At 37.0% G+C, this 72,089-nt stretch overlaps 1 long non-coding RNA gene and 1 pseudogene across 1 annotated transcript; both read left to right on the forward strand.

Annotated features, from left to right (window-relative positions):
• Nucleotides 1–17,547: 17,547 nt before the first annotated feature.
• LOC128590575 (40S ribosomal protein S2-like) lies at nucleotides 17,548–18,451 on the forward strand (annotated as a pseudogene).
• A 14,251-nt stretch (nucleotides 18,452–32,702) lies between these two features.
• On the forward strand, nucleotides 32,703–58,882 carry LOC128590855 (uncharacterized). Its single transcript, XR_008381351.1, has 3 exons — nucleotides 32,703–32,943; nucleotides 33,192–33,394; nucleotides 58,021–58,882. It is a non-coding gene; the product is annotated as an uncharacterized LOC128590855 (long non-coding RNA).
• Nucleotides 58,883–72,089: the final 13,207 nt, after the last annotated feature.

Here is a 72,089-nt window from a genome sequence, read left to right on the forward strand (position 1 = left end):
TAAACACTGTAGGATAGAAGCAGACTGCGTAATATTTTATGGTATTATAAGTGAAACCTTTTTTTTACATTTCAGATTAATATGAATGTACAAATAACTAGGTTACATTGCTTGTCTTTGTTAAGCAAGGTTCAAGTTGTAGTTGAGCCTTTCGCCCAGGGTGTTGTGCTTTATAGCCATCCATTGTGCCTATCAGATGAAAGCTTACTAGTCCCCCCTCTCTCCTTCCTCTCCTGTACTTGAGTTTTTAATTGTGGTTTTTCTCTCATGTGGTCATGTAGTTGTTTATCTATTGGTCTCACATTAGTATTGAGTACAGTGGATACTTGCTTTTCCATTTTTGTGATACTTTACTAAGAAGAATGTGCTTTAACTCCATCCATGTAAATACAAAAGACATACAGTCTCCATCTTTTTTATGGCTGAATGGTATTCCATGGTATACATCTACCACAGCTTGGGTTGACCCACAACTCTCACCACTGACAAAAATTGATTCTCATTAGATAAAAGATTTAAATTTAAGACATGAAATGGCAAAAATTCTATAAGAAAGTATGGGAAAAGCTGTTGGTGCTAACAGCCTAAAAAAAGGTTTTGTGAAGAAAACCCCCTTGGCAATTGCAACAGCACCAAAAACAAATAAATGGGACTTGAAGACGCTAAAAGACTTCTGCATAGCTAAGGGTACAACAACTAAAGCAAACAGATAACATTCAGAATGGGAAAAGATATTTGCCTGCTACAAATCTGACAAAGGGCTGATAGCTAGTCTCTACAGAGAACTTAAACTAATCAACAAGAAAAGAGGAAACATCCCATTTGCCAGTGGTCAAAAAACTTGAACAGAGCCTTTGCTAAAGAAGACAGACGAATAGCCAACAAGCACATGAAAAAATGCTCATTGTCCCTAGTCAGAGAAATGCAAATCAAAACCACCCTGAGATATCACCTGATCCACATCAAATATGATATTAGAATGGCTCACATCACAAAGTCCCAAATCTGCAAATGTTGCTGTGGATGTGGGGAACACTATTACACTGCTAGTGGGACTGCAAACTAATACAGCCCCTGTGGTAAGAAGGGAAGTACTCAATGAGCTAAAGGTAAGCCTTCCATTTCATCCCACAATCTCATTACTAGGTATCTACAAAGAAGAAGAAAAAAATCATTTTACCATTTTACCATATTTGCACTAGAATGTTTGTAGCAGCTCAAAACACAATCATGAAGACATGTGACAAGGGAAGTCATTACATGAGATGTCCAATCAAGAAATGCCTTAGTCAATTTCTTTTTTCTTTTATTTTTTTTATTATGTCAAATTTCTTATGACCATAACCATGAGCTATGTCAGAGTTTTCACTAATTTCTACTTCAGTCTGTACCATGCAAATCCACCCTGCAAGAGACTGTAGAATTATGCTACATCATCACTTTCACAAAGATGTTCTTTATAAAAGGATCAGCATGAAAATCTTCAGCCTTATATTCAAGATACGTTATGAATCTAGCTACATCTTTATTCCCTGTTGCTCGTGAATAAAGCTGCAGGACCAAAACCATTGTTACCTACATACATAAAAATATTCGGATAATTTGATCAGCATTTCTCCCCGTTTTTTACCCATTCAAAACTTTTTACTTAACTGTCCAAGAGGAAGATTCTGTGATAAATTTACATAAGCCAATTTATATTCTAAACGTATCTCCAGTTCACCTCAGCAGATATTTTCAAAGGTTCTAGATACAACCTGACTTAATGAATGTCATTAGTTTTATTCATAACTAAGTTGTACCTTAGTGTCTTCTAAACTCTTCCAAGATGTTCTGGAAAATGTTTTCTTATAGTTGTGTTCAAGTCACTGTATTTTAACTAGACAGCCATCACTGCTTCAAACCTTTTGTTCATGGGAAGGCCCCCTCTATTCACTATGTCTCTCCCCTCTTTCTTAATATGTATAACATGGTACTACAGTATTGGCAATGCATTCCAAATTTGAGAACATCTCCTTATTTTGTAAATATGATCTGGAAAATATCTATAAAAAATTATGTTTTATTTTCCCTATATTTGGCTAATAATTTTGGAGTGACTATCTGTTTTTTCTTTCCCAGCTTCAGTGAAGAAACTACCTTCTCTACATCTTTTCTTTCCCTAACCTATTCATTTTCAGCCAAAAGAGCTGTTAGTTATTTTGATAGTTATTTTAATGCTGGAAAATGCTAAGCAAGCTGGCAACATAAGAAATACTTGGTGTGTGTGTGTGGGGGGTAAGGTGAAGAATTAGTCTTTTTTTTTTTAAATGTAATTATCAACAGAAATTCACAAGAGCCCTTTGCTCTAATTGCCTGGTTTCACAGATACCTAAATTATCTTTGCAACCTTTGGTTTTATTCTCTCTCTCCAATCACTATTCTACAGTTTATATAGATGCTTAAGATGCCTTCAAAGAACAAAAACAGTATGACATCATTTATTACACAAAAGGATGATGAGAATCTCTCTTTTGTTCATATGGTAATAAGAAAGAAGACTGAGCAATCAGTTCCTTTACATACAAAGGTGAATAACACAGTTGAAAAAAGGCCATTACTTACTGAGGCAAAAATATAAATGCCTTCCATGTTTGGAGCATTGCACCATACACTTACAGCTGAAAAGTTTTCCCCTTGGTTTTTAATCTGGTCTGTTTATGCAAATGCAAGATTCAAACTTCTTCAGTTCTGATTGGCCAAAACACTCAAAGCTGTGATTGGATGGATTCTCAGGCCAAAATTAGAAGTCTGTCAAATGATTCTTTCGAATGAGGGGTGGGATTATGGGCAGGGTTTCTGGCCACCATTTATTTCACTCTGGTTGCAGGAACTTGGGATGTAAAGCAGGACATTTGTCAGGAGCTGCTTTTTCCAAGATCCCAGGGCATGTGGTCACTCTTACCCTGCTCTGGCAGCTTGATCTGCTCTTAACTTGAGATTATTTCTATTAGCCACAAGGAGTCCATCACATCTGAAGAGCTTGGGGTCTTGTTTTAGCTTATTTTACAACATATACCTATACATGTATATAGAGAGATATCAGTGTTGGTATATATACACATAAACATACATATAAATATACATACAAGCATGTAGGCATGGAGAGAGAGATAGCCTATTCCCACTCATTCGAAAAATCAAATAAAATAAGGGTCTGACCTCTGTTATAGCCATGAGGAGTCTATGATTTACTTGATTTTGTTTTCCAATTGCCTTTGTTTTCACTATCCTTGATCTTAATTGTATCAAGATCCTTACAACAGTAGCAATGGTTACTATTTCCGTGTTTCTTGTTTCTCATTAGCCTGCTCCAGTGAGGCTCCCGGCCATGCCCTTTTCTGGATCCCTTCCAGACAAAGCCACCACAGACCTCAAACAAAACCACCCAATATCCCTTCTCTATCCTAGCCCTTTTACAGACCTTTTTTTTTAAAAGCTTTTTTTCTTCTCTTTCTTAACATGACTTCCTTTTGATTTTCTTCTAATGTCACTTTTACTTTCACAGACACTTTTGTTGATATCACCTGTTTGATTTCTAAATACTGGAGTCTTCTAATGTTTATTTTTTGACATTTTCATGTAAGGTTATTTCATCTAGCCTCATGGTTTTAAATACCATCTAATGCCAATACCTTTACTTATCTTGAACACTGACATCTTCAATGAAGTCAGTGCATGTTTCATACCTCTGTGCTTTTGTTTCAAAACATACACTTTCACTTTCCTCCACAAATCTTGCTTTGTTCTCTCTAAACCTTCTTTAATTCAGCTTTTTTCTTAATGCTTATCCAAATAATTAATAAATCTGTTCAATATTAACTTTAAATGATGTTCCCTAATATATTTAACTCTTGCTATCATCACTCCTACCGTTCAAAATGATCCACCATCATCTTTCACCTGTACAACTGCCATGACTTCCTAACTGATCTTTGAATTTTCGCATGCCTGGGTTTTTATAGCCATTCTCCCATTACAGTAACCTACATGATTTTAAAGCCTGCGTCAGATCAATTTACCGATCCACCTAAAACCCTTACTGGTCACTACTGTCTTGGCTCTTTATCTTGCTGTTTGCATCTCGGCTGAAACGCTTCTTCTTTAGAAAAATCTTCTGGACTCCATTTCTGACAAAGGTCTGATAACCAGAATCCACAGATAACTGAAACTTATTAATAAGAAAGGAACAAATGATCCTATTTCACTATGGGTAAGAGAGCTGAACAGAAGCTTCTCCAAAGAAGACAGGCACATGGTATACAGACACATGAAAAAATGTTTGTCATCTTTAATCATCAGAGAAATGCAAATCAAAATCACTTTGAGATACAGTCTAACTCCAGTAAGTGTAGCCCACATAACAAACTCCCCAAACTATACATGTTGGTGTGGATATGAAGAAAAGGGAACACTTATCCACTGCTGGTGGTGGAAAGAAGTTTGGAGAACACTCAGGGATCTAAAAATAGACCTGCTATTGGATCCTGCAATTCCTCTACTAGGAATATATCCAAAGGACCAAAAATCACTTTGTAAAAAAGATATTTGCACCAGATTATTCATTGTAGCTCAATTTGTAATAGACAAGTCATGGAAGAAGCCCAAGTGCCCATCGATCCATGAATGGATTAATAAATTGTGGTGTATGTACACCATGGAACACTATGCAGCCTTAAAAAAAGATGGAGCCTTTACCTGTTTTATGTTTATATGGAGGAACCTGGAACGTATTCTCATGAGTAAAGTATCACAAGAACGGAGGAAAAAGTATCCAGTGTGCTCAGTACTTCTATGAAACCAACTTATATTTACTCACACTTTGTTATGAAAGATAGAATACAACTATAGCCCAGGATGAAGGAGTGGAAAGGGAGGGGATGGGGGAAGGTAAAAGGTGAGACCACACCTATGTACAAGTCAAATGTGTCAAGTGTAGAACCTAAATATCTTAACACAATAATCAAGTAAATGAGGTGAAAGCTACGTTGATTGGTTTGATGTAACCACATCAGAGTGTATAAAAAAAATGAACACATTGTATCCCACATATGCATCAATGTATTCATGGTCTATGTGTATTTGACTTAATAAAAAAAATAAACAAATAAATTTTTAAAAAAGAAAAATCTTCCTAGCTACCCTCTACTCTTTTGGATTTCTAGTCTTTTCTTTTAATGTCACTGATTTTATTTTGTTTAGGAGTTCAAATTACTATCTGGAATTAGCACGTTTGTTGTTTACATTTTGCTTAATATCCCCCAACTCCCAGCCCCCAATGTAAACTCGGTCACAAGAAGGTCACTGCCTGTCTTATTCAATACAGCATTCCCAAGGTGCTGGTACAAAGTATGAACATGGTAAATACTAATGAATAAATTATTAAATATAGACTGAGTGAATGAATGAATCTTGCTTTTCTTTCTTCTATAATTATATATTTTTTATAGGCAAGTAGGTTTTTCTTTTCTTTTCTTTTTTTTTTTTTTTTTTTTTTGTAGAGACAGAGTCTCACTGTACCGCCCTCGGATAGAGTGCCGTGGCATCACACGGCTCACAGCAACCTCTAACTCCTGGGCTTATGCGATTCTCTTGCCTCAGCCTCCCGAGCAGCTGGGACTACAGGCGCCCACCACAACACCCGGCTATTATTTCGTTGCAGTTTGGCCGGGGCTGGGTTTGAACCTGCCACCCTCGGCATATGGGGCCAGCACCCTACTCACTGAGCCACAGGTGCCGCCCCAGCAAGTAGGTTTTTTTTTTTTTTAAATCATAGCTATGCACATTAGTATGATCATGGGGCACCATACACTTGGTTCATAGATCGTTTGACACATTTTCATCACATTAGTTAACATAGCTTTTGTAGCATTTTCTTAGTTATTTTGCTAAGACCTTTACATTCCACATTTACTAGGATTCACATATACCCTTGTAAGATGCACCGCAGGTATAATCCCATTAGTCCCCCTTCTTCCGCCTCCCTCCCCCCTCCCTCCCCTCCCTTTCCCCTTTCTCCCTATTCTTAGGTTATAACTGGGATATAGCTTTCATGTGAAGGTCCTACATTAGTTTCATAATAAGGGTGAGTACATTGGGTACTTTTTCTTCCATTCTTGAGACACTTTACTAAGAAGAATATGTTCCAGCTCCATCCATGTAAACATGAAAGAGGTAAAGTCTCCATCTTTCTTTAAGGCTGCATAATATTCCATGGTGTACATATACCACAATTTATTGATCCATTCGTGGATCGATGGGCACTTGGGCTTTTTCCATGACTTAGCAATTATGAATAGGGCTGCAATAAAACTTTTGCACTGCTGGTGGGAATGCAAATTAATACATTCCTTTTGGAAAGAGATATGGAGAACATTTAGAGATCTAAAAATAGATGCCATTCAATCCTGTAATCCCTCTACTGGGCATATACCCAGAAGACCAAAAATCACATCATAACAAAGATATTTGTATCAGAATATTTATGGCAAGTAGGTTTTTCATGATGAGTTTTCATCTAATGAAATGATAACCAGTCCTAGATTGAGGGATTGGATCAAAGTGCAGAGAGTAGTGTGAGAAAGCACCTGTATCCACAGCAGTGCTCTGGTATGTACACTTGTAACTCATAACTCAGATTTGCTCACTTAGCCTGGCATTCTTTTTCTTTTATTTTCCATTTTATTTCTTATGTTTTTTTAAAAACTATATTATATGCCTATATTTACTTTTATGCATTGTGCAGATAGCTTTATTTTTAAATAGTTAATGATTTTCAGAATATCATTTATTAAGGTAAACATTGGGCATTGAATAGACCAGTCTATGTTGACTATAGCTATTTGAAGTTTATCAGAACAGAGATATTTTGTAAAACTAAGAATATAGACAAGATCTTTAAAAAACGTGTTCTGGGGGGGCGGCGCCTGTGGCTCAAAGGAGTAGGGCGTCGGCCTCATATGCTGGAGGTGGCGGGTTCAAGCCCAGCCCTGGCCCAAAACTGCAAAAAACAAACAAACAAACAAACAAAAAAACCCGTGTTCTGGATATGAAAATCAGATGCCCTTGGAAACCTCTTACACTGAATTTTTTTCTTTATTTGGGGGCATATCTCTAGAAAATATCTCAGTTTCCCATTTCATCACATTTATTTTTACATTTATTCTTTTTTTTTTTTTTAATTTTTTTATTAAATCATAAGTGTATACAATGATATGATTATGGGGCATCATACACTCACTTCATAAACCATTTGACACATTTTTATCCCAGTGGTTAACGTAGCCTTTCCAGCGTTATCTCAGTTACTGTGCCAAAACATTTATATTCTACATTTACCAAGTTTCGCAAATACCCCTGTAATATGCACCACAGGTGTGATCCCACCGATTCCCCTCCCTCTACCCACCCCCCCTTTCCCACTTCCCCCTATTGTTAAGTTGTAGCTGGGTTATAGCTTTCATGTGAGAGTCCCAAATTAGTTTCATAATAGGGCTGTGTACATTGGGTATTTTTTCTTCCATTCTTGGGATACTTTACTAAGAAGAATATGTTCCAGCTCCATCCATGTAAACATGAAAGAGGTAAAGTCTCCATCTTTCTTTAAGGCTGCATAGTATTCCATGGTATACATATACCACAATTTATTAATCCATTCGTGGATCGATGGGCACTTAGGCTTTTTCCATGACTTAGCAATTATGAATTGGGCTGCAATAAACATTCTGGTACAAATATCTTTGTTATGTTGTGATTTTTGGTCTTCTGGGTATATGCCCAGCAGAGGAATTACAGGATTGAATGGCAGATCTATTTTTAGATCTCTGAGTGTTCTCCATATATCCCTCCAAAAGGAATGTATTAATTTGCATTCCCACCAGCAGTGCAGAAGTGTTCCCTTTTCTCCGCATCCACGCCAACATCTCTGGTCTTGAGATTTTGTGATATAGGCTAGTCTCATTGGAGTTAGATGATATCTCAAAGTAGTTTTGATTTGCATTTCTCTGATGATTAAAGATGATGAGCATTTTTTCATATGTCTGAAGGCCGTGCGCCTGTCTTCTTCAGAGAAGTTTCTCTTCAAATCCCTTGCCCAGCCTGCGATGGGATCCCTTGTTTTTTTCTTGCTGATGCGTTTGAGTTCTCTGTGGATTCTGGTTATTAAACCTTTGTCAGAGTTATACCCTGCAAATATCTTCTCCCATTCTGAGGGCTGTCTGCTTGCTCTGCTTACTGTGTTCTTAGCTGTGCAGAAGCTTTTTAGTTTGATCAAGTCCCAGTAGTGTATTTTTGAAGCTGCTTCAATTGCCCGGGGGGTTCTCCTCATGAAATACTCACCCAGACCAATTTCTTCAAGGGTTTTCCCTGCATTCTCCTCTAGTATTTTTATAGTTTCATGTCTTAAGTTTAAATCTTTAATCCAATGAGAGTCTATCTTAGTTAATGGTGAAAGGTGTGGGTCCAATTTCAGTCTTCTGCAGGTTGCCAGCCAGTTCACCCAGCACCATTTGTTAAATAGGGAATCTTTTCCCCACTGAATGTTTTTAATTGGCTTGTCAAAAATCAAATAGCGGTAAGTAGCTGGATTCATCTCTTGGTTCTCTATTCTATTCCAGATATCTACTTCTCTGTTTTTGTGCCAATACCATGCTGTTTTGATCACTATCGATTTGTAGTAAAGTCTGAGGTCTGGTAGTGTGATTCCTCCTGTTTTGTTTTTATTTCTGAGTAATGTCTTGGCTATTCGAGGTTTTTTCTGATTCCATATAAAACGAAGTAATGTTTTTTCAAGATCTTTAAAATATGACAGTGGAGCTTTAATAGGGAGTGCGTTGAAATTATATATGGCTTTGGGTAGTATGGACATTTTGATAATGTTGATTCTTCCTAGCCATGAGCATGGTATGTTTTTCCATTTGTTAACATTTTCGGCTATTTCTTTTCTTAGAGTTTCATAGTTCTCTTTATAGAGATCTTTCACGTCTTTTGTTAGGTAAATTCCCAAATATTTCATCTTCTTTGGCGCTACTGTGAATGGGATAGAGTCCTTAACTGCTTTTTCAATTTGACTGTTGTTGGTGTATATAAAGGCTACCGATTTATGAATGTTGATTTTGTAACCTGAGACGCTGCTGTATTCCTTGATCACTTCTAGGAGTTTTGTAGTAGAGTCCCTAGTGTTTTCCAGATACACAATCATATCATCTGCGAAGAGCGAGAGTTTGATCTCTTCTGACCCTATATGGATACCCTTGATCGCCTTTTCTTCCCTAATTGCGGTGGCTAAAACTTCCATTACAATGTTGAAAAGCAATGGAGACAATGGGCAGCCTTGTCTGGTTTCTGATCTGAGTGGAAATGATTCCAATTTAACTCCATTCAATATGATATTGGCTGTGGGTTTGCTGTAGATAGCCTCTATCAGTTTAAGAAAAGTCCCTTCTAGACCAATTTTCTTGAGTGTTCTGATCATGAAGGGATGCTGGATATTATCAAAAGCTTTTTCTGCATCAATTGAGAGAATCATATGGTCTTTGTTTTTTAATTTGTTTATGTGCTGCATTACATTTATAGATTTACGTATATTGAACCAGCCTTGAGACCCTGGGATAAAACCAACTTGGTCATGATGTAGAATTTGTTTGATGTGTTGCTGGATTCTGTTTGTTAGGATCTTGTTGAATATTTTTGCATCTATATTCATTAGTGATATTGGTCTATAATTTTCTTTTCTTGTTGGGTCTTTTCCTGGTTTGGGGATCAGGGTGATATTTGCTTCATAGAACGTGTTGGGTAGTCTTCCTTCTTTTTCTACATTTTGGAACAGGTTGAGTAATATAGGTACTAATTCCTCTTTAAAGGTTTGGTAGAATTCTGACGTGAAACCATCTGGTCCCGGGCTTTTCTTTTTAGGGAGGTTTTGTATAGTTGATGCTATTTCTGAACTTGATATGGGTCTGTTCAACATTTCCACTTGATTCTGGTTAAGTCTTGGAAGGTGGCGTGCTTCCAAGTATCGGTCTATTTCCTTCAGATTTTCATATTTCTGAGAATAAAGTTTCTTGTAATATTCATTAAGGATTTTTTGGATTTCTGATGAGTCTGTGGTTATTTTGTCTTTGTTGTTTCTGATTGATGATATTAGAGATTTTACTCTTTTTTTCCTGATTAGGTTGGCCAGAGGTTTATCTATTTTATTGACCTTTTCAAAAAACCAGCTTTTTGATTTATTGATCTGTTGTATTATTCTTTTGTTTTCAATTTCATTTAATTCTGCTCTAATTTTGGTTATTTCTTTCCTTCTACTGGGTTTGGGGTTGGAATGTTCTTCCTGTTCCAGTTGCGTGAGATGTCCCATTAAGTTCTTAACTTCCTCTCTTTCCGTTCTCTTGAGGAAGGCTTGCAGTGCTATAAATTTTCCTCTTAGAACTGCCTTTGCAGTGTCCCAGAGGTTCTGATAGCTTGTGTCTTCATTGTCATTTTGTTCCAAAAAATTGGTGATTTCTTTCTTAATCTCATCTCTGACCCAGCTATCATTCAGCATAAGGTTATTTAACTTCCATGTTTTTGTATGGGTATGCAGATTCCTGTTGTTACTCAATTCAAGTTTTATTCCATGATGGTCCGAGAAGATGCATGGAATAATTTCTATTCCTTTAAATTTACTGAGGTTAGACTTGTGACCTAAAATGTGATCAATTTTGGAGTAAGTTCCGTGGGCTGATGAGAAGTATGTGTATTCAGTTTTGTTGGGATGAAATGTTCTGTAGATGTCTGCTAAATCTAAATATTGGATGGTTAGGTTTAAATCTAAGATTTCTTTGCTCAGCTTCTTTCTGGAGGATCGATCCAACACTGCCAAGGGAGTGTTGAAATCTCCAACGATTATGGAGCTGGAGGAAATCAAGTTACTCATGTCTGTTAGAGTTTCTCTTATAAATTGAGGTGCATTCTGGTTGGGTGCATAGATATTAATAATTGAGATCTCGTCATATTGAGTATTACCCTTAACAAATATGAAGTGACCATTCTTGTCCTTCCTTACTTTTGATGGTTTAAAGCCTACTGTATCTGCAAATAAAATGGCAACACCTGCTTTTTTCTGATTACCATTTGCCTGAAATATGGATGACCATCCTTTCACCCTGAGTCTGTATTTGTCTTTTAAGTTGAGATGTGACTCTTGTATGCAACAAATATCTGGCTTAAGTTTTTGTATCCAGTCAGCTAACCTATGCCTCTTTAGAGGACAGTTTAAGCCATTCACATTGATGGAGAGTAAGGATAAGTCTGGTGGAATTTTGGGTATCGAGTTTTTCAAAGGTCCAGTGGACAATTTTAATCCTTTCGCCAGTGTGGAAGTTGGAGTTTGATCCGAAGTTTCTGAGTGAGTTTACTTTTGTGGTATAGGATTGGGTTGGTCATTGTGGAGGATAGGTCTGAGAACATCCTGAAGAGCTGGTTTACTTATGGCAAATTTTTTCAACATATGAATGTCATTGAAGTATTTAATTTCTCCATCATAGATGAAACTCAGTTTAGCTGGATACAAGATCCTGGGTTGAAAGTTTTTTTGCTTTAGGAGATTAAAAGTTGATGACCAGCCTCTTCTTGCTTGAAAAGTTTCAGCAGAGAGATCTGCAGTTATTCTAATATTCTTACCTTTGTACGTTATAGTTTTCTTTCGCCGGGCTGCTTTGAGAATCTTCTCTTTCATGTTAACTTTAGTGAAGCTAATTATGATATGTCTGGGAGATGGCTTTTTGGGGTTGAATCGTGCTGGGGTTCTGAAGCTATCTGCTATCTGAATTTCAGATTCTCTAGGCATGTCTGGAAAATTTTCTTTCATAATTTCATGTAGAAGGGCCTCTGTGCCCTTGGCTGCCACGTCATCAGTCTCCGAAATTCCTATAACCCTTATGTTATTTTTTTTCGAATTATCTGAGAGCTCTCTGAGTGAGTGATCCGTTTTTGCTCTCCATTTCTCTTCCTCTTTGAGAGATTGGGAGCGTTCGAAGACTTTATCTTCAATGTCAGAAATCCTTTCTTCTGCTTGCTCCATTCTGTTACTGAGGGATTCTACTGTATTTTTCATATCTTTGAGGGCTGTAAGTTCTTGTTTCAGTGTGTCTAAGTCTTTGGTGGTTTTGTCTTTAAATTCGTTAAATTCTTGAGACAGTTTTTGAATTTCTCCTCGAATTCCTAATTCCATTTTATTAATCTTGTCTGCAAACCAAATTCTGAATTCGACTTCTGACATCTCAGCCAGTTGTTTATGAATGGGATCTTCAATCACATCTGCCGTATCTTTTCTTGGGGGGGTTGATTTATTCTGGTTATTCATGTTACCAGAGTTTTTCCGCTGATTCCGCCCCATGGTTTACTCCCTTTGGTTTTTCCCCTGGGGTTTTATCGAGGGCCCGTACAGTGTTGTGGCCTGAGAAACTGGGGCCCTGTCTGGTGTGGTGGAGCAAAGTGGTTCTGTCTTGTTTTCAGCTGGTTTCTGTTCGATCCTATTGCAACTTCTACTCTGGCTTGAAGTCTCAGCTGTGTGGAAAAATCAGCAATTAAGTCACCCCGCCTGCCCACCTCTGGCCCCAGTTGGAAAAGGAGAATCAAACCTTCCTACAATCGCACACCCAGGGCACCACCTGAAAAGTCCTCAGTCTATTAGCCCAGTTCAAAAGGTCCGAATCAACTGTCTCAATCGGCACTTGTCTCGGGTGGAAGGGTTCAAGAGGTCTCTGGGAACTGGATCACAGGGGCCTGGTGACTCCTCTGAGACAGCTCACCCCAATGCAGCGTGGAGTCAGGAGGAGCCACCCTGCAAACAGAGCAGTCTGGGAAGGCTGACGTCTCCTTCCCCACTTTGCCCCTCCGTCGGACCCAGTCACTGGTATCTCTGCAGATGGCTAACCCAGTTGCCTGCAGTGAACAGACACTCCAGGGGTTTGCACCTGCCTGAATCGCGAGGACTTCTGCCAGGCCCCTGCAGACTGCCGCTATCTAGCAGGAGGAGATGGGGCCTGACATCTTTGAGTGTTTGATGCAGGTGATGGGAAGGAGGTGTTCACTCAGGCTTAGCCCCGTCCCTGATGGATGCTGCTAACAGAACAGAACAGAACAGACAACTTTGTGAGGTTCTGTTTCTGTTCCTGTCGTCACCTACAGGAGACGGGTATTTTGAGTTCAAACGTCTTTGCTGCTGGAGAATTGCGTCTGAACACCTCTCTGGGTCGGCCCCGCCCTGGAGGCTTCCGGGTTTGTGAGCCGTGTCACTGGTGGCCTCCTCTGGTTGCCCAGGGAGACGGGGGTGTGGCCTCAGAATATCCAGAAGTGAGCGTTCTGCCGTTAAAGAAAAAACGGCTGTTGATCTACCTCCAGGGAACTGCTGCTCTGGTGTGGGCACTCAGGCGACCCTTTTCTCCTCTGTCCCGCGCCCCAGAGTCAGCACTGAGCGGCCGCAGTTTGTGCTGGGTCCACACCCCTTAAGAGATCCCCCAAGAATCAGAACTCTTGGGGGATGGGCCCCCAGACCCTGATTGGGAGTGGGGCGGGGGGAAGCTAGAGTTTCATTCAGTTTCACGCAATACTAAGGTCAGGGGAGGGCTCCTGCACTGCACCGCAGGGAAGTGCCGCCAAGGCTTGATTTCCCCTCAGCGGAGTGCCCTCTCCTCGCTCACGTATCCCAGAGTCAGCGCTGACCTGATGCAGCTCAGGCACTGTGCACTCCCCTCGAGAAATCACCCAAGGAGCCGAACTCTGGAGGGATAGGCCCTCAGACCCCGAGTGAGAGTAGGGGCTCTCAGCTCTCAGCGGGGAGGCCAGAGTCTTATTCAGTCTTGTGCCCGGGGAGGGCTCCTGCACTGCACTGCAGGGAAGTGCCGCCAAGGCTTGATTTCCCCTCAGCGGAGTGCCCTCTCCTCGCTCACGTGTCCCAGAGTCAGCGCTGACCTGACGCAGCTCAGGCACTGTGCACTCCCCTCGAGAAATCACCCAAGGATCCGAACTCCTGGGGGATAGGCCCTCAGACCCCGAGTGAGAGTAGGGGTTCTCAGCTCTCAACGGGGAGGCCAGAGTCTGATTCAGTCTTGGGTCCCCTATGCCCGGGGAGGGTTGCTGCACTGCACCGCAGGGAAGTGCCGCGAGGTGTGACTCCCCCTCAGCCCGGTGCCCTCTCCTCACTCGGCGCGCCTCAGAGTCAATGCTGACCAGTCGCAACTCGGGGACTGTCCACTCCCCTTGAGAAATCACCCAAGGATCCGAAGTCCTGGGGGACAGGCCTCCAGACCTCAGTGGGCGGGAGGGGAGCGCCGGGGATTCAGGGTTGCCGGCGAAGGATTCCCAAAGTTTTATTCAGCCCTATGTCCGGCAGGAGAACGCCACGGCACCCCAGTAGGGGAGGTAGGTCCAGTTTTTAGAAGGTCTCTCCCATGGAGTGTAGTGGGAGGGGCTTTAATTTCTGCCCGCTTGTTCAATTGTGGGGCTACAGAGCCGGTCTCATGGGGGAGGGGGACTCCCGTCCGCTTGGTGGTGGATTTTGTACCTTTTGTTTGCGTCCTTGTGATCACAACTTGCCTCAGCGGTGTTGATGTGCGTTCTTCAGCCTTCTCTCTTGGTGAGGCTCAAGTCCACCAGGATACTTACTAAATTCCTGTCCCTTAACTCTCCTTCTGGACGGGCGCCTTTGTTGAAAGCTGGCTTCAGTCCGCCATCTTGTCTCCCCCTCCTTTTACATTTATTCTTTATGAAAATGATGTTATGTGAGAAATGTGCTAGGTGGTTTTTAATTTCCAAACATTTTTTTTACAATTTTCAATTACTGTATTTATCCATGCAGAATTAAATACCATATGGTCACATCATCTACTTTGACCCATGAAATTTCACAGTGGCTCCTATTACTACATATCTGTATGCCCTTCACACTGTCAAAACTTATGAAGGGTCAATACATTTAAATGTTATTACTTCTTAAATGATGTAACATTGGGGAAGCATAGGGAGAGTTTCATCTTCTCTGTTCTCACGGCAGCTGCCGAATGAGTTGATAGCTTTTCTGTGTCCCATAGGAGAAAGAAGCCATATGCTGTTAAAAACTTCTCAGAGCACTTATTTTAAAATTAGTTGATTCATAGTTTTGAAGATGATGTAAGAAAAACAATCCACACAGAGCTCATGGACTCCTCTAGTTTTCCTTACTCCTCTGAAATTTGGGGTGTCAGTAAGATTATGCCAGAATTATTTCTATTTTATACACAAAATGTTGCCTTTCTTCTTCAGGAGATAGAAAAATTTCCTGCTTCTGTTTTCAATTTGCCTTTTTATGTACTCAATCTTATATTTAAAAAAAAAAAAATGACAACTTCCTACATTTCCTATTGTTCTTCAATAGAAGAATATGTCTTGCTTTGAAAAATTTTTCTTAAGAAAATTCACATAATACAATTGTTGGCGACACCTGTGGCTCAAGGAGTAGGGTGCCGATCCCATATACCAGGGGTGGTGGGTTCGAGCCTGGCCCGGGCCCAAACTGCAAAAAAAAAAAAGAAAGAAAGAAAAAAGAAAGAAAACTCAAATAACACAATTGTGTATATAAAAATCAGTCATCCAATTCAATAAATCTTTTAAGCATGTGAAGTATTTTCATATATATTTTTTTTACTTGTTCCTCCAAACTCATTTCTAGGGTAGGATGGTGTGGGTGGGTATGAGATTATTTGAAGCAGATTTGACAGGAAGTAATATGTTGGGAAAATGCTAAGGAATTATCCAGAGGATGAGCCTTTCACAAAACACACATTGTTGTCATTCCCCTTTCTATCTCTGCTAAAAAAGAAAAAACAAAGGTAAGAGTTAACAGTCTCAAACCTTCTTACCTAGAAATGTTAAGATCTTAGTAGGAAGCTAAAATGAAAAAAGATTTTAAGATGAGCATTTTATATAAAGAGGTCACCTTCTGACTGATAGAGAGAAAATGGCTATAGAACCCAGAGAAAATCCCAGGCATACATAAAAAAAGATAGAATGATTATGTTTCTTTGTTTGATTGCTTATTATTTATTTATTTATTTGAAACAGCCCCTCACTTTGTTGCCTGGTCTGGAGTGCAGTGGTGTTTTCATAACTGACTGTAGCCTCAAGTGATCTTCCTGCCTCCACCTCCCAAAGTGCTGGGATTACAGGCTTGAGGAACTTCATGTGGACTGTTCATTCAGAGCAATAGAATGTATTGGGAAAGAGGGTGTAGAGGCAACTCCCTTAGGTATTACACTTAAGTATTATGAAGGAAAAAGCATATGTCCCAAATTAAGGAAAAAGTGAAGAAAATATATTTCTACCTTCAGTGCAAGCTACCCCTTAACAGCTCGTTTCTTCATGACCTTGGATTTCAGCCTGGAAATGATTTATTGAAGACTGGATTTTACTTCATTACATTTTTTAAAAAGCATCAAATACTCTTACTCTGCAATGACTTTCTACACAACTCAGAAGTGCCCTTCCCATGCCTCTCAGCCACACAGCCTCATCTTCAGCTTTGTAGGAACAGCTGCATTTTGTGTATGCTCAGATGTATAATTTAATCAGAGGATGATATTCAGGAAAAGTCCAAGAATAAGGGTTGGATTAGCAAAATATTTATTGATTTTAGGTCCCTGAACTCTGTGATCCAAGAACAAGCAAGGGATGCCAAAGAGTCAGGAGGAAAATTGATGAGTAAGCTGCATGAGATGGACATGAATGAGTCCAGAACTGAGCCTGCTCCAGGAACACAGAGATTGGTCCTATAATGACCCAGATCATGGAAAGTGGGGCTATGTAGAGCAATCACCATGAAGTAGACGTCAGAGGTGTCATTACTATGATATATAGGTAATTTTAAGATAATGCTGAGGCTAGAAGATATTTTTTCTTTCCTTCCTTGTGAAGATAACGTGGTTTTTGATAAAAAGAATAATTCAAACAAATGATTCCCACTGAAAGGGAAACAGAGAAGAGATCTATTATTTATTCAGGAAAATATTTACTAATCCATTAAGTATATATTAAACGAGACACTATTTCAGTCTACAGACGTCTAAAAATGAGCAAATTTGCACATTGGAACTTTGGACACAAATAAAAATAAATAGGCATTTTAAAAACAGAATCAGTTGACCTGCCACTGGATCCTGTAATTCCTCTACTAAGAGTATGTCCAAAAGACTAAAAATCACTTTGCAAAAAAGATATTTACACCAGATTATTCATTGCAGCTCAATTCATAATAGCCAAGTCATGGAAGAAGCCCAAGTGGCTGTCGATCTATGAATGAATTAATAAATGTGGTACATGTATACCATTGAATACCATGCAGCCCTAATAAAATATGGAGCCTTTAGCTCTTTTATGTTTACATAGAAGGACCTGGAACATATTCTCCTGAGTAAAGTATCTCAAGAATGAAGGAAAAAGTATCCAATGTACTCAGTACCTCTATGAAACCTACTTTTCCGACGAAAACACCCAATGGCGGATGATGCCAGTGCAGCGGAAGGGCCTGGAGGCCCCGGGAGCCCTGGAATGGGAGGCCGTGGTGGTTTCCGTGGGGCAGTGGCATCCGGGGCTGGGGTCGCAGCTGGAGTTGGGTCCGGCTGAGGCCGCAGAGCTCGCAGAGACAAGGCTGAGGACAAAGGGTGGATGCCCCTCATCAAGCTGGGCCCCCTGGCCAAGGACATGAAGATCAAATCCCTGGAGGAGATATATCTTTTCTCTCTGCCCATTAAGGAATCTAAGATCATTGATTTTTTTCTTGGGGGCATCTCTCAAGGATGAAGTTTTGAAGATTATGCCTATGCAAAAACAGACCCGCGCTGGCCAGCGGACCAGGTTCAAGGCGTTTTTTGCCATTGGGGACTACAATGGCCATGTCGGTCTGGGTGTTAAGTGTTCCAAGGAAGTAGCCACTGCCATCCAAGGTGTTATCCTGGCCAAGCTCTCTATTGTCCCAGTGCGGAGAGACTACTGGGGGAATAAGATCGGCAAGCCTCACACTGTTCCTCGCAAGGTGACAGGCCGCTGTGGCTCTGTGCTGGTACATCTCATCCCTGCTCCTAGAGGAACTGGCATTGTCTCAGTGCCTGTGCCTAAGAAGCTGCTAATGATGGCTAGGATTGATGACTGCTACATTTCAGCCAGGGGCTGCACTGCCCCCCTGGGCAACTTTGCCAAGGCCACTTTTGATGCCATTTCTAAGACCTATAGCTATCTCACTCCTGATCTCTGGAAAGAGACAGTGTTCACCAAGTCTCCTTACCAAGAATTCACTGAAAATCTTGCCAAGACCCACACCAGAGTCTCTGTGCAGAGGACTCAGGCTCCAGCTGTGGCTGCAACATAGGGTTTTTATACAATAATAATAAAGTGAATTGAGTCTGTTAAAAATAAAAAATAAAAACACCTACTTATATTTACTCACACCTTCTTATGAAAGATAGAACACAACAATAGCCCAGGATGAAGGAGAGAAATGGAGTGGGAAGGGAGGGGAGGGGGGAGGTTTGATAGAGGGAAGATAAAAGATGAGACCACACCTATGGAGCATATTGGAAGGGTACAAGTCAAATCTGTCAAGTGTAGAACATAAATGTCTTAACACAACAATCAAGTAAATGAGGTGAAAGCTACATTGATTGGTTTGCTGTAACCATGTCAGATTGTATAAAATAATCAACACATTGTACCCTACATATTCATAAATGTATTCATGATCTATGTGTATATGACTTAATAAAAAAATAAAAAACAGAATCAGAAGTGGAAATAAACAAGTCTATACCTATAAGAAATTATGTCTACAGTGAAAGTAATGAACTTGAATTAATTGTATAATTGTAGAAAGAGAAATTGGCAGTTCTGGGATCTGAAATAACTAATAAATCAAAAGTAGCCTTAAGTAATTATAAAGAATAAACACACTTTAACCAGATATTGATCTAGGTTCTAAGAGTCTTCTTTGTTTCGAGCCAAATAAAGAATTGAGGATTGTTCTTGAGAATTTTGTATTATTCATATGGGAAATATACATAATTCTATTAGTCGCATATTGAAATCTAGATTACTTAATTCCCCTTTTTTCCTTCCTAGTTTAGAACTTGTATTCCATCCCCCGATTTCTTAAAAAAATTCCTTAAATATATTTATTTCAAACTTTTGAGGAATTTTCATTTTCTGCTACCATATTTTAACTTTCAAAAACTCTTTCTTGTTTTATGAATGTCTCTTTTTAGTACTGAGTTTCTATTGCATGGTATAGAAACTTCTTATTTTTTCTATGAAGATATTAAGTTTTTAAATAATCCTTTAGCTCTGCACTGTTTCTATCTCCTCCATGTTTTTTTTTTTTTTATTATTGCCATTTCTGTAGAATGGTTAAAATCTAAAAACAACTGGTAATACTAATGTCTGATGAGGATACAGAGCAACAAGCACTCATTCATTGCTGGTGAGGATGTAAAATGGTACATCCACTTTTGAACACTGTTTGACAGTTTCTTATATAGCTAGATATAGGTCCTAACATAAAACCCAACCAACTTGCTACCAGGTTTTTTACTTAGTGAATTGTGAGATATTTTCTTTTTTCATAACTAGCAGAACACTGGCAGGAACCAAGAAACTTTTAATAGGTAAATTCAGGTAAATGAATGAACAAACTATAGTACATTCACATAGTGAAATACAATTCAGAGTTGTCTTAGTCCATTTTGTGCTGTTACAATAAAATACCTGAAATTGTATCATTTATGAAGGCCACGCATTTCTCACAGTTCTGGAAAATGGGACTTCAAGATCAAAGAGCTGGCATCTGGCAGGCCTTCTCACCGAATCTTCATGTGACAGAAAGCAGAGAGACAAGCTAAGGGAAGAAGAGCAGGTTAGCAAAATAGCTAAGGGCTACTGGAAACTTCTTTTACTACTTATAAAGGCTAAATTCCATTAATGAGGAAGGAGTCTTCTTGGCTTAATCAACTCTTAAAGGCCAAACCCCTTAATGCCATCATACTGGAAAGGACTGAGTTTTGGAAGGACTTATTCAAACCACAGCAAGAAGTTAATTGGCTAAGGATACTACAATGAAAGCAAACAGACTGCCTTCAGAATGGCAGAAGATATTTGAATTTTATGAAACAGACAAAGGGCTGAGAACCAGAACCTACAGAGAACTCAAATTATTCAATAAGAAAAGAGCAAACAGCCATGTTTATAAGTGGGCAAGAGACTTGAACAGAAACTTCTCTGAAGATGATAGACAAATGGCCAGAAAACACATGAAAAAATGCACATCATTCCTTATCAGCAGGCAAATGCAAATCAAAACCACCCTGAGATATCACCTAACTCCACTCAGATTAGCCCACATCAAATTCCCAATCTACAGATGCTGGTGTGATTGTGGATTGAGGGAAAAACTTTCGTGCTGCTAGTGGAATTACAAACTAAAACAACCTTGATGGTAGAAGTATGGAGAAATCTCAAATAACTCAAACTGATGTTCCATTTGATACCACAATTACATTACTAGGAATCTCCCAAGAAGAAAAAAAACGAAGTCATTTTACCCCAAGGACATTTGCACTAGAATGTTTATTGAAGCTCAATTCACAATTATCAAGACATGGAATCAACCCAAGTGCCCATCAACCCATAAGTGTATTAACAAGCTGTGGTGTATGTATACCATATACATATACCATAAGAAAAGATGAAGACTTCTTTAAGCCATAAGATGAATATTTTACATCTTTTGTGTTTGCCTGAATTGAAACACATTCTTCTTAGTAAAGTATTACAAGAATTGAGGGAAAAGTATTCAGTGTACTGAATACTATTATGAAAGCAAAATATAAACAACTACATGCCCATAGGAAAGAAAAAAATAAGTATGGAGTAACAGAGGAGGGGGGAGGGTGATTGGTGGGATTTCACCTAATGTGTACAATGTGATGGTATTCAGCATGCCCCAGATGTAGGGCTTAACTACAACTTGAACTTAACCACAGAAATGAAAATAATGTGAACTAAATATATGTATCCTCATATCAAACTGAAATTTAAAAAAGAGTTACAATAATAAGTAAACAGGAAATGGAAAGACACAGATGAATCTGAAATGCTTATGGCTACATGAGAAAAATCAGTTTGAAAAAGCATGATTTCATTAAATAACATTCTGGGAAGGGCCAAACTTACTAGTGCCTGTCAGAGATCACAATAGGGAAGGGTGATCACTTAAATACATGAAGCATAGGAGTTACAGGGAAGAAACATGAGAAATATTATTTCATCCAAGTGATGAAGGTTAATCTCAATAGGGAGTTTCTGGATAGTATGAACCCTTGAAATGGGATAAAAATGGCACATTGCTTTTATAATCTTCCTAACCAATATACAAACCCCTGTCTAATCGATAGAAATACATCAGACAAGGCAAAGTTGAGGGGTACTTCTGACAGGTGCTTCTGACAGGTACTCATTCACTTTTAAGGCCACAGAAAACAATGAAGTCTTAGAACCTGTCATGACCAAAAGCAACCTAAAGAGACCTGATGCCTAAATGTAAAACAATATCTTGGATGCAATCTTGGAATAGAAAAAATACATTAGGCAAAAATTAAGAAATCTTAATAAAGTAGAGACTTCAGTTAACAAGAAAATATCAACATTGGTTCATTATTTGTGACAAAAGTTCCATATCCCTTTAAGAAGTTGACAATTTTTCTATAAATTAATACTATTAAATCAAAATTTCCTCTAAAATACTACAACAGGATAATAATTCTCACTTATAAGCTTTTAAAAAAGTAACAAAGTTTGACAATTCTGTTTAAGAAGCTGTGGTAAAACATGCACAAAACTGCATATCTCCTTCTGAGGTAAATTTGGCAATATACAACTAAACTAAATTCGGCAATATACAACTAAACTGAAACACAATAGGTTTTAATCTTTTGATCTCTTACTCCCACTTCTAAGAATTCCTTCCAAGGAATATCTCCAATAAGACAAGAATACATCTCCATGAAAAGCTTTATGTAACATCATTTGTAATGGCAAATTATTGGGAATAAATAAGTGTGCATGCATGAGATTATGGTTAAACAAATCATGGCACAACACACATAATAACATACTATGGATCTCTGAGAATGAATGAAGAATGTCTCTACAAAACAATGCAGAGTGAAAAAAGCATAATAGAATAGGGTAGTATGCTAAGTTCTGTGTGCTGGGAGAATGGGAACCAAAGACCCCATTCATGGCAAAGAAAGCACCCTCAGAAAGAGAGGAAAATTTAAAAGTAGGCTCAGTGAGTTGGAACAAAAAAAAGTCAGCTAGTTTACATTTAAGTTAGCCATTGCTAGCAAGCTTCCTGTCTTTTCTGAAATTCTAGCTTGTTGGGGGTACAGCTTACAAACACCCCTGCTGGGTCTGTGAATGCCTTTGAGGAAAAATGGTCATAGAAGAGGCTGTGACAAGACTTAGAAAGACAGATTAACTGGGTCATCTCCTGCCTAGTAAATAGGCAAAGCAGATACCCATTGTGGAGATTTGCATTTCCCTGGAGCAGAGATCAAGGGAGTAGCTCCAGCCCTGAGATATGGGCAGAAGAGCTTATATCCCTTATTGCAGAGGAAGATCTTTTATGGTGATGATGGAAGGAAAATGTCTCCCTCCCACTAGATCCTCAGAGGAGTTTAATTCTGGTGGTGTTTTACTCCACAAGGAACTAGCGGAGTTTAACACCTCCCTAGAAATCTGTGTGTGTGACCTCAAGCTGGAGGCTCTCCCAATACAAGGCTCAGATTTAGGATTTCTCAAGGCCACCCTTAAGATTAATTATGGTAACAATAACAGCTGTTATGCTCAATCAGAGAAACTGCTGGTGTCTTTGTTCTCTGCATCATCTTAGCCTTTGAGCAAGTAGACATAAGTAAAAGCAGAGCAGAGCAAATACTCAGGGCCATTGCCAGAATCCCATGATAGGCAGTGGACCCCTGAGCTCCCACTTTCAATTCTACTCTATGTCTCATGTCTCTTTCTTTACTATAGTTTCTAACTCTATATTTCTTCAGTCAGTCACCACCAGTTCCACAGGTCTTAGTGGACCCCGACACTGTGGAAATAAACATTTAAAAAAATCAGTATCTCTTGGTCCTCATGTGGTTGCTGTTTTCCCAGGCACCATGGCATAGAGAAGAGAACCCAGTGTTATATAACTACTTTTAACATGAACTTTCAGTTAGCCTATCTTATTCTGGTGTCACTCTAAGCCCTGCTTTTATAAACCAAGTGTTTCTAATTTCTGAGAATACGCAATGGACATAACTTTCTTCTTGTGGTTTCCTTCCTTGTAGGTTTTTTAAGTTTTCTAAGTCAGTTATTACTTATTTGTTTGTGTTTTGACTTTCTAATTATTATTGTTATATCTTTCTTCTGTCATTTTTATACTTGCTCTGTTTGTCTGCTATCATTTGACAAAGAAAGAGAGAAATTTATATATTCACTACAAATAATTGAACCATCAGTCCTCAGAGTTTGGTTTTGAATTTGCTATATGCATTGAGTTTAAGTTAACATTAAGGTGCATATTACCTGGTTTGGATTTGATCTCTTTTGCCAAATAATTAAACTTATTTTATCTTCATAAAAGTATTCAATAAAGTATTTTATTCATTCAACAAATATTTACTTGAGGACTTTCTATAAACCAAGCATTATGGTATAAATGTCTCCTGGGTTATTTTAAAATATTTGCCTTTTAAATAAAGCAGGAGACTCTTGCAGAGTTTCAATAAAATAATGACATATGTTTAAAAGTGTAACACTTCAGCTGCTGTTGATAAAATGAATTAGGACATAATCACAGCAAACAGATCAAAGAAGGAGGTAATTTATGTCATGAAAATAAATTAAGATAATGTGTTAGACAAGGAGAATAGGGATAATGGGCTTATTTGGGAAGTGTTTCGAAGGTATATTATGGTACTTACTAACTGCATCTAGGCAGTGATGAAAATGAAGAAAATGTATAACTCAATTTTCACCCTTAAACAACTATGGAGCTTCTCTATTGAGAAGAAGACAACTGGTAAATGAACATATTTATGAAAATCAGAATGACAAGGAGATATATTTCAAGGGCCAAATTTTAGATGTGTCACGTTCAAGTCCTAACTTGTAAAACAATTTACAGTATAATCAAAACAAGGCATCAGAGCCAGTGGGATTCAACCTTCTGACATCTGCTCTAAGTTGTCATGGTTTTTAAATTAAAAACAAAAGATGTGCAGCCTCCTCTTATTGATTGAACAAAAATATGACCTTTGGTCAAATAGAAAGTTAAAAGTCCTCAAAAAAAGCTTTGGTAATTTTCAGGGATATCAGTTAAACAATCAAAGTGCTGTCAATAGAAGTATATAGCATGTATATCATCAAAGAATTTACAAAGATGAAAATTGGAAGTAATTTTGGAGAAGACAAAAAATGTTTACATGCATAGTCCTGCTTATAATTTAAATTATTAATGAACACATAACACTATAGTAAATGGCTGACTATACAATGTTCAGTTTTCTACGAAAGATTGCTAGAGCTATCAATGGTCAAAAGGGTTAAACAATGGTTAAACAAGGAATTTTATAAGCACATTGGTTGTTAGGTATGCAAACCTAACCTGTTCATGAAGTCTTTATTCATAATTAAATTATGATTAAGGTACTAATTATGTATTTTAAAATGACCATTCAAAGGTTTTACTTGATGAATGCCAGCAGTTGGAAAGGGATAAGTTTGCCTGAATTCCTATAAAATGTTTTCTTTACAATTACTCTCAAGCTTCTGAGAATTTATAAGTCTATATGAGAGTACAAGCATTCCATAAAAAAATAAAGCTTCCTTATTCTTCTCTTCAGCACTTGGTTGACTGAGTTAAAATAAATCAAACATTCCACAATGATCAGTTTAAGGGAATTAATGCTATCTCTAGGCTACGTTTACCTCTTTATAATAAAATAATCTGGCAGGCTCAGTTTATACCAATAAATGATGTTATTTACTGTCTACTGAGCTAGATGTGGCTCAAAGATGAATAAGATACATAGCCTACCTTTCGAGGGAGTCTTATATCACCAAACTCTACTGCAATTACTCAGCCAGCTTTGAAATCTAATGCAATGGAATTTCAACGGGAAAAATAGGAAGGCACAGGCAGGAATTCTGCACCAGCAACAAAGAGTTATTAAGGTCCCACAGCTTTTACCAGTAAGTTCTATACTTTTTTCCCACATAGGAGAAATGCATCATACTTTCTAAAAATTATCTTCCAATACACGCACACCCCACAGTCATTCGCCCCCTGAGTCTCCTTGGTGACACAATGGGAGAAACAATCGGTACTGCATATAAATCTGCGAGTGCTCCTTCGTGACAGCCACAGAAGTATATTTGTTGTCTAGAACGGATATTTTGTGGAAATTCTGATTGTGATTGCAGCAATAAGCAGATATTGAGCACTGCAATTTTTCATGAAAGTATTTTACCAATTTTTGACACAGCATTTTCAAAAAACTCAGTAGCACTTTCGTTTTTAAGTTCCAATTAAACATTCTTAGGATGATACAAAAAGCTGAGCTGGAATTTTTCATTGACCAGCTAATGATTTCTGTGGTGTCACTGGGTACTGAAGTCTTATCTGTAAACCAAAAAGAAGGAAGAAGTCTAAGAAGCAAAGAATGCCTTCCCACTCGGAAATAGTTATTCAAATAGCTGTTTTCCTGAGCAAGCCCTGAATATGAAAACCAGATGAAACATGCCACATGACTGAATGTGGTTTAAGGAATGCAATAAATCATATTGGTCCCTAAGGTTATACCCCCAATCTCATGTTTGTATTTTATTTTCACTTTTGACAAAAATGACAACGTTAAAACACATATTGTGTGTTTTCAGTGATAATACCTGTATAAGAATAGAAGTGTCTTACAATGTATCAAGGCAGAAACAGATCCATCTCACTGAGAGAAATGTGTTTTCCTACCAGGTATTGAAATTGACTTCAGTGACTGTTATCTGGACTTAACTCATTAAGGAAGCTAACACTTTAAAGAGGGTAGGATTCTCAGTAAGGTAAGTAGGCATTAATGGTTCCTATTAATATAATCACCACTCTTCAGGAACGGGTCTTCTCTCTTGCTTGTTTACACTATTTGAATGACTTTAGTGGAACTGCGGGAGAGTAGAAAGTTCACCACTTAAGAGGGTGGGATGGGGACATGGATCTTCTCCTAATTTAGTTTCCTAGTTTGTCAGCCAGAATTCCTTCATCTATTAAATAATCATGTTCTAGATGATTATTTCATGCCAAATTAACATACATATTTATGCATTCTTAAATATTTTCCTGATAACCCATTAAGGCTAGAAAATGGGGAGAACGTAAAATAATTGCCAAGATATCGCAGTTGACCTCATTTCTTGGTACAGAGATAGCAATGGTCATAACATGGCAAGAATTAAAATAAGGTAAGGGTGGATTCCCCTCGGGCAAAAGTAATGCTTGCATCCTACAACCAATAACAGCTTTTAAGATTCTACTTGATTTTACCACTTATTTTTCCTCAATGGTTCATCATGACTACATGACAAGTATTGATTCTAGAAGCAATAAATAGATGTGTTACATGTTTCTTTCATCTGATTGTAGGTTAGAACTGATACAGGAACGTGAACCCACAAGCTGGGGTCCAGCCTGAGGGTCAAGTGGGTTCCCTGGTTTTGCACAGGAAAGAATTTCAGAGTGAGCCAACAGAGCCTGTTTACTGAGGTAGGAAAGGAAGAAAGGTGGCTTCCCCACAGACAGAGAGCAGCTGTCTCTTGGAGAAACAGAGAGCATAGTGTGTGAGTTTCTAGGGCTGTATTTTATAACTTTTATTCAATTTGTTAAGCAGACAGGGAGAATTATTCATAAGATTTTTAGGAGAGGGGTGTCAAATTCCTAAAACTGAGGGCTCCTCCTTTTTTGAAAACTATATAAGGTAACTTCCAGGAATTTCCATGGCATTTGTAAACTGCTGTGGAGTTGATGGGAGTATCTTACTGTTCTAATACATTGTAAGTAGGGTACAATGAGTAGCAAGGGTAGCCTGGAGTCATCTTTCTTGGCCATCTCAGTTATAGTTTGTGGCTGCTGGCTTCTCTATCACCTCCTATTTTATCAGAGACCTTGGTTTGGGTCTTATGAATCCTTAGCAAGCAGGGGCTGCTGGTCCCTGTGTGAGAATCAAAACATTTCAGTCCTATTTGCGATATTAATACCCAGTTCTCAGTACAGAAATGAGGCTCCGGAACTGTGAAGAAGAAGGATGAAATCTTGAATTTGGTAACTAGCAAGTACATTGCTTCTAATTGCATCTCACATTACCGCCAAAAGCCTTCCTATTCAGTTATGAACACTGAAACCTCATTTGTGAACTGTGTGCTTTATGCTTGAGTCCTACAGACTAAAGACTACCAAGAATGCACTTGTAGTTGAAAACAGAAAAAAAAAAAAAAGTTAGGATTGTTTAGCTTGCTGCATAAAGAAAGAGAAAATGAAATCTGGGGAAGTGTAGGATATTACCAGCAGGGAGATTTAGGAAAGAAACTTTGCTAGGTTGGGTGACTCTACAAGGGATTAGAAAAGTCAGCACCTTTTCTCAATCGGATGTCTTCATGAATTTGGCACAATTTGGTGATTGGATATTTTAACATTTTTAATTAGAAGATCGGAGTTTTAAGCAATGCTGGAGTTGTCATTACCCAATAAAGACAAATCATGAAGAAAATATGTTAGTGAGTAGAAGGCAGGGCGAGGTCAGTTGTTTTTGTTGGTCTTAGAGTGGGCTTATCTAATCTGCAGGGAATACCACAGGATGCTTGTGCATAGCATCATTATATTTCTACCTTTTCAGTTCCACATGGAAGCCCATGAGTTTTTATTATATCCCGACTTTCTAAAACACAGAAAGTAAAAGTGATTTGTCATTGCCACAATAATTTTCACAGGGGTTCATTACCTTATTTGTAGAAATGATCAGCATAAATCATCTTGCTTACAATAATTTTGTCATAAATATAATATTTTGCAGTGGCCCTGAATTTTCTTAAGTAAATAATTATTAATTTAGTGAAAAACACTTCTGAACTAGATCTGCCAACTAAAAGTATGAACCGCATTTCCCCATTCCTAGAAAAAATATTGATGAAAATTTCTTATGGTTTTTGCCTATATAAGCCACATAAACTTTCAACCATAGAAAAATATAATATTAAGACTTTATTTAGACTTTGTTTAGAAGAAGACAGACACTTGCTTATGTATAACCACCTTCCTATTAATTTAGGAAAAAATACAGCTTAGCAACCATCCTCTTTGTCAGATACTCTTCAACCTAGTCCCCAGTGTTAGGGAGGAAAATAAACAAAGTAATATGGCAAATATGTGTTGTTATAATCACATGGGCAGAGACAAACAGAGAGAGAGAGAAAGAGACAGAGAATATACTCCCACCCAAGTATTTGCACACAGCCTGTTGAGCATTTATTTTAAAATTCATTAAATAACCACTTACACGTGGAAATAAATTAAATAAGTGCTAAAAATCAACATATGGAGGAACTCTTTGCATCCAGGCCATCCTCTCTACCCAGGTCTGTGAGATGACTTGCAGCCTGGGAAAAGAATATCTGCTCTGAGTAAAGTGAGGCCCTGGAGTTATTAGCATGCACTTGTCGTAGCATACGACCTCTCCAATCACAAGGCAAAAACATACTATGTTTTGACACGCATATATTCAGCAGAGATTTTCAAACCAGTCCTGACATTTTAGGGGCCAGCCAAAAATATATATTAAAAACTAAAATGTTCAGGTCCCCTGACTCTGAAAGCTCTGCTTAACTTTTTCCTTCACCACAGCAAGAGAGTGAAAGTTGTATCGCCTCATAATAAATCAATCAATAAGCATGCAAGCACGACTCTGCAACCATGCAGGATTCAAAAGAAATAAAATGCACTTTCCTTAACTTTTACTTTGCAATTTATGGAGAGAAAAGGTTTCAGACCAGCATAAGACAGGATAAAATCAAATGTGAAAGTTTATGATATAGAGGGTAAAAGCTATCAGACTACAGAAAAACAGAAGTCACTGCAAGTTAAGAGGCAGGATTCTCTGCAAGACCTAAAAAAGTACTTATGTTTTATTGAGATGAAGCAGAGAGAAATAATATTGACTTACAGACATCAAGTTGTTCAGAAAATGTCCTGAAAAATCACATTGTATGTATACATCCCTAAAAGTAATTAAATTCATTTTGCAAAAAATGCTAAGTAGAAATATCACAACTATTATCGGGTGAAGTACAACTCTGATTTCCATTTACTTGGGAAGAATGATTTTGAGTTGTAATAATTAGATTAGCTTCCCTTAAGGACCTGGTACGACAAAAAGAAAATGAACAACAAAAAGATCAGGTGTTATGCACAATTCACTTGCTTCCAACAATTTACAAATGGCACACTCAAGCAGATCATAGAGAGTCCATGGAGAAAGATTAAGTAAAATGTATCATTGAGAATCATTGAACCCAGCTGCATTTCATCAATTTCTGAGTGGCAGAAATCCAGTTCTTTTTCAGCCTCACTAAAGGAAAATATGCATGAGGTTAAGAGAATTGTAAGGAAAAATTACTCACTGCTGCCAAGCTGTACCAAATCCTACACCCCAAACAGATTATGTGGAAGGGAAGAAAGGCTCAGTAAAAAATCCAGATGGAGATCTCTTTTTAAGTCGTTTGTTAGTCAAGTATTTATTAAGCACCTAATATATGCCATGTACTATTCTAGGTATTGGAACACAGCTGTGAATAAATCAGAAGCCATAACTTCAGAGCACATATAGCTTAATAGAGAGAGCAGCCTATAAAAACCAAATCTGAGATAAGAAGAAAAATTCAGATTAAAAATTGAGAAGTATAATTTAAATCTTTTATCCAATGAGAGTTAACTTTTGACAGTGGTGAGCAGTGCAAGTCCATTTTCAGTCTTCTACATGAGACTAACCTGTTTTCAAGCACTATTTATTAAAATAGGGATTCTTTTGCCCAGTGCATGCTTTTGTTTGGTTTATCAAAGATTGGATGGTGGTATGTGGCTGGGTTCATGTCTAGGTTCTCTATCCATTCTATATCTCTATTCATGTGCCAATACCGTGCTTTTTTGGAAGACTGTTTCACTGTTTCACTGCAGACTTGTTCTACAACCTGAAGTCTGGTAATGTGATGCATCCAGATTTCTTTTTATTTCTTAAAATTGTGTTGGTTATTGATTTTTTTTTATTCTGGTTCCTTATGAAAAGAAGTGCTATGTTTTCAAGTTCTTCAAAGTATGAAGATGGTTCTTAGAAGGGGATTACATGAAGTCTATAGATTGCATTGGGTGGTACGGACATTTTAACAATTTTAATTCTTCCCAGCTATAAGATGGTATATTCTTTCATTTGTTAAATGCTTCTACACTCTTGAAAAAATTGGTCTGGGAAAAAAAATTATGAAGAAGACCCCCCCATGGCAATTGAAGCAACATCAAAAATAAATAAATGGGATATGATTAAGCTAATAAGCTTCTGCACAGCTAAGGGTACAACAATTGAAGCAAAAAGACACCTTCAGAACAGGAGAAGATGTTTGCATGCTATAAATCTGACAAAGGGTTGGGAACTAGAATCATCAGAGAACTCAAATTGATCAACAAGAGCAAACAACTCCATTTTAAAGTGGGCAAGAGACTTGAATGGAAACTTCTCTGAAGATGACAGACAAATGGCCAACACATACATGAAAAAACGTGCATCATCCCCAACCATCAGAGAAATGCTAATCAAAATCACTCTGAGATACTACCCCACTCCCCTGAGATTAGCCCACATCACAAAGATCACAACGTCCCCAATCTGCAGATGCTGGCATGGTTGTGGAGAGAACACTTTTGCACTACTGGCAGGACTGCAAATTCAAACAACTTCTGTGGAAGACGTATGGAGAAATATTGAAGAACTAAAAGTAGATTCTTCCACTTGATTCTGTAATCCTATTAGTAGGTATCTACCCAGAAGAAAATGAAGTAATTTTGCCACAGGATAAGAATGTTTATTGCAGCTTGATTTACAATTGCCAAGATGTGGCATCAACCCTATTTATAATTATCAAGCTGTGTGATGAACCCATGTATGGATTAATAAACTGTGGTATATGTATACCAGGGAGTATTATTTAGCCATAAGATACAATGGAGACTTTACAACTTTTGTGTTTACCTGAATGGAGTTGAAACACTCCTTAGTGAAATATCACACGAATGGGAAGTATCCAATGTACTCAATACTAATATGAAACCAATGTTAAACAACTACAAGTCCACAAAGTGTAGTCTAGCAAAGAGGGAAGGGAAAGAAGAGAAAGGGGTGGAGAGAAAAGATAGGGTGATTGGCAGGATGTCACCTACTGTGCACAACGTGAGGGTGTTTAGCACACCACGTGGGTGAAGGGCTCAACTACAACTTAAGCTTTACCTTAGAAATAAAAACAATGTAACCTAAACATTTGTACCTTCGTATCAATCTGAAATTAAAAAAAAAAGAAAACTGATAAGCATTAAGAAGATAAGTAATTTAGTAAAGAATAACTGGAGCGTCATCTTAAGAAGAATGAGCGAAAAACTCTAATCTGATGAAGTTATATTTATATTTCGCATTAAGAGTATGGGAAGAGACATATTCTAAACAGAGGGAAGTCAGTTGTTTTCTTAGGTTGTTTATTCGTAACTCATTCAAACAAGCATTTGCAAACAACAAAGCACCACCAAATACATTTATCAAGCTCTAGAATATGCCCAGGCATTATTCTAGACTCTTGAGTATTAGAAAGCAATTATTAATAAAAGGCCATTGAAAAAAATGATTGTTTAGTAGAGGGAAATAGGTCCAAAAGGAGAATAGAGAAAGTGAGGTGATAAGAAAACACCAGTTGCTTCCAAGTGTCAGATAATCGGAGTGTCACAAACTGAAAAAAAAAAAAAGGGTTCCAGGATCTATTTGTTAATGAATCATAACAAAGTTCAACCACTTAGTTTCCTTTTTGTCCTGTTCTATGGGCCCTGTTTGTTTTAAATTGGAGAAAACATTTCATTTTCTGCCTTTTTCTTTGAGTTTACCCCCCTTTTTTTCAATTTTACCCAAGTATGTCCTTTTTACATTAAAACGAACCCTTTTATGAATACACGTTGACAAGTTTGGACTAATTTTTAATATTCATGAAACTGTTGGGCGGTGCCCTGCACTGAGCCTCTCCAGGCTCAACCCCAAACAAACACGCTACGCAGCGGCAGCTGGGCTCCAGCAGCGCCCCTGCCTCGCAGACACACACCCGGCCTGTCCTGCCCGTGGGGCTGCCGTGCCTGAGCCAGGGAGACGCGCAGTTTTGTCCCCGGCTTCCCTCTGTCCGCCTTAGCGGGGGACAGGCAGCTCCCTCTATCTGCCTTAGCCGGGGACAGGCCGCCTCAACCTCCAGATTCTCTCCTTCTTCCTGACCGGGGCGACCCTGCCCTGGCTCCCGGCTTCTCCTCCGGACTGCTGGGGCGGGGCCGGCTGTGTGTGGGAGGAGACGTACTGCCCCGCCCCCAGCCTGTCTTCCGGACCGGAGGGAAGACTAAGGGCGTGGCTGAGCGCGGAGAGCGGGAACCCAGTTACAGGCGGGGCCTGTCCCCGGGAGGAACCCGCAGTGAGGAGCACTTCGGGACGCTGTGGTGAGATTCACGCGCGGGACCAATAGCCTGTAATTAAAATTGTAGATTTCCTCTCTCTTGGGTTCCTCAGGAAGGTTTGAGGGAAGTATTGAAAAGTTCTAAGAACCCCAAAGTGGGAGGCGGGAGGCGTCAGGGGGTGGTGGAGTGTCAGGTCCTAGGCAGCGCAGCCTGTGAAAGACCGCGGTGTTCTTTCACAGGCTGCGCTGGAGAGGGACCCGTTTGTCTTGGAGAGGTGTTCTCCGTGTAGTTAGTGTGGTTTGCTGTGCAACAAACGCAGGTTGATGACTTGTGTTTATGACCACTCCGTCGTGGGCTGGGCTCCACTGCTTGTTCCTGCCGCTGAGAACCAACCACAGGGGAACGTCCTCCTCCGCCGGGACCTAACTTCGCCGCCACCACAATCAAATCAGCAATCTGCCCCTCAATAAAATCTTCCTCATGCTCTCTATTTGTATTCATACCTACATTGAAAGCTCTCAGGTAACAAACTTTTCTCTAAGCTTTGGACTATTATTTTTGGTTGACAATGATAAATTATTAATATTAAATAATAGATGATGGTTATTCTAAGTTCAGTTGTGTTCTTACGGGTATTTTTTTTTTCTTCTAGCAGTAGTTTATCTAACCCATTACTCAGACGGTAAATTTATCTAGTTCATTACCTTTCCTGACTTGTTCAGCAGCAAGAAACCCTGCTTTCAGTTTCTAGCTTCTATATTTTCTCTTTTTTAATTTTAATTTTGGTTTTATTTTTTGCCTATCCGTACCCCCTATACCCCCATAGCCATTGAATTAATGTAGTTTAGTAATTTGCCAAGGATTTGAGAAGTTGACATTCACCTTGGGAATTCATTTTCTCTGTGGTTTCCTGTTTCCAACAACAACAACAACAACAAAAATTTCCAGCTGCTCTGACAACTGGAAACTCTGTTCTTTGACACCTTGAGCTAGTAGCACATTTTCTATGGCCTGCCTTGTTCACAGGTTAAAGAATCACATAATGAAAAGTGAGCTAACACAATCTCTCACTGTGATACTTTTTTTCAAAAAGGTAGCCTCTTTACTGGTTCTTCCTACTTTTTCACTGAGCCATCCGTTAGTTGGGGAGTTATCCAGGGATTGAGGCCGTGATTATCAATATGTTTAAAATCTACCCTCCCTTCTGTGGCTCTCTTACTTCTAAAACATATGGTATCAATTTCCAGCCTTTCTGCTGGCCTTTCCCTCTTTCCTCTTTCTTTCTAGTCATATACACTGCAATTTTTTTTTTTTTTCAGCTAGAGATGTGAGGAATTTGGTGCCCTCAAGAAAAACAGCAACAAACTCATAGTTATGTGTTAGAATCACAGTTTTTCAAGGATAAATTTTCCTCTGATTTCCACCTGCTGTGTGACTCTTTTCAAGGCCTTTAAATTGTTGTTATTCTCATTGCTGTTTTTAACATTTCATCTAGATTTTACAACTGTAATTTGCAGAAAGTTTCACCCAAGAAATGTACTGTGCCACTACCATGGTTCAGAACCAGGGTGACCTCTAAATAAAAAGGTTGCTAAAACAAAATCAAAAGGTAGAAAATTAGTCCATAAGTTCTTGAGATCTGAGTTACTGGCTAATTTATTTCTGTATCTGTAAAATCTATCACTGTATCTGGAGAACGTACATTCACTAAGTAATATGAAATCTACTTTTAGTATCCCACAACTACAAAGGATATATCACCAGATTGTGTTATGTAGTCCAAAGAAGGAGATGAGTGCTAACACTTTCTCTAGTAGCTGACACTCAAATAAAAGGAGGGAGAAATTGGTAGAGGAAAAGTTAATGGAACTCACGTGGATCAACTGAAATGTGTACTTCTTCCGAGTGGTTTAATTAGGATTACAGCAGCTAACATTTACTCAGTGCTTACAATGTGCCAGACACTATAAACAAAACACTTTAGATGTAGGACATTGCTTTAGTCCTGTAAACAACTATGCTTTAGGATTTTTTTTTTTTATGTTTTTACAAATAATCTCTCAGGTGAAGAGAGATTAAGCAACTTTGAACCCAGGAAGTTCTGATTCCAAAGACTTCATTCTTAGCTATGGTGGAAATCGTTTAGTCATTTGCCACATAACTCAAGTCAATATGTTCTATAGTAAGAGCTGTTCATAGAAATGCGTTAAGGTTCTTATACAGAATTAAAATTTCTACTATGTAAAGAATTATCCAAAATAAATAAGAAAAAATGAAATAATTTCAATAATAAGCAAAAATACTTTGCAAACGAGAATATGGATTACCAACTGATATTCAGAACAAAATTGTTCAATTACATATTATTTATTAAGATACATAGTTATTCAAATGCATGGAAAACTTAACAAAATATAACAAAAATATTATAAGGTTAATAGACATCAATAATATACATAAATACCCCATATTGAAAAAAGCGAAAATGCATCCTCATACAACACCGATAAAGATGGCTTTCAATGAGCCTTTCCAAAAGATTTTAATAACATATAAGCCTGAAAATGTACATTTTCTTTGACTCATAAATTTACTTTAAAAATCGCTCCAACTATTGACATTTTTTACATAAATACACTTTGAAATAGTATTTGCTTTAAGAAATAGAAGTTAATCTAGATGTACAATGCTGAAGAGGAGCAAATAAAATAAAATATGGCACATTCATTTAGGAAAATACTAAGCAGTCATGAAAATGATGCTGTAGATTTTGATGAACATAGGGATTATGAAGTATTATCTTTTAAAAAATGAATTGATCATATTTTAAAGCTGCAATGCATAGTCTAACATTTCAGTTTTAAAAAGGAGACAAGATAAATTAGTTTATCTAGGCCTCCCTGAAATGGGGCAGTTGATTCCACAAATATGAGTGAGAGAGCAAGGCTGCTATAGTTTACTAAAACTGACAGATTAAAAAAAAAACATAAAAGAAAAAGAAACAAGTAGATGGTAGATACAGAAAGAGGGAGGGAGGGAGGAAGGATGGAAAGAAGGTAGAGAAGGAGGTGGGCAGAAATGAAGAAAAGGGAGAAAGAAAGGAGGAAAGATTAGATAGAGATAGTGAGTGTCCCCCTGGTTTGCGCTTCTCCTGGGCTACAAACTTCTAGTGATGAGAGAATCCGGGTAACTGACCTGAGTTAGTTTCCATGGGAACTTTACCTAGTGCAGGTGAGGACTAAGAGTATAGATTTGGGATTCCATAAGAAGAGGTGGGGTCCCATTTCACACATAAAAGTGACATTCCCAAATACTGGAAAGATGTTAAAATGGTTCACAGGCAGAAAAAATAATATCATTTATTTATTTATCATCTCTAATATAGACTCCTACTACACAGCACTGTACACTCAAGTTCCTGCTCTAGACGAAAATACTATTTTAACTTTTTGTTCTAGTAGGGAAAAATGCCATGGTTTATGGAGTAATATTAAGTCTTAGAATTAGAGATTATGCAAAATAGTCTTCAAAAGAAATATTCTAAGCATTAGGATGTGGCTTAGATAAAAGCAGTTACTGGCAATTAGATACAATGATACAGCTAGTATCTAACTACATAAGCAGGTAAACATGAGTTTGGGTTGGAGGTGAGACATAATTTTTCTACTCTTCTGTTACCTAGACACAATTGGTGAATGGCAGCCTAGAGCACTGTAAATTGCAAATTTGTAAGTAGAGTGGATTACAAGAAATAAGAGTTTTATATCTCCTGAATTCATCAGTTACTGATGTCTGCCATGAACAGAACAGTTGGATAGTTAGGAAGGATGTGAAAACTGGGCCGGATTTAGAGATTGACCTGGCAGCAAAATAAAGTGCAAAACAAAAAGATGGAAGAGAGAAAATTTCGAAGAGTCATTTATCTGTATATTCCATTAAATACTTACACAATGTGCTGTGAGATTTCTATTCTATTATACTCTCTTCTTGTCTATTTTATTCTATCCATTTCATTTTAAAATGCTGGCCATGGCCTACTAAGATAATTTCACAACATTACCCGTCAGTTGTAATGCACAGATGGAAAACTCTACTACCTATTTACTGGCCCAGTTGGGGTGGTAAATGCAAAATGCAACTATTCCCTATTGATCTGGGCTGCTATATCTAATCTAGACAGCAAGATACCATCTGCATAGGTTAAGATTCTGGCAGAGACTTCCAATACTAAATAAAATACTTATTCATATGATTTAATTAGAGAAATTAGTGAAAAGCAAGGTCACTAAATGGAGATTTTACTTATGAGCCCTGTAACTGAAATTCATGAAGCTGGAAGATGAACAGATAACATTATTTAAAAATCAAAAAACATCTTTATGTATATGTACATATGTGTGTGTGTTTATGTATGTATATGTGTGTGTGTGTGTGTCTGTGTATACAGCCTTATCTACCTACCTTGTGTCTTTTTTATGAGAAAAGGTTATAATCAGATGAATCATCCTAACAATGACTTGAATAAAAATAAAACTAACTTGTTTTTCTTATTATCTATGAGGAAATGTTGTCAGTAGAGGGTTTTTGTTTTTCTTAAAACTGTTGTTGTCATGGTAGCTCTTCAGTAGACATATGGGACAATGTGAGGAAAATCATTATTTGAAAAGAAGAAAAAAATTAAACATGATTGATAAAACTAGTATTTTTTAGAGTCTTCCCTTGTAGGCACATAGCCAATAGGCTAAATGGACAGATGTAGAGGGAACAAACTCTCCATAAAGAGAACTTTGGCCTCAGATGTAAGATTAGAAAGCATCACTGACAATTGGGAACACATCAATGAAGGGTTAATAAACATCATTATATTTAACAATAGATTTGGAATTAACAGACTAATTTCACAAATTTGGGATTTTGCACAGTGTGCTTGCAGACCTTTGAAGTCCCAGTGAAAGTTAAGTCAATTAAGGAAATTGTATCTGTGAGTAAGCAAATAATAAAATATTATGTTCAATTAAAACAGATACTTTGTAGGTAAAGATCTCCAGAATTGCATTCAGGTTAGAGTTAGAAGCTCATAAAAATTATTGTTAAAGAATATTTTATATAAAGCTACATTTTTTTCCTAATGTGGATAATAGGGACATAATAGGCTTGCATAGGAATGGTATTACAAGAATTGAAGATATGATAAAATAATGTTGGTTCAGTTTTTCCTTACTACTTACACGAAATGGGTAAAATTTTGAAAAAATTAAATGGCTTAACTAGATTATGTAGCAAGCTTTTGCCAGCTGGAAATAAATGCATATACTCTAGACCAGGTGTCCTCAAAATTTTTAAACAGGGAGCCAATTCACTGTCCCTCAGACCGTTGGAGGGCCAGGCTATAGTTTAAAAAGAAAAACTATTAACAAATTCCTATGCACACTGCACACATCTTATTTTGAAGTAAAAAAACAAAACAGGAACAAATACAATCACACTGCCTCATGTGGCCCGCAGGCTGCAGTTTGAGGACCCCTGTTCTAGACTCTGATAGGCTCTACATAGTGGTTGATCTGGCAACAAAATAACATGCAAGCAGGAAAGATTTGAAACAATGATTTTGGTTTCTTCACAGGAATTTCAGTAAATCTCTTATCTGTAAGCATGATGTGATCTTTCTTACTTCCTTTAATGTTATGTCCGAGCTTCTTTCATAAAATGTAGCCAATGCTATCCTGTATGATTGGGATGTTTCTCATTTATATCCTTTATTCATTCATTCAACCATGCAATATAATTCAATCAATATGTACTGGCTAATTCCTTTATTTTCCTTCAAAAATGACTACATAATTGAAAGTAAAATCTGGCACTCAGAAAAAGAGGTCTAGATTGAGTACACAGATCTGAAATATTTTTACTAAAATTGTAACATACTTAAACATTGGACTGTTTCTTTATAATTTGCTATTCCCTATGGTGGCTCCTACCATTTGAATAATACAATCAGAAAAAATGTCCTCCCCTTTAATTTTGAAGGTAACCACATTGTTGGTATGAATGCCAATGCTGCAGAAAGACAGCCTTGCAGCCTTCAGGGATAAGCTCACTCCTGCAATGTTAAAAAATGAAGGCAAGAAGCAGACTGCATAGCATGGGATGGCGTGTAGCAAAGTTCTTTATTCGGGCGTCTGATTTTATACACTTCTAGTCACGTACACACTTAATCTATCATCTGTTAGTTTCACCATTACCTCATTTTACCTATCTGAAATTAATTTGTAAGGAAATATCCTGTTAACCACATCAACATAATCACTTCTGCAGTACACATTCTGCAAATGTTATAACAAAACAATGTATAGGGAGATTGATATAACAAAAGACTTAGAAATATTTTAATATCTAGAGCATTATATAAAGAATTTTATGCCAATAACTTCATTTTATTTAGAGAGGCAAATTCCTTTTGAAACATAACATAGAAAACATATCTGAAGAAGAAATAGAATATAGAATACCCCTAATATTATTAAGGGTATGACTAAGTAGTGCATATACATGTGAACACTCTCACACATACATCACTTTTCTTGGCAGAATTTTGGAACCTCAAGGGAGATGTAAGTGTCAAGTTATAGACACTGTATGATAAAGACAACAGAACAGAGTAAAAATTCCTGAATAAAATGTGGCCCATAGTTTAAAAAGTCTATAACAGCATACAGAGGATGTTTTACAAGCAATCATAAGTAAAACACAGGTTGAGACATTGGACATCACTCACTTTCAGTTTCAGTTTCCATAGTAAAATGAATCACCCCCACCTCAAAACTCTTCAAGCTTAAGGGCTTTTGCGATAATTCCCTTATTGTATTTATAATTTTGTCAAATATATATGTATCACTAAACATGCAGTATAGTTTTTCTTGCTTTTGAATATTATTCTAAGATTGGCAAACTTTTTTTAAAAAGCCAGAAAGCATTTTAGCATATGCACCACAAAGTTTCTGTCCCACTTATTCACTTTACTTTTGTAGCCTAAGAACAGCCATAGACAATATATAAAAGAATGGCTATGCCTGTCTTTCAATAATATTGTACTTTATTTAAAAAACAGACACTCAGCCAGCAGGAAACATTTGCTGACCTGTCCTTGTAAGAATGGAATGCATTGTTTTAAAATATTCAATCATACGACTATTACACAGTCATTTACTTATGCATTTTATTTTTTAGTGCATTGCCATATTGTGTCCACTTTTTCAGTTATGAAAAAGAGTGCAGCAAGTATTTAATTCCAGTATTCTGAAATTGTATTGTGATGAAATATGTACACCTAGAGGTAAAACCCCTAGGCCTGAAGGAGCATACAGTATATAATCAATCTCATCAGATGCTATGAAATGATTGACATTTTCAAAGACGGATGTACCAACTCATATTCTTAATAGAGTATAGGAAAGTTGTCATTATTCTATATTTTTATCAGAGCTTGAAGTTGTCTGACAATAATTTCTTACTAATCCAATTGATATTGTTATATTATTCATTATTAAATTTGCAGTTCTTTGCTTGTTAATGATTTGTATAGATTTTAATTTACCTATTGGCTTTTGGGTTTTCTGTTGTAAATGACTAGTCTCATTTTTTTATCCATTTTAAAAGTTTTTCTTCCTTTCTGGTTTCTGGGAATTTATATTACATTCTAAATAGTGTACCATTATTAGGGCCCCATATGACAAATATTTTCTCCATCTCCATAATGAGATGTGCTGTTTTGTTTTCTATTCTGCTTATTATATCACTGTAACCCAAGGCATAAATATTGTCACCTATGTTTTTGTCTAGAAATTTTGTAATTTTAGGTCTTACACCTGGGCTTATGGTCCAATTTGAATTAATTTCAAATTTTATCTCAAATTATTCCATAAGGTATGGATAAAATTTTGTTTTTATACAGATAGCCAATTACGTCACCATAATTTATAGGGGAATATATCCTTTCCTTTATTCAATGAGTTACTTTTAAATCTTTGTTGAAATTATTTAACTGTATATGTGGCTTATTTCTGGAACCTATTATTGTTTGGTAATCAATTTGATTATCTTTAGGCTAATACCACATTATCTTGATAACCATAGCATTATAATAAACCTGAAAATAAAGGAAAAAAGTCAGACAAATGTATTCTTTTCTAAAAAATGTTTGGGCTCTATTGGTTCTTTTTGTTTATACAAAAACTTTAGAATCAGCTCATCAATTTCCACACAAAGAAAATCTTGGTAGGACTTTGGTTAACATATATTAGCAAGGTTGAGTCTTTTGAACCATGAGCAAAAATATTCCTGTACTTATTTGTATTTTCCTTCATAATTTTCAAGAATGTTGTATCAGTTCTATTCTACAGGTCTTGTATATCTTTAGTAATATTTTCAGATTTCATCCATGGTAATTGTATGTTAATGTTATTGTAAACAGTATGCATTCTCTTGTACACTATATTATATAATTATTGCTGGTATATAGAAATAAAATTGAACTGGTTATTGATCTTTTATCCTGTAACCTTGTTAAGCTCTCTTTGTAGTTCTACTAGCCTCTTTTATAGGTTTTGTGGTATTTTATGCATAGATAATCATATCATCTATAATAATAAACAGTTTTATATCTACCTTTCTAATACAGATGTATTTTAATTCTTTTTCTTACTTTTTGCAAGGACTAGAACTGCTAATAAAATGGTGAAGAGGTGAAAGTAGACATTCTTTCCTTGTTCCTAGTCTAAGAATGATGAAATGTACCCTGCTGATCACTAAATATGATGTCAGATGTCCATTTTTTCATATACTTATATGAGGTTTAGAAAGTGTTATTTTATATTCAGCTTACTAAGTTTTTATCAGAGATGGATGTTGTGTTTGTTAAATACATTTTCTACTTCTATGAAGATGATCCTATTTTTTCCTGTTAATGTGATTTATTATATCAATTGGTTTTCAAATATTATAGCAACTTTCTATTCCTGAAATGAAACCTTTTTGGTCACTATAAACTCTTCCTGTCATATTATTGGTATATTATTGGATGTGGTTTTCCAAAATTTTGTTAATTAATTTTGTATACTATATACTCATGTATATATATTTTTCAAAGTATATATTTCATATCTGCTTCTATAGGTGCCACTCTTGAACAACCAATGGGTCAAAGAAAATAAATCAAAAGGGAAATAGAAACTGCTTGAGACAGGCTCGGCACCCATAGCACAGTGGTTATGGGTCCAGTCACATACACTGAAGTTGGCAGGTTCAAACCCAGCCCGGGTCAGCTAAAACAACAATGACAACTGCAACAAAGAATAGCTGGGTGTTGTGACAGGTGCCTTTAGTCCCAGCTATTTGAGAGGCTGAGGCAACAGTTGAAGGTTGCTGTGAGCTGTGACAGTACAGCACTCTACTGAGGGGGATATAGTGGGACTCTATCTCAAAAAAAAAAAAAAAGAAAGAAAAGAAAAGAAAATGCTTGAGACAAATGAAACTGAAAACACAACATATCAAAATTTATGGGATGCAAAAAAAGCAGTTTAAAGAGGGAAGTTTATAGCCATAAATACCTATATTAACCAAAAAAGAGATTTCAGATAAACCTAAGTTTTTCAAGTAGCTATAAAACTTCAAGTAGCTATAAAAGAAGAATAAGCTAAGTCCAAAGGTAGCAGAAAGAAAGAAATCATAAAGATTAGAACAGAGATAAATTATTAAAAACTTTTCTTTATTCAGAAGTTAGGCATTTAGTGTTATAAACTTCTCTCAAAGTTTTATTTCATTGCATCCCACATTTTGATTTTGATTTTGATTCACAAATGTAATTGTTAGCTTTCTTTCATACTGTTTTGCTTTCTCAAACAGGAGCTAGTCAGAAATATTGTCTGCAGTTTCAAACCATTTAGGAATTTAAAAGTGCATTTTTGTCATTGTTTTCTAATTTACATCATGTCAAACACCATACCATATGACTAATTATTTTAGATTTCCTGTGACGTATTTTATGGCCCAGAATATGTTCAATTCTACCAAAACACAGTACACCATGTTCCTTTTGAATGACAATACTGTTTTTGCAGTTTTTGGCTGTGGCTGGGTTTGAACCCACCACCTGTGGTATATGGGGCTGGCGCCCTACACCTTTGAGCCACAGGCGCCACCCCTTGCACTTCAATACTGTATATGTGTGTGTATGCGTGTATGTATATATATTTTCTTCTATTGTTAGATGATATTTTATGAAAACATTAGGTCAAGTAGTTGATAATATTGCTTAGATTGACTATATTCTTACTGAGCTTCTGTCTTCTTTCTTTAATTAACTATAAAAGAAGACAGTTGAAATATCTTACTGCTAACTGTGAATTTGTCTAATCTCCTTATAGATCTTTCAGTTTCATGTCTGTATTTTAAACTTAGTTATTATGTGCATAAACATTTCGTATTGTTAGGGCCCTGTGATGTACTGACAACTCTGTCATCACGAAGTCACCTACTTTACTCTTTGCATTATTTATTCATCTAAAATCTACTTAGTTTGATGTTAATACAGTATTCTTCACTTCTTTTGTCCATAATTAAAATTAATAAAGCATACCTTTTCTATCCTTTTTATATTTGTGGCTTTATATGTAATGTTTTCTTTTTATTATAAGCAGCTTATATTGGGGTCTTGGTGTTTTATCCAAAAAAGTTTATTTATTGATTGTACTAGTTGGTGGATGTTTATATTACTTCATTTAGTGTGCTATGATCTGAATGTTTGTGTCCTCCCCAAAATCATATGTTGAAATATGATCACTAATTAGGTTAGAAGGTAGATTCCTTGGGAGGTAATCAGTGCCTTTTTAAAAGAGACCCCAGAGAGGTTTCTTGCTGTGCTTCACCATGTGAGGAAACATCTAAAAGATGCCATTCATGAAAAAAAATGTATCCTCATTTGACACCAAATATGCTGAAACCTTGACCTTCAACTCCTCTACCAGGAGAACTGTGAGAAGTAAATTTCTGTCACATACAAGCTTCCTAGTGTATATGTTGTTATAGCAGCTCAAGCACACTCAGACATCATTCTCAGAACTACACCAAGGGCTTTCCAGCATCTTAAAACTGAATTCTTTTAGCCTCCATCATTGTGTGAGCCAATTCCTTGTAATAAATAAGACCTGTTTCTCTGGTGTACCCTAACTAATACAGATTTTGGGACTGAAATTTGTTTTAGGAGAACAGAAGATAGTGGATGAATTGTCTGAATTGTTTTGGGGGTTTCTGGAATCTATTCTCAAATCTGAGTGGATTTAAAGATGCCAATCCACTTTCAATAATAAAGAGAGCCCTAAAACTTCATGAACTGTTCTTCAACAGACATACAAAATATCTGCTTTGTATACTCCTGACCAGACATTCATAAGAAGCAAGAAGTTGGCTTACTGTGTATATTATACTTTTAAACATTCTTTTAAAAAACTATTAAATAAATGATGCTAGCTGGTTGCCCCTAATTTCACTGGAAAAAGGAAACAAAGATAAGTTCAAAGATTCAAATTCTCTGTTCAAGTACCATAAAAATTATCTTAGAGCTCTTATGTGTTCTGTGAAGGAGAGCTCATAGCTCCTACAACTACAGGTCTAAGATGACTGAAAATCAGATGCAGAATCTCATTCTGTGTCTGCTTGAACTTGGACTCCTAACCTCCCGTGGTGTCTACAGCAAGGGCATCCATTGGGAAAGAACAGAATTTTGTAAGTTGTAAGTGAGACTTGAGGGAAGACCCTGATGAGACTTGAGGGAAGACCCTGATGAGTCTGGGGACATTCAGTTACTAAATTAGCGTGCGCCTTCTTTACCAGTGGAAAAGGTTTCCTCACTCCCAGTGGGTGTGTCTCCTGCTATGTGTGCATTTGCACGCACACCCACAGGCACCACAGAAGAGCCTGCCCTCTCATAGTGTGAGTGAGTAGTTCCTAAGTGACAGATGTACGCTACCATTCCATTCCTGCTAAGCCTTTCGATCTTTTTCTTTGTATTAAATCAAGACACGCCTGGCATTTCTAACCTGCTTAGTGTGAGCTACTTGTTGGTATGTTTCAGCCAACCACCCAACCGTCCAGAGCCCTTTCTAATCCCCCAGCCACAGCGTTCAATGCACACTTTCTTCTTAATGAGCACTTATTAATAAATGCAGCCTAATCCAACCTTACGTTCCTTCCACTTTTATCCAAAATCCTTGTTACTCCCACAAATGTTTCCCATATTTTTGTCTGTACATATTAGAGAACTCATGTGATACTTTTGGAGTACAATGTAACTATGGTAATTTGTGCCTCTCCTTTAGGAGCCTGCTGGAACTTTAGTTAGCTATATTTCCATAAGCAAAGATCAATGGGTCTTGAGAAAAGTTAGCACTATTTTGTATGGCAACATCAGGGTGAGGTGAGAGCACTACAGTTTCCTCAGGAACTGCAGAATTAATTCCCTCACACAGGGTTGCAGCAGCTGATACTATACCAGTGGGGCGATTACTGCCATTATGAGAGGGCAGGCACTTCGGTGTGTCTGTGTGTGTGCATACAACTGCACTTTTGCAGCACTGTGTTTAATTTTTTATTCCATTGGATCTATTAATATAATAAAACTGCTGATTTTTGATACTATAATGTGAAAGCAACTTAACATTGTCTAGTCACTATAAAGCAGCTTTTTCTCTTTAATAATGAGGACCATAAAAAATAGTTTTCTTTCAGCTTATAGGGCCCATATAGCATTTTAGTTGTCTTACCATATAAAAATATCGACTCTCCAGTCTTGATAACCTTGATTCATTATTTTAAGAGTAAATAAAACTAGTGAACAGGTCACTACTAAACATTTTGATACTATACATGTATGGCAGAATGTGAGAAAAAAGTCTGTCAAAAATTTAGTTACCTGCTCCATCCTATGGCCTGGGCCATGCTGAGTTACCCCTTTCAAGAAGAATAAATTGCTGCATCTGACATTCTCACCACTAAGACACAGACATATATTGGGTTGAACTCTTCACAGATATGCAGTGATCAGATTATGCTAGCTTAAACTATTTAGTAATATCCTTCAAAGCCTTCTGGTTTTGAATAGAGCCCAGAAAATAAGAGGTTCAGCAACACATCCAGGATGCTTTGCAGGCTGCCGTGTCATTTGGTCTGTGTCACTACGTAGACCAGATAGTCCTTGAAGAAATTGTGGAAGTTGGAGACACAAGTGAATCACAGCACAATCCTTTAGAATTTTGGAGTATAGCCATCCCATTCTCAACATTTAACTATTTTCCTTTTTGAGAAAGTTTCTGGCTTGCTGTGGTCCCTAATAGAGGCTGAATGCTTGGCCATTAGCTGTCCAATTACCTTCATTATCTTGGAGTTGCTTAATAGACAAAGTGATATATTTGGTTGATCACAGCAGGACGTCATTATTACATAAAAGTAATATGTAAATAGAGGGATCAAATGAATCCTGAAATAATGAGTCTCTTGCACAGGTACGTGGTCTAGATATCCATGACACTCCTGCCTTGCTGCCTCCTCTATTTCAACCCCCATCCACAGTCTGCTGGGGAGTTTCTTCTAACTAGGGATGAAGGAAGCAATCTGGAAATTTCCATTGCTGTACACATAACTTGCCAAAGCCAAGACCAATGCCGTGCCCCTGACACTCAGCACGATCAGCCAATGACCTGGTGGCAGATTAGTTACGTTGGACTATCTCCATCATGAAAAGGGCAGCACCTTGCTCTCCTTGCACTCATACTTTGCTTCTTTCTTCTTTACTGCATCACTTATTTTTCAAATATTTCTTTCCCTTTCTTTTTCCCTCTCCCTTTTGCTCATCTTCTCCTTTAGTTCTCATGCTCCAGCAAATGTACTTAAGATGGGATATAATATTCTATATTTTTCTTTTGATGCTGTAACTGGCTCTGTGAAGAAATGTCAACAACCTCCTATATGTTTTTGTTTTCTTAATAATGCTCTAATGCTGTTCCTCAACTAAATGCTTGATCTTTTTAATTATTTCCAAGAAATGGTGGATTTTTCTTAAGACAAAGGAGTTGAGATTTAGAAACCACCTGGCAGGTTTCCTGCCATCCCTCAGTAAAGTGCCCCATGCACTAGACCCTTCTTAATTTCCCTTGTTAATTTCATGTCACCCTATCTCAATACCTGTAGTGCCTTGTCAGTTTCCTTTCCTTAAAAATCGTGGATTATTCCTTAGTTAGGGAGTCATATTTGAGGCTCCTTCTTCCAGCTAAACCTCTTTTTTGTCTTTCAAATTAAAATTTCCTTTCTTTGGCAATCCTTGTTGTCCCAATAATTGGTCCTTTGCCCAGCAAGTAACTGGACCTAAGCCAAAATTCCCTTGAAGTTTCAATAACAATGCTACATAGATCTCTATCTTTAAAACTACACTCGTACACTAGAGAAATTGTTCTTGCAAATGTTGGAAGTCAAGGGTTCTGGTTCCCCAATCCCAGTTGACCTGGTTTAACTACTCTGTGGAACTATAAAGTTCAACTGAGAAAAGTCAAGAAACAGGAAACAAAAATTGGGTAGTAACTGAAAGTAAAACTGAAGCATCACAGGCAACATGAATATAATGCAAAAGTAATTTTGCACAGACTGTAGTATAACAAAGAGAAATTTTATTAAGAACAAAGAGACCACCTAGGGCACTTCCAAAGAGAGTTGGCAGTGGTTCCCTCTCATGAGTGATTTGGGGATGCAGAGGCAGTACAGAGGTATAATACCCTCTTTCTTTCCATTTGAAATTGTGACTCTTTCATTAATCTCTCTGCACCTCCCAGACACTTTCGTCCTTTTCTATTGGTCATTGATTACTTAGGTTACCTTGTACCCACATTCCTTTTCCTTTTTAGGTGAGAGTTAGTGAGTGGTGGCCTGGGAACAGTGGTAATCAAGACCTCTGTTCTTGATTCAAGGTCAAGTGTTATGACCTTGCAGATGGGTTGTTCTGGGTAGCTAGTTGCTTTAGGGGAACTGATTAACATCCCTGGGGCTTTCTGATGCAGACAGATAGGCATGAGTTGGTATGGGAACATGTTATAAGAACATAGTTGATTGAGACCCTGGGGATTTCCAAGAAGGAGCTGACACTCCTCAAAAGTTGTGTATAAGATCCAACACTGAACTCTCCATAATGCCTGCAGTTGCTAGGATGAGGCTGAACCTGATATCTAGGTTGTTAAAGTAAACTTTTGTTTTCTTGTGAAAATGTTACTTACTCTTGTTCTTTTTAATTATTTTGGTGATTACCTTGAGCTATCCCCATGCCACCCTAACATTATGGTGAGACAGCCAGGAGAGGCTCTCATTTAAACTTGAGCAATTTGCTTTCACCTGGTTGTTCTGCTCTTTCATTCCATCAAGTCAGTACCAATAACCATTCTTCAGGACTAAGAACCAAGAACCTGGAAACACAGGAACCTGACATCTGGCCCCAACCCTAAAAAAAATCACTGTTCCTCATTCCTCACTTTGGGTAACACATCTTGAAATACTCCTCTCCTAGTTTCCTTGGTCTTCTTAATACAAAAACCCATATTTGTTTTCCTAGTTCTTTTATAGGCTGCTTGATTACATGGTTTTAAAATGTGCCCCTTTAGGGCTTGGTTAAAAGCATGGTTTTTGACAATGAGGCAGCAATAAGAGTGGTCAACTTTGTGGATTCTGGATCTAGCCTATCTGAGTTTAGAAATTTCCTCTACCATTTATACCTGCATGGCCATGAGGGAATTACATAACCCTTCAAGATTATGGATTTGCTTCTCTAAATGCATTACAATAGCATTATCTTTTTCTTGAAGTTTTTACAAAGATTAAACAACATAAGTCATGGGAAGTGCTTAGCATTCTTCCTGAAATCCAACTAATAGGCAATAAATGTTACCTATAGTTAGCTATATACGAGGTCTGACCATTTAAATTCATGGACTCATCCTAGAAAAAAAAAAATGCTATATACCTTATTGCCACCAGATGGCCAAGGGAAGTATTTCAAAGGCAACCACAATGATATTCAGTAATGAAATATGTAGTACTTTTTTCTCAGATGAGTTCACACACACTTAACTGTCAGACCTCCTACAACCATAGCTTTGATGGTCATTCCAGAAAAACAGTTCCAAAATTGCTTTGAAGGGTGGAGTAGGCACTGGAGTCAATGCCTAGCTTCCTAAGGGAAATACTTTGAAGGTGACCTTAATGATATTCAGCAATGAGGTTACATAGCACTTTTTCTGGGATGAGTTTATGAACTTAAATGTCAGAACTCCTGTGTGTGTTTTATATATAAACTCTAAATTGACATGTATTTTCTTTTTAAAAATTATCAAGTTATGTCTATTCTCTGTTTTCAGGGAACTAGTCAATTTCAACTTATTCTTTCCTTAACTGCTAGAAATAGTCTCATTATTAGTATTTCTCTTTTAAGTTTCTCCCATAAGATCTTTTGTTCACCAAGTAGTCAGGAAATTAATGTCCTGACTACTTAAAATCCTCTCATGGCTCCCCATTGTGTCTATACAAAATCCAAATCCTTGAAAATGACATCAAAAGCATACCAGACTAGGGGTTCTGCCTCCCCCTCTAACCCATTCCCAGTTACTTTACCTTTTACTCACTTTATTTCATCAAATGATATTTTGACTTCTTAAAATTCCAATTTCCTTCCCACATACCTTTTATATCACTTTTCTCTCTGTCTACAGTGTGCCTTCCCTTTTTATAGGTAACTCTTCTCATTCTTTTTTTTTTTTGTAGAGACAGAGTCTCACTTTAACCACCCTCAGTAGAGTGCCGTGCCATCACAGGACTCACAGCAACCTCCAGCTCTTGGGCTTTCGCGATTCTCCTGCCTCAGCCTCCCAAGCACCTGGGACTACAATGCCACAATGCCCGGCTATTTTTTGGTTGCAGTTCAGCCGGGGCGGGGTTTGAACCTGCCATGCCCCTCTACGTCCAGTGGTTTTATGGAAGCATTCAACATCAGTAGGAAGAATCTTCTTCACATAAAACTTTAATATTGACAGTTAAACATCTTTTTCTTAAAGGAAAATCAGACATAAATGTATCCATGGGATGAAACTATAGTTGAATTTTTATCTATTGAGAGAAATAAAATTTACCTATGGAATTTGAAAATGGTACTTTCAGCTCTGTGAGAATTGGCTTGCTGGATTACCTAGCTGCAATTAGCCGTAGGCTAAAGTGAGGATTAAAGCATGCTGCCTGGGTAATGTCTTTGTTTTGTATCTCCTTCCAGTGAAAGGGCAAATAGCCCAAATATTTCCAAAAGTAAACTTTGGCTGGGACAAAAATATTAAAATATTCTACTCTCCCTTCTCCATATGAGAAGAAAAAAATTGTTAAATCAGTTCCTACAGCTGGAACAAAGCTAAAGATGAATTAGAGATTTTAATGTGGGTATTCAGGTGGAGATGAAGAAGGAGGAAGGGCCAATCTCAGGCTCACAGTGCGTTAAACCTGCTTGCTTCTGCTGCTCAGCTCCCACTCCTGCACGTCAGCTTGATCTCCCTAGCAACTGTAATCTTGACCATGAAAGTGTATAATTTTCTGATAGGAGTTTGAATAAATTTGCAGTAATGTGAAAACAAACAAAAAAATTTTGAATTGGCTTTGTGTTTTGTGGTTATTGCATCTGGAAATATAATAGAAATGTAGTGAATGATACATACTTCTAATTTTATAAATTCTAGAGGGATCATTACAATCTCTGAAAACTGCAAAGAACAGTATTTGTGAGACATAATGTTTTTGCATTTTATTACTAGTGGGTTGGTTGAAATTTGAATTCTATAAGTTTTTAAAAATTATCTTTTAAACAGATATCCCTGGTTCTGATTTTTGCCTATTTTTAGAGCCTCCAAATAAAGAAATACAACATGAACAGACAGTCAAAATCCAAATGCATTTTTGACATAGTAAACATAGTTTTCCATTGATAATAAGCTCTTATAGATCTCTTACCTGACCCTTAGAAGCTGATAATTTTCTAATTCAAAGGGCATGCTTCAACTGGTTAATTTGGTCACACACTAACAAGACAACACTCCACAAGGCCTTCTTATAGCTTGTACTTGGAACAAAGTGTCTGGCCCTGCAGCTTCTCAGTTTTGTTGCTACTGAAGAAAATGTGGTGGTTATTTTAATAATTTGACTTTATATATCCTAATTTCATAGATGCAACTTTAAGCTGAAACAAGTCTGGTCTGTTATGAGCTATCTTGGCATCAGCATGGACTATGCAGAACTGAAAGCAGACAGGCTTAAAAATAGAACTCAGATCCCAAGGCTGTTACAGATTTAAAATTTCCCTCTGTGGGGCCATACACTATGAAAATATCATTAATGTTGACCAGACCATCTGCATCACATATAAATGCTCACAGGAAGGGCTTATTCTCTAATGGGACTATAAGAAATTGAGCTCCTAGTCAACTCTATGTTTCTGCTACTGCTTGTATTCCTGACTTGTGATCTCTGCTGAAAGCTGCTAGTTGGATGGACTGCACATCACAAGGAACCTCAACCTCATTGTGGGGTGTCTCAGGGCTACTGAATTCTTATAATATATTTGACTTTGGATCAGTGGTAGATCACAAAAATGAATTGATAGTTTAGAGGCAAGGGGAAACTTACCCTTTATCCTGAAGTTCTGCTGAAAGATCAATTCACAATTAAGGCAGATTAATAAGAGAAAGGACTTATTTACCATGCTCATGGGGAGAAATACTGAGTGATAACCCAGTTTTCCAAAGTAATTCAGGTATCTTTACAAAGGCCTTTGGGGGAAGAATTTGAGGAATTCTTCTCCTCTTCTTCTTGAGGAATTCTCAAGAAATTGAGGAATATAAGATATAAATGGTTGCTAGAGAAGAGGAATTGTTGGGGAGAAATAGAGTGACTTTTAGATTAACCTGGGATACAGGTGTTTATAACCCAAATAATTGGGGCCAGGTCCATCTACATTCCTGGCCCTCATTCCAAAAAAAAATTGAGGTAAAAGGAAGGGGGAAAGGGCATCAATTGTCCCCCTTGATCCTCTGATCAGGCCAGTCCAGTTTAGGGAGATAGGATGGCCTCCCGCAGTGTTTCTTGACCTTGAATAGCTTTCAATTCAAAATATTCTTTATACCAGTGACTCATATTTTGGGGTGAAATTTCCTTAGCTCCTTCAAAGCTTGAGTGTACTTTCCTTACCTTTATGCTGGTATTTCCATGTCTGTAAGAAAATTGTGTTGTGAAATGCAGCTATCCCTAGAAACTGGTGATTATTAGTAAGATGTTTATTCAGTAAATGATTATAATGAAAAAGAGGGAATGTTATGTAAACTAATTTTAATAATTTGTGATAATTTGTGATTTTATTCTGACCAATTTCTAAAAATAATGTGTCTTTCTGATTAAGTGGCATGAAAATACTCTTCCTCCCTCCCCCCGGGAGAAGGCTTTTGTCCCTCCAGCATACAACCTTTATAGATGAAAGATGTAGGTGAGATGGTAGGCAATACTTTAAAAGTATAAAATTATGATTGCTAAAATCAGTACACTGACTTTATAGCAACAGAGAAAAAAATGCTTATGCCAAAGCAGGCATGGGGAAGTTGTATTTTTCAAAACCATTATTGGAACTTCTCTTTAATGCCAAAGAAAAGAGTAAAACATCCCCAGTCATGACCTTGTGTGCTGCCATTAGCATTTTGAATTTAATCTGACTGCTGAGGCTAGATTCATGCCTGACTATGAGGAGCCTTCAGCTGCCTCCGCATTTGAAAGGAGGGTGGTCTATTGTCAGTGGTAAGCAAAATGTTTGGAACTTACCTCCTCAGGTGGTCCTTCTGAAAACATGGACTAAACATGGACTAAATCTAGTAAACTAGATTTAGATTCTGAAGGTGACAGTCATAATAGTGGGAAGCTACATCTATTAATTGCATTGCCTGACTAATGTATCTTTTTGGGGGTGCTGTAATAATCACAAACTCTGTTATTATACATGTGTATTACCTATCATGCTGCTGCTTCAGCCCTGGCAGATGTGCAGGTCAGCTTCAACCTACTAGTGAGAGTTATGCTGTGCTTGACTGAGTTATGCTGTGCTTAACCTTGGGTTAAGAAACACAAAAGATAATGTAGAAACTTAAGGAAGGAGCCACCTAGCTTATTAAGGTAGACTTTATGATTAATAAGATTTGTTTTAACTGAATGAATCTATGACATCTAAAGTCAGCACTTTACTTTGGTCTCATTCTGCTATCTAGAGTCAGCCTGATAATAATTTTGTCATAAAAATTTGAGGAGGCAAGAGGTGGATATCACAGGTGGACTCTTGGAAACTCATATGAGGTTTCCTCTAGACTGTAATTCATGTGCTTTTTCCCATTGAAGATTTTTCTTTGTATCTTTGTTTACCAGGGCTGTCATGACAAAATTCTACAGTCTGAATGGGCTGAACAAGGGAAATTTATTTTTTCATAGTTCTGGAGGATAGAAATCCGAAAGAAAGGTGTTGGCAGGGTTGTTTCTCCCAAGTCCTTGCTCATTGGCTTGCAGGTGGCTGCCTTTTTTGTGTGTCCTCAAATGACTATTTCTCTGTGTGCACATCCTTGGCATCCTTGGTGACTTTTCATGTCCAAATTTACTTTTATAAGACATCAATCATATTGGACCAGGGCCTATCTTAATGGCTTCATTTTAACCTTAATCACCTATTTTAATGACTTTATGTCTAAATGCAGTCACATTCTGAGTGAGTAGGGCTACTGCTTCAATATGTAAATATGGGTGAGCAGAACACAATTTAGCCCATAACAGAACAATATAGAGAAAACCAAGTCTTTAATTTTAAAATAATGCGTTTCCAAAAAGGACTCCACTACTACTAAAAAGGTAAAGGTCTGCAAAAGGGCAATGTAATGTTTTACAAGTTGTCTCTTTAAAATCCCCACCCGTTTTAGCACATGAAACCTGCATTACTTCCCAAGGCCAGTAAACAAAGGGACAGAAAAAAGTTCTTTGCTCTTTGATTTCAAGTATCTTAAACCACAGGAGGTGGCTGAACAGAATTGCTTAGACAAGGGTCATGAGATTGTCATCTCTGGGGATAAGGTTTACTGAAACCACCAATTATAGTTAAACAACAACAACTCAAAGCTGCAACATGTGACATTGGTCATGCAGACCCAAGCTCAACCACCAAAATTCCTCTTTTAAAAAATCTCTGAATTTCTGCTTAAAGTCATGATGGCAGTCTTTTCAGACAGTCGTCTACTGCCCTCTTCATTTGCCAGCAAATTAATAACTTCTCTTCCCTTTTCCTCAAACCCCTTGTCCTCTTTCTTCATTCTCATTGATTTAGCCTCAGGGACAACTACTGAACTTTTGGCAGTACCTTTGTGGTAATAAATCACAGCCATGTGTGTGACTATTTGCTGAGTTCTATGACTTTTCTTAGTGAATAATTAAACCTAGGTTACCATTTTTTTTTTCCTTTGTAAATGTCATATGTATGTTTGGTATTTTTGAAAGTATTCCTCAGATTTGGGGTGCAGAATTTTACACACATAAATTTTGTCAAGTTTCTTCATCATACTTTTTCATGATACCTTTTTTCTGGAACCCTCTGTTTCCTTTATTACAATTTGCTTCCCCTGGTTTTTTATTATGTTTTCATTCCGTGTGTGTGTGTGTGTGTGTGTGTGTGTGCCTGGTTACTTTGCATTTTGTATCTGGCATTTAGTTGGGAAACTATTTAGAGTAATTCTTTGTAGAAAAGAGAATTTACTTTTTTTCTGGCAAAGTGCCTGTAGACACTAGCCATTTGAAATAAATCAATCCAATTTTACGTTTTAAAATTATTTGAATTTGCAGCCACTGAGAAGGCTGGACTACTTTTAGTTAGTCCTTAATCCTAGGATGAACCTTTCAGGAATCCAATGTTTCTTTCTTATTCAGAAATATATAAGGCTGTCAATAGCTTGGACAAACTTCTCAGGCATTGAAACTCCTTTACTAAGTTAATTACTCACATCCCCCACCCCAAGAAAAAAACCTTCTCAGACTTATCTCTCTCAATTTCCATTTCATCCTAAATCTGATTTCAGAAATGTTTCAGAATTTTATAAGCTCTTAAGAAATGTTTTTACATTTTATCAAGCACTTCTGGTCATCTTTAGTAGGTAGATAATTTCAAACAAACTATAGATGATCCAAGACTTATAATGGTTTGCCTTATAATTTTTCAACTTTACTATGATGTTATAGAAATAGTCATTCAGTATAAACTTTACTTCAAGTACCCATATAATCATTCTGTTTTTCACTTTTTTACCAGAAGAAGAGGGTTCATTTGTGTGTCACCATCCAGCCAATATACAGAGACAGGGTTTAGGTCTGAACAAGTTTTATTTTCAGAAGGCCAGCATTTCTGGAGAGCAGTGAGAGTAGCCTCTCAATTCTGTTCTACCTCAATTCCAATTCTAATAACTTTTATAATGGAAATACCAGGAAACAAACCTTAGAAAATTTTAACTTTATCTGACAGAAAACAACACTAAAGTAGCCTTCCCTCTAACAATGCAAAATGTTTAAACAACATAAAGGTAATTTTCACTTTAACAAAATATCTAAGAAAATCATCAAAGAAAACATATTATCAAGGTAATCTTTACTATACCATATCACAATAATAACACCTATTGTCTATGTGTGACTACTTCCTCAAAATCTCATCAGACAAACATTCTTAGAGTCATGATGAAACCTTAACTAGATAAGTGGGATTGGAGGATGTGTAGAATGTGAGCTTAGCAGTCTAGTAGTTCAGGTCAGCTGTATGGCTTCAGTTTAGCCCCTCAGACTCCATCTTCCATACTGTTTTTCTGGCTTCAAGTTTTAGTGCAGTATTCAATAAATTACATGAAATTTTCAACACTTTATTATAATGTAGGCTTTTGTGAGATAATTTTAACATAAATATTCTAAGCATATTTAAGAGAGGCTAGGTTAAGCTACAATGTTTGTTAGGTTGGATGTATAAAATGCACTTTTGACATGGTATTTTCAGCTTATAATACATTTATCAAATGTAATCCAATAGTAAGTCAAGGAGCATCTGTAGCACCGAATTGGAGGTCTTCACCAGCCTTAATTTCATATTTATCGAATACCTTTATTCCTCTATTTACTTTGATTATCTATGATGAGGGTGAAATTAGATGTTTGGGAAGCACTTTAAGAATTATCTTGGCCACATAAATAATACATTCACACTCCTTTTCTTTATTTTAGCTACCCAGGCCTAAAAAAAATAAAATTTCTGAAAGAAGTCTTTTTTAACAAATAATTCTTTTTGAGTAAATGACACATTTATCTACCACAGGAACATTGGGCTCTTAGAAAAAGCCATTTTAGCATGATTTACTAAAAACTTCTCATCTAATCTGAGATCTGTATCTTCTTAGAAGATTAACTCAAGCTTTTTGTCTTTCTGGAAGATGACTATAATCAGCTTCTCTCTTAACAAATATCACCATAAAACTTCTAATATATTTTATGTGAAATATTACATATAAATGTACGTAATATGCTCTGCAGTTATCCTATAACACAGAAAATCATAGAAGCTACTGTTAGAATAGACGTGTTCATGCAGACAACTTTTATATCCAATGTGTTCCAAATATTTCCAAGTGTCTTCCAAATTGAAAAATTTTTTTAAAGGGGGGAGGAAAAGAAAAGTGTACTCAATAATGCTAGGAAAGGAAGGAAATGTAGAGAAGACAAGGTGTACAATTTTGAAATAAACAACTTGGGTTGAGAAATATGGCCAGTAGTCTGCCTTTGATTAACAGACACTTATCTTAACTCAGCATTCCTTTTTACTAAATCCTAGTCTATTAGACAAAGTCTAACTCTTTCAGTTAGTTGTCAACTAAAGAGTCTTTAAATCCGCCTATAACCCGTAAGACACTTCTTTGCGATGCTCTACCTTTCTGGGCCAAACCAATGTATGCCTCCCATCCATCGATTTGCCACTTTACCTGTGACTCATCTCTCCCTGAAATGTATAAAAGCAAACTGTCACACCACCGCACCAAGTCTACTTGCTCAAGGCTTTGTGGGTGTGCCTCCAACTCAGGGTCCTCAGATTTGGCTCACAATAAACCTCTTTAAATTATTTCACCAAGTATGGATTGTTTTCTGTTGACAGAACCAAGAAAACTGATAGTGTAAGTTGCAATCAAAGCTTGAGCCTAAAGTCAGAATACTGATATCCTATCCCAAAGAGAGTTAAACACAGAGCAAACTCTTACTCAGACTTTTATACCCTAGTCATGTCCTCAATAGATTGAATGAGTTCTATTCACCCTGATGATTTGATATTATTTTGTTTTACTTTTTCTACTTACTCAAATATTAAGCTCATCTAACAACACCATCACAAATACACCCATGATAACATTTATCCAAATACCTACGCATCTGTCACCCAGTGAAGTTGACACATAAAATTATCCATTGCACTTTAGAGCTTTTGTTCACATTCCATAGACAAACATATATATAATTATTTCTTTCTATCATCCAAATATATAATTTTACCATTGTTGGTTAGGTAGGTAGTTAGACGTGAGCATGGTAGATGAATGGTGGATGTGGGTAGGCTAGTTTAGACTGGATTGGCTCAGACTGACTCGTGCTATTGTGGAAATGGGGCTAATGGCTAATCAAGACCTTGCAGATGGGTTGTTTTGGGCTGCTGTTGATTTTAGGGAACTGACTAATATCTCAAGGACATTTTGATGTGGACATATAGATATGAGTTGTTATGGGAATATGCTATGGGAGCAGAAATGATCAAGACTCTGAGAAACTTCCAAGAAGCAGCTGACACCCCTCAAAAGTTGTATATAAAATCCAAGCACTGAGCTCTCCATGCTGCCTATGATCACTATGATGGGGCCTGGTTGCAAACTGTTAAAATATACTTTTGCTTTCTTGCTAAAGGTTTACTCTTGCTCTCTTCAAATATTTTGCAGACTACCTCGAGCTGTCACAGTGCTTCCCTAACACTTGGGAGAGGTGGCCAAGAGGAGCTCCTGTCTCAACTCTGGCACGTTGCCTGCCTTGCTCTGCTCATTCATTCCATGACTGAATAGCAGTAACTGTTCTTCTGTACCAACAATCTGGGAACACAGGGACCCACCCCGACACCATTCCTGTCTGAGCTACAGAGTGCACTATCATTAATTTTCCAATATTGCAGAACCTTTCCAAGTTTGTTTGATTTTAATGGAATGTTTAACTACTTTTTCTCCAAAAGAATGGAATATTTGCCATGAATATCATGCTCTCTGTCATATTTATCCTCTTTTTGAACTCAGCTTTCAACCTGCTGTTGTAATTTTTCATTGTTCTTTGTATAGCTGTCGTTTTTTTATCTTTCTCCTATAACCTGGGGATTTATTACTCTCTATTTTCTGGTTCCCTTGCATTGTAATTTTTTGATTAAAAACATTTTGAGAAACATATGAGTTATTCTACTCTTACAATTGATTGAGAGTTTGGCTCAGTATTGATCCACTGTTCCCTAACTCCCAGGGCTGCTCCGTAGAAGCTGATACCATGCCCATTACTATTTTATGTGAGACCGGTTTTCACCTATTGAAAGTGTTACAATTTTTATTTTTTGCCTACAGGGTTTTAAAATTCTATGGTGATATTCTTTAGTGTGGAGTTTTCTTCTTTATTCCCTCCTTTCCTCTTCCTTTAACTGTTTTCCTTCTCTTAGACAGCATGACACAATTAGGGTAGATTTCCCAGCAATACTGAGAAGGCTCCATAAGATATTTCATTAGTGATTTCATTTTCTCTTTTAAAAATCATTTAGTTAAAACTCTTATACTAAATTTTCCACGTTATTTATCCCTTTTTTTAATTTATGGGTCTTGGATTTCTGCAGTATTTCTTGAACTTTATCGTTTAGATTTTGTTTATTTTTTCTCTAAATCATTATTTTTGTTAGTTTGTGAAGGTCCTTCCTTATTTTTTGAATACTGCCCCTTAATAGCTTTCCTTTTTGTCCTATGCAAGTAGCAGTAGATAATTTAATTTGTTTGCCACATAGGGTTAAAATCATTTTCTTCTATTTTTGAGGATATTACCTATGCCAATTATATGTGTATTTTTGTATTACTGATCAATTTTTTTTTTATTTTCTCAGTGTCCCCCACCCTTTTGTTTTTCTTCTTGAGACAGAGACTTTGCCACCCTCAGTAGAGTGCTATGGCGTCACAGCTCACAGCAACCTACAACTCTTGAGCTCAAGTGATTCTCCTGCTTCATCTACCCAAGTAGCTGGGACTATAGGTACCTACCACAATGCCTGGCTATTTTTAGAGACAGGGTCTCACCCTGCCTCAGGCTGGTCTTGAACCTGTGATCTCAGGCAGTCCACCCACCTCAGTGTCCCAAGTGAGTGTTCCCCTTTTTATTTATGCTGTGCACCTCTTTATCAAGTTAGCGCTTTCTCAAATGTCTGGTGATCCTTAGCTATCTGTTACCAAATAAAAAATTACTCTAAAACTTTAGTGTCTTAAAACAAGAAACACTTATCTTCTCACATTTTTGTGGTCAGTGTCCAAATTTGACAATAGATTACCTAGTAGTGTTCTCCTCCTTAATGTATGTGTTTGTGTATTTTTATTAATTTGTATTTTCTATTGACAAAGAGCTTGCATGTTTCCTAGAAAACAATTAGAAAGAGATACTGAATCACGATGGTTGTAATTATTGCAAATGTGTGCATCATGTTGAGATATGGATAATTTCTCGCATAATAGTTTCTATTTCTGCCACAAGTGAAGTCTCCTACAGAGCTTGACAAGCAGTATGTAAACACAGACATTATAAAAATGAACTAAAAAGTCATTCCTTGACATGACCCAAACTACAGCATTCAAGTCCCAGGAAGATACTTGTTAAAGAATCACCTGTCTGTATAGTACCTTTGGAAAACTTCTGAAAAGGAGTTGTCAGTATTCATCTCTAGAAATAAACATTTTCATTTAATTTTTCACATTGCTATATATTCTGTCAATAACCAAAAAGAAGATTGAAACACTTTTTTCCATGACCACTGGTTAGGATGGATTGATAGTTTTGATGATGAATGTGGAGATAGTATGCTAAGGGCCTACCATAAAGCTGTTCTGAGAGTGAGGAGCTAACACAGAACACGAGCTCTTTTCAAAAACGTATGATGACAAGTTTATTAATATTTTGAAAATATATCAAAAATTAGGCCAAGGTAAAAGATTAATGAGAGTGAAAATTTTCACAATTTTGCATCTATGTAAATACAAGCAGGAGCAGGAACAGTTGTACACCATAACTTATCTCATTCTGTTTAGTTTTATCAACATTACTGAAGTCCAATCCATTTATGTTAACAGAGTGCTTTTCCACACTAATCACTACATAAAGACCCCTACGAATTCCCTAGCAATCACTATGATGGCTCATTTTGATAGACAAACAAGGCTGTAGGAAACTAAGAGATTTGCATAGTTTAGTCAAAACATAAATCAGTTTAGCAAACAAACAAACTAAAAACAAACTCAATCACTCTTTCTGAACTGAAAGATAAGCAAGTGAAATTTGGGGTGCTGCTTCCTTATCCAAATATTCAAAAATAACTGCCTGCTTTCCCCGTTGTACTCACAAATACCATATATTTGCATGAGATTGCTACCTTAGAAGCAACCTCAGATCTCCAAGGCCAATGCATCCTATGGCTAATTAGAAACTCGTTTGGGTAAAAGTTTATTATTACTATTTTAATATGTGCTCTTACATGTAAATACGCACTTACCTTCTCGTGGATAAATAGTCTAACAATTGTTTATATACTTGATTCTAAACCAGACTTTAAATATTGGCTATAGTCTCAATTATTCCTCTAGGTAAGCAATACCCAAATAATATACTGGAAATATTTAATTTTTAGTGTTTCTTAGAGAAAAGTCAAATGGTGTGTATATCACTACCAAAAGACATTAAAAGTTCTGAGCAAGTCTTCAAGAATGAAATCTATTACTATTTTTCAACCCATCATTGTCAAATTACTTAAGCCTGGGGCATTGTTCCTCTTTTTTAAATTGATATTAGTCCTATGTAATTCATATTAAAAACTTGTGGCACCTTCTTTGAAAATACCCAGTCCGGCCTAGAAATGCATTGTTTCCTCTGCCTATCTGAATAAGAGGAAGTGAGTCATTGTATACAAGAAAACCCATATCACACAAGTAAGAGTTTCTTGAAGCAGGTTGCAGTGGAGATCAAATAATGTGTGTTCTATTCATCTATCTACCTGGCCAGGGCCTGCCCCTTAGCAATGCTCTCATTACTCTTAAGATCATGTCCATCTAATCCAGTTATGCTATCCTAATGACCTCTTGCCTCCTTCACAGACACATGGGATCAGTAAACAACTGTTTATCTTCCTTCTAGTTATGATTAATGACTCTTGGCTTTGCAGAACATTTATCCAATAAGCAATTCAAAGCAAGATAAAGAAGAGCTGCCATTCCCACATCAGTGTGCTGATTCTCTCTGCTACACTCACTTTAGCTGTTCAGTGTCATAGACCGTTTTAGTAGTTAATAAAACTCCATCTAACAATAAAGTCAAAACTGCAAATTGTTGAATTGGAAATAGCAATGAAAATACATAAGTGAAAAGAAACATTTTCCCATGCTCTTAGTCAAAGCATAAATAGTCCAATAATAAATCCAACAGATTTTTCCAACATCAATACTTACCCTTTCCTGTGATTTTGCTTTCCATCGTGTTATCTGTTGCAAAAATGACTATGCTATTTGGAAGGTGATTGGTGATGGCAGAAAAAACTCAATGTAGACTTAGAATATACTATTATTGGTAAAATGCAATAATTCTTTCAAGTGTGCTTGAAGAGAGGTAGATAAACCACAAGGACAAAAAAAAAAACTGTATTAAAAGGTCAGATCGAGGGAGGTTGAATGATGGGGTCACACTTATGATGCATAGGTGTGCGTACATGTCAGATCTATTAGTATAGAGTATAAATGTCTTAACACAATAATTAAGTAAACAAGATGAAATATATACTAACCAGTGTTAAAATAAGCATTAAGCATTCCTAATTCTATATGAAATCAGCACACTGTACCCCATAAATGCATAAATGTATACATGATCTATGTGTTTATGATTTAATAAAAAAATAAAAAGTAAAAAGCCTTATACTGGTTAAATTGTCACAATTTTAAATTAATGATGACATGTTAAAAACTCCATAATTAATAAAAATAAATTTCGTTCTTGAAAAGCTATGATTTCATAGTGAAATCTGAAAGTGAAAAATTAACGAGCTTTATTATATTAATTGCAAATCTAAAAGTGATGAAGTGTTAATATGTATGCATAAATCTTTTTTAATTAGGAATGTATTTGTTTGTAAATGCTAAAATTTACTCTCTTCTGTTAAAGGAGAGAAAAGTGAATGGGAGATGTGGAGGGGTTGTTGATTAAGCAAATAGTCTTAGAGAGGTTATTGGCTATACCAAGAATAGAAAGAAAAAATCAGCTCCAAGGACAGTCACAAAATAAGGCCAAAAGAATGTTCAAAAGTATCTTCAAGGCTGACGAATAACCTAAATGTTCTAAGGAGGGGAACTTATCATATAGATTCTTTCCTTCCTTCAGTAAGTGAGAAAATTTTGAAGGATATAATTTTTATAGGAACAGATAAGACCTCTTTTAATACTCTTTAAGAATGGGTGATACATTGAGTTGCATAATACTCACTAAGAAAAAATAAAGTGTGCACAATTTGTAGCAAAAAACTAATTCAAGAAAAATGAAAATCATGTGAAAAGAATAGACCAAAACAAATGGATGTAACAAAGGAAGTTTATGCATTAAAATAAAGATTAAACTGATTATCAGAAACTGGTTGAAATTGCCTTTGGGAATCAACCAGGTCTAATGATCCAACGCAAACATCAATTGGTGGATAATACAGCCTCTAATCATTTTCAGCTTCAGAATTTATTTTAAATATTTTGGGTCTGTAAATGTTTAGTAATCCCAGTAAGGTAACAAAGTAAGTAAGCACTATTATAAACAGTGTAAGGTATAAAAAAAATAATAAAAATTATGATGACATGGCATTGAGATTTTTCCAGTCTGGCATATAAGAAGCTATGGAGTTTCCACTGCATCCTAACCACTACAAAAGCTGAACAAAGCAAAACATCAACGACTCTTCTTAGGTCCATAAGGTATGTGAAATCATAGGGCAAATTGTTGCTCCCCAAACTGTAGAGCCAGGCACTTCAATAAGAACTCTAAAGCACCCTTGTGGGAATCAGAACTGGCATAAGGAAAAATTCACCTCTAATTGAATTGCTAGAGGCTCAGTATAATTTCCGGGGAACACAGTCACAGGAAGGTCTCTATACCTGTGTGAATTTCAGCTCTAGAAATTAGACTAGGTTCTTGCAGTGAATATTAGAGAAAAATCCCACTTTTCTTCCAACAAAGGGAAGGGTAGATGAACCATTTTAAAATATTGCAAAGCATTCTCTTCTTCTTAACACGGCCTAGCTGTAGGAGAAACTACCTTATAAAAGCTCAATCTGCTGAGGTTTCATCGAGCCTAATCCACCTGGAGGATGGGAAATATTCACCTTTAGCCATATAGTCCAACCCAAAAGGGAAGGAGTACTGATAAAAAAGTGAAATTTATGCTTTTACGAGCTACAGTATCATAAAAGACTGAGGCCTACTCATAAGACTATAAGGCACTTCCCCTTCCTCCATACCATATCACTGCATTTCTAGAAACTTATTTACAATAGTTATTTTTTTAATTAGTACATCATGTCCAACTAAAGAAAAAAAATGATACACACCACTATAGTTTGGCTGTTTGGTCCCACCAAATCTCATGTTGAAATTCAAACCCTGTGTGGTGGTGTTGGAAGGTGGCACCCAAAGGAAGGTGTTTGAGTTATGGGGTGGTTCCCCCATGATAGATTAGAGCCCTCCCTCAGGGGTGAGCTCTGACTCCATTAGTTATAAAGATAGCTGGTTGTTAAAAAGAGCCTGGCACCGTGCCCTTCTCTGTCTTGCTTCCTCTGTTGATGTGTACTCTCTGCACATTGCAGCTCCCTTTCACTTTCTGCTTTGAGTGAAAGCAGCCCCAAACCCTCAACAGAAGCAAACACTTCTTCTTGTACAGCCTGGAGAACTTTGAGCCAGATAAACCTTTCTTAGTAAATTACCCAGCGTCAGGCACTCTTTTATAGCAACAAGAAATGGATGATGAAGACATGTAGTAAAAGGCAAAAAAATCATAGTTTGAAGAGACATTGTAATTGCCCAAACCAGATTCACATATGGCAAAGATGTTGGAATATAAGACACAGCATTTGAAACAACTAGGTTTAATATCTAGGTCATTATGAAAGTTTTAAGATACGTAAATGTCAGAAAACATAAAATCCATGCAGTTGGAAACAAATGAAGCCCTTCCAGCAATCCCAATAAGCCAATCAAGTTGAAACTTGCATGGGTGAATCAGAAAGGACACCATCGACTGTGCTTTTTGAAAATGAAATAATAGACCACAGTACAATCTGTCTCAAAACTTTCATAGTGCCCCACATACGCTAAGGGCTCAGATGCGTAATATAAACAGCATGTAAGAACAGATGGGCAATGTAAGCAAACAGATGAGAATTCTAAGAAAGAACCAAAGAGAAATCCTAGAGATCAAGAACATTGTAAAAGAAACGAAAAATGCCTTTGATGGACTAATCAGTACTGGACATGGCTGAGGAAAGAATCTATAAGCTTGAGGATATCTCAGTAGAAACCTTGAAACTGAAGAGCAAAGAGAAAAAGGACTGAAACAAAAGAACAAAAGAAGCACTGTGGAACAACTATCAAAAGCATAGTCTGTTCAAAACAGGAATGAGGTGAAAGCTATGTTGATTAGTATGATGTAAGCACTCCAATTTGTACAAATAATCAACACATTGAAAATGGCATAAATGTGTTTATGATCTATGTACAAAAGACTTAATAAAAAAATAAAATAGGAATGTAGAAGGAGAGAAAAGGGAGAAACAAACATAAAGATTATTTAAAAAGAGTAATGATTGAAAATTATCCATAAATTAATGTCAGGTACTAAGCTCAGAGAATACCCAGCAATATAAATGGTAGAAAAGCTATCCTTAGGCACATCATTTTCAAACTACATAAAATCAAAGATAAAGAAAAAAAACGATAGAAGAAGCCAGAGGGGGAAAAACGCCCCATAGAGGAACAAAGATTAGAATTATATCCAACTTTTCTTCAGAAATCACTCAAGCAAGAAGACAGTGAAGTATTTAAAGCATTGAGAAAAAAAAATAAAGAAAAAAATCAACCTAGAATTCTCTACTTTGTGAAATTATTCTTCAAAAGTGAAGAAGAAATAGACTTTCAAAACCAAACAAAACATAAGTGAACTTTTGCCAGTACACCTGCCTTATAAGAAAAGTTGAAAGAAGTTCTTTTAAGAGAAGGAAAATGATATAGGTCAGAAACTCAGCTGTACATAAAGAAAGGAAGAGTGTCAGAAAAGGAATAAAAGAAAGTAAAATAAAAACTTTTATTGACAGATAACATAATTTTACTCAAATAGTAGCAACAATTTATTAGAATTACTGTCCACATGTATAAGTGAATATATGTTTACACATATGTATAAGTGACAGGAATGTCAGGGATGGTAGGAATTCAGATTATTTTGTCATAGGTACTTGAACCACTCAGGAAGCACTATGTGTTATTTGAAAGTGGGCTTGGATTAGTTATAAATGCATATCGCAAACTCTTGGGAAAACAGTTTTTTTAAAGTAAAAAAGAAAAATAAAAAGTGCAATTAATATTTAAAGAAAAGAGAGAGTGGAGTCATAGAAGTGCTCAATTAAAATTACAGAAGGCAAAAAATGAATGGAAGACCAAAACAGGCAACAATTAGAAAGCTGTATCAGACACGGAAGACAAGAATTTGACCGTTATCAGTAACTGTGTTGAATGTCAATGGTCTAAATGCACCAATTAAAAGACAGAGATTGTCATAGTGGATCAAACAGCAAGACCCAATGGCATGTTATCTACAAGAAACCCACTTTAAATATAAAAACATATAGATCAAAAGTTAATAGATAGAGAATGATAGATCATGCTAACAATAATCAAAAGCAAGCAGGAACATAATATTCATTTCATACAGGGCAGTCTTCAAAGCAAGGAAAGTTGTCAGGGATATTTATACGGGGTATAATTCAATGGGAATTCTCAGACAATAGTAAGCATATAAACTGGTCACGTTTTGTGGTTGTATATTTGATAACATCTATCTATATCTCACATTCCACCCCTCTTATCAAAGTGACAAATTGGTGCTGTGTTCCCCAACCCCAACGGGATGAGGGGATGAGCTCTGCTCTTGAGTCATTCACTTCTGTCTGGCACACAAGTACTTGGCTTCCTGTCTGCCTTACTATAACAAATACTTCAGATTTGCATTGGTGGTAGACTCTTTAACTATTTCTTTGGAGGATTTCTTCTTCTTCTTCTTTTTTCTTTTTTTAAATCGAGTCTCTCTGTGTCACCCTCTGTAGATTGCTGTGGCGTCATAGCTCACAGCAAACTCAAATTCTTGGGCTTAAGCGATTCTCTTGCCTCAGCCTCCCAAGTAGCTGGGACTACAGGTTCCCGCTACAGGGTCCGGCTATATTTTTGTTATTGTTTTGTTGTTTAGCAGGCCCTAGCTGGGTTCAAACCCACCAGCCCAGGTGCATGTGGCCAGCTCCATAACCATTGTTCTATAGCTGCCGAGCCCTGGAAGAATTTCTTAATTCATACATTTTTCAGCAAATTGTAGTTTTTCTATCACATAATTAAAATATAACGGTATCATGTAGCATTAAATATAATTATTTTACAATAGAAAAGTAAAACCTACATAAAATGTTTGATTTTTGGAAATCAGTGGGCTAAATCTACGGTCACTTGTCTAGGGCACACGGACATCACAGCACCTTCTATGAAATGACCCAGGTATTGAAACAGCACAATTAGAAAACCATTCCTTTACTGCTGACAGCTTAGGCTTCTCTATTTTTCTCTCTGCTTTTTTCCATAACTGAGACACCCAAATATAATATTGGAAAAAATACTCTTAAACATCTAGGCATGGGGGCTATTCACACTTTAAATCTAACATTTGCTTCATGTCACTAGACATATATCAGAAAGACAGAATGTATTGTACACTATTTGCATTTGGGGATTTGATTTCTTGGTGAAGAAATGTCAATTTTTAAAATGATTACCTCCTTGTCTCCACACAAAATTGCTGTTTTGCTTGTTTTTAATGCCGTAGGTTTCCCTTTAAGAGAATCCTTTTAGCTAATATTTCCATATAAATTAAATGTTGGATTTGTGGAAGAAGTAGGTCATTCTCAAACCTCCAGTGTGAGTCAGGATGAATTGTCTCTGCCCTGCTCTGGCTCCTCCGGGTTTTTGTCCACAGACTACTCTTCTTTTGCAGATTGATATCCAAACATCTCTTTTTTCATTCTGAGCCCCTTGGTTCCAACCTTCTTCCCGGGGTGGCCAGCATGGCCTAGGAGACAAACTACTCCTCTGTTGAAAATCTACGGAAGTATTTTTCATGAACTAAGAAATTGACATAAATTATTAGCTCCACTTTAATCTGTTCCGTCTTGGTTCAGTTTTATGATCATGTTGCTCTCTGCCTCACACTTAACATTCTACCAAATACTAAGCAGTTTTTATTTCTCGTGCTTAACAGTGTACGTGTGGGAATGATTGAGCTGTTTTCTTAGGACTATTACAAATTGATGTATCCAAAGAACTTGGAGCTTGCTTCAAGGAAAGCCCTCAATAAAGGGAGCTTGTGAAAAGTAATTTGATTGTGTTAACTCCGGGTATGACTTCACTCGTTGCATTCTCCTCCTGGAGAACCTCTCAATAATTCCGTTCCCTTCTCTGTTACTGCTCTTGTGAATTACAACTTACTTCTTAAAATTTATCTCCTAGGACGTCTCTTCCGAGAGTTGCTGCCTCTCCTCTGTGTGGTACCCCAGGCTTGTCTTTATCATTACAACACAAAGTTATTCTGCTTCAATCCTTCTTCAATCTGTCTTTCCTGTTGTGTACCTCATGATTGCATTATTGTACACAGCTATGATTTAATAAAAAATAAAAAATAAAAAACCCAACAAGATTAAAGGCTCACTGTTGTATTTTTAACATTTAGTATAATAACTCATGATAATACCTCATTTTTTTAACATAAGATACAAAAATGTTGAATAAACATGCAAAGTCCACAAAAGGAAAAACTAAAAACTATTGCAAGCAATATTCATTTGTCACACATCTCTTAAACATTGTGGAATTATAATGATAAATTTTGTGAACAAGTGTCAGTCTGTTCTGAAGCCATGCAGACTCAATGTGACAACTGAGTATTGTAGCAGCCCTAACATTGGAATACTTTAGGCTGGGGGTCTTATGAAATATGACTTGCCTTTAATTACATCAGAGTGTCAGGAAGAAATGAATTTAAAAAGTCCCACAGTAAATTTTCCAGTGTTTGAAACTTGGATAAAAAGAGTTAATGTAATGCAGTCTGGAAAGAAAAAAGAAATAAGAGTAATGAAAAGTGTTTTTACTTCAAATAATGGAAAGGCTTTCATTTTAATCTCTGAAATACATTTAAAACTCATAAATAGGAAAGTATTGCATCCCTCTGACCTAGTCTCATCTGATTGCTTGACTTGCTACTCCAGTAAATTGGATATTGGTTAATTGCATAGTTTATCAATCTGCAAATGCATTGAAGTCCAGATGCTCTTTGGAATGCAATCATTCTGGACAAATACTGTTGCAGTTTTCATTTCAATTTTGATCACATCAGAGTAATACAATATTTTCTCATTACATTTCACTATAGATCATACCATGACATTATTTTCTAAACTTGCTTACCAACTGCTTCTTTCATGCAGTATTCCCACAAATATGTATATTCTGTTAAAGTGGGTCCTCTGGGACTTTTAAGTGACATTCTTCCTAATCAGAAGCTCTTTTTTTTTTTTTTTATTGTTGGGGATTCATTGAGGGTACAATAAGCCAGTTACACTGATTGCAATTGTTAGGTAAAGTCCCTCTTGCAATCATGTCTTGCCCCCATAAAGTGTGACACACACTAAGGCCCCACCCTCCTCCCTCCATTGCTCTTTCTGCTTCCCCCCCCATAACCTTAATTGTCATTAATTGTCCTCATATCAAGATTGAGTACATGGGATTCATGCTTCTCCATTTTTGCGATGCTTCACTAAGAATAATGTCTTCCACTTCCATCCAGGTTAATACGAAGGATGTAAAGTCTCCATTTTTTTTAATGGCTGAATAGTATTCCATGGTATACATATACCACAGCTTGTTAATCCATTCCTGGGTTGGTGGGCATTTAGGCTGTTTCCACATTTTGGCAATGGTAAATTGAGCTGCAATAAACAGTCTAGTACAAGTGTCCTTATGATAAAAGGATTTTTTTCCTTCTGGGTAGATGCCCAGTAATGGGATTGCAGGATCGAATGGGAGGTCTAGTTTGAGTGCTTTGAGGTTTCTCCGTACTTCCTTCCAGAAAGGTTGTACTAGTTTGCAGTCCCACCAGCAGTGTAAAAGTGTTCCCTTCTCTCCACATCCACGCCAGCATCTGCAGTTTTGAGATTTTGTGATGTGGGCCATTCTCACTGGGGTTAGATGATATCTCAGGGTTGTTTTGATTTGCATTTCTCTAATATATAGAGATGATGAACATTTTTTCATGTGTTTGTTAGCCATTCGTCTGTCGTCTTTAGAGAAAGTTCTATTCATGTCTCTTGCCCATTGATATAAGGGATTGTTGGCTTTTTTCATGTGGATTAATTTGAGTTCTCTATAGATCCTGGTTATCAAGCTTTTGTCTGATTGAAAATATGCAAATATCCTTTCCCATTGTGTAGGTTGTCTCTTTGCTTTGGTTATTGTGTCCTTAGCTGTACAGAAGCTTTTCAGTTTAATGAAGTCCTATTTGTTTATTTTTGTTGTTGTTGCAATTGCCATGGCAGTCTTCTTCATGAAGTCTTCCCCCAGGCCAATATCTTCCAGTGTTTTTCCTATGCTTTCTTTGAGGATTTTTATTGTTTCATGCCTTAAATTTAAGTCCTTTATCCATCTTGAGTCAATTTTTGTGAGTGGGGAAAGGTGTGGGTCCAGTTTCAGTCTTTTACATGTAGACATCCAGTTCTCCCAACACCATTTATTGAATAGGGAGTCTTTCCCCCAAGGTAAGTTCTTGTTTGGTTTATCAAAGATTAGGTGGTTGTAAGATGTTAGTTTCATTTCTTGGTGTTCAATTCAATTCCAAGTGTCTATGTCTCTGTTTTTGTGCCAGTACCATGCTGTCTTGACCACTATGGCTTTGTAGTACAGACTAAAATCTGGTATGCTGATGCCCCCAGCTTTATTTTTGTTACTAAGAACTGCCTTAGCTATACGGGGTTTTTTCCGGTTCCATACAAAACGCAGAATCATTTTTTCCAAATCTTGAAAGTACGATGTAGGTACTTTGATAGGAATGGCATTGAATAGGTAGATAGCTTTGGGAACTATACACATTTTAACAATGTTGATTCTTCCCATCCATGAGCATGGTATGTTCTTCCATTTGTTAATATCCTCTGCTATTTCCTTTCTGAGGATTTCATAGTTTTCTTTATAGAGGTCCTTCACCTCCTTCGTTAGGTATATTCCTAGGTATTTCATTTTCTTTGAAACTATGGTGAAGGGAGTTGTGTCCTTAATTAGCTTCTCATCTTGACTGTTATTGGTGTATACAAAGGCTACTGACTTGTGGACATTGATTTTATATCCTGAAACATTACTGTATTTTTTGATGACTTCTAGGAGTCTTGTGGTTGAGTCTTTGGGGTTCTCTAAGTATAAGATCATGTCATCAGCAAAGAGGGAGAGTTTGACCTCCTCTGCTCCCATTTGGATTCCCTTTATTTCCTTGTCTTGCCTAATTGTATTGGCTAGAACTTCCAGCACTATGTTGAATAGTAAAGGTGACAGAGGACAACCTTGTCTGGTTGCAGTTCTAAGAGGAAAAGCTTTCAGTTTTACTCCATTCAGTAAAATATTGGCTGTGAGGGTTTGTCATAGATAGCTTCAATCAGTTTTAGAAATGTGCCACCTATGCCTATACTCTTCAGTGTTCTAATTAGAAAAGGATGCTGGATTTTATCAAATGCTTTTTCTGCATCTATTGAGAGGATCATATGATCTTTATTTTTGCCTCTGTTAATATGGTGGATAACGTTTATGGACTTGCGTATGTTAAACCAGCCTTGCATCCCTGGGATGAAGCCTACTTGATCATGATGAATGACTTTTTTGATGATAAGCTGTAATCTATTGGCTAGGATTTTGTTGAGAATTTTTCCATCTATATTCAAGAGTGAGATTGGTCTGAAATTCTCCTTATTGTTTGGGTCTTTTCCTGGTTTTGGTATCAGGGTGATATTTGCTTCATAGAATGTGTTGGGGAAGATTCCTTCTTCCTCAGTTTTTTGGAATAATTTCTGCAGTACAGGAATAAGCTCTTCCTTGAAGGTTTGATAGAATTCTGGAGTGAAGCCATCTGGACCAGGGCATTTTTTAGTTGGAAGCTTTTTTATTGTTTCTTTGATCTCAGTGCTTGAAATTGGTCTGTTCAGGAGGTCTATTTCTTCCTGGCTAAGTCTAGGGAGAGGGTGTGATTCCAAATATTGATCCATTTCCTTCACATTGTCAAATTTCTGGGCATAGAGTTTCTGGTAGTATTCAGAGATGATCTCTTGTATCTCTGTGGGATCAGTTGTTATTTCCCCTTTATCATTTCTGATTGAGGTTATTAGAGATTTTACTTTTCTATTTCTAGTTAGTC

The sequence above is a fragment of the Nycticebus coucang genome, chromosome 7 (assembly GCF_027406575.1).
Source record: "Nycticebus coucang isolate mNycCou1 chromosome 7, mNycCou1.pri, whole genome shotgun sequence".
NCBI classification, from domain to species: Eukaryota; Metazoa; Chordata; class Mammalia; order Primates; family Lorisidae; genus Nycticebus; species Nycticebus coucang.